Source organism: Carcharhinus amblyrhynchos, unplaced genomic scaffold (assembly GCF_965287045.1).
Source record: "Carcharhinus amblyrhynchos unplaced genomic scaffold, sCarAmb.v2.hapA scaffold_38, whole genome shotgun sequence".
In the NCBI taxonomy this organism is placed as follows: domain Eukaryota; kingdom Metazoa; phylum Chordata; class Chondrichthyes; order Carcharhiniformes; family Carcharhinidae; genus Carcharhinus; species Carcharhinus amblyrhynchos.
The window spans coordinates 302,916-375,004 of record NW_027649779.1 but is presented as its reverse complement, the minus strand read 5'-3'; the positions used below and the strand labels follow the sequence as shown (position 1 = coordinate 375,004).

At 43.7% G+C, this 72,089-nt stretch overlaps 4 protein-coding genes and 1 gene segment (V, D, J or C); 3 read left to right on the top strand and 2 right to left on the bottom strand.

Moving 5' to 3' along the window:
• The first annotated feature begins 5,155 nt into the window (after positions 1-5,155).
• On the top strand, positions 5,156-21,497 carry LOC145362349 (Ig heavy chain C region-like). The segment is given in 6 exon segments: positions 5,156-5,201; positions 5,334-5,664; positions 6,426-6,472; positions 17,022-17,321; positions 18,739-19,047; positions 20,298-21,497. Coding segments are annotated over 6 exon segments (1,425 nt in total).
• A 6,312-nt stretch (positions 21,498-27,809) lies between these two features.
• Positions 27,810-32,676, top strand: LOC145362348 (putative G-protein coupled receptor 139). The gene is made up of 2 exons (XM_080218416.1): positions 27,810-28,026; positions 31,775-32,676. Exons 1-2 carry the CDS (start codon positions 27,810-27,812, stop codon positions 32,674-32,676), a joined length of 1,119 nt encoding a protein of 372 aa, XP_080074542.1.
• Positions 32,677-38,401: 5,725 nt separating this feature from the next.
• On the top strand, positions 38,402-41,049 carry LOC145362347 (uncharacterized). The gene is made up of 3 exons (XM_080218415.1): positions 38,402-38,697; positions 39,970-40,052; positions 40,148-41,049. The coding sequence occupies exons 1-3, from the start codon at positions 38,402-38,404 to the stop codon at positions 41,047-41,049; spliced, it is 1,281 nt and encodes a 426-aa protein (XP_080074541.1).
• An 11,626-nt stretch (positions 41,050-52,675) lies between these two features.
• LOC145362346 (putative G-protein coupled receptor 139) lies at positions 52,676-62,957 on the bottom strand. The gene is made up of 2 exons (XM_080218414.1): positions 62,648-62,957; positions 52,676-53,577 (listed from the first exon to the last, which is right to left on the bottom strand). Exons 1-2 carry the CDS (start codon positions 62,955-62,957, stop codon positions 52,676-52,678), a joined length of 1,212 nt encoding a protein of 403 aa, XP_080074540.1.
• A 7,240-nt stretch (positions 62,958-70,197) lies between these two features.
• LOC145362345 (putative G-protein coupled receptor 139) lies at positions 70,198-71,181 on the bottom strand. Its single transcript, XM_080218413.1, has one exon. The coding sequence runs from the start codon at positions 71,179-71,181 to the stop codon at positions 70,198-70,200; it is 984 nt and encodes a 327-aa protein (XP_080074539.1).
• Between the last annotated feature and the right edge of the window lie 908 nt (positions 71,182-72,089).

The window sequence follows — 72,089 nt, the reverse complement described above, 5'->3', positions numbered from 1 at the left end:
AAGAAGAAAAAAACAAAGAAAATTACAGCACAATAAAATACTGGTGATCCAATACTGCCCGTTTCGGGATCTTGCCTGATAGCAATCTTTTTTATCCCAACATATTATCTCTTCTTCTCACAAAACCGTGGAGTAAAACAAACATAGTACAAAGAGAGGCATAGTTAAGTGCAGGAACAAAATTGTCACAGCGAAATATATGTATACAGGGCGAGTATCAAATATTACATCACCAGAGAGAATGCCGTGTGCAATGTAAACTGAGCTCTGGTCTAGCAGAGTATTAACAGAGCCAGGCCATATTTTAATATGAACAGGGGCCTGGTTCAAGAAAATAGCAATGAGTTAGTGCCGAGTGCCACGTGGGGATGGTCAAATGCCAAATTCCAATGAGACCCATGTCCCGTGAAAGAAACATTTTTAAAAATGACATTGTCAAGGAAAATAAAACTGAGGCAGTGTCTCGCACCGTTTTACTGATATAGGAACTTCTTAGACATGAACTGAGACAGTGCTGAGTAATTAATGATACTGGACCGAATAAGGAGAATATAAAAAAAGTTCAGAAAGATAGTAATTATTTTCACCAATTACCATCCATTTGCAATTTAATAATTTCATTCACCAGATCTCATTCATATATAATGAGGGGTATGTTTAAAATTACTCTATGATAGGAAAGCGACGTTGTCTAGGCCCCCATTTATTCCCCATTGCTAATTGCATTCGGTAAACTGGTGGTGAGCCGCCGAATTCAATTGCTGCAGAACCTGCAGTGTAGGTACACCGGCAGTGCTCTTAGGGAGGGTGCTCCTGGACTCCGACGCAGCGTAAGTAAAGGAGTGGTCCAAGTGAGGTTTGTGAGTGTCTTGGAGAGGAATTTCCAGGCGGAGTTGTTCCAATTTTCCAGTTATCATCAACTCATACAGATAAACAATTAGTTCACCAATTATGTTCATCAGTTCGATAAAAGCAAAATACTGCAGATTCTGGAAACTGAAACAAAAATAATGAATGCTGGAAAACCTCAACGGGTCTGATAGCATGTGTGGAGAGAGAATAGAGCCAACGTTTCGAATCAGTGTGATTTTTTTTTGGAAGAAATTGAAGAGGGTGATGACATTGAGAAATGATGTGGGTGGATAGGGATTAGGATTTTTTTGACAATATAGTTTGTGATTGAGATGTTGATTAGTTTAGGATGAAGAAGTTTGTTAAGATATTTGGGATCACTCTGTGAATTGATGCAACTTGTGTGTGGCTCGAAATAGTATCTATTATTTCTGTTATTCCCATGCTGCAGGAGATTTATGCAGCTTTCCTGACACGTTGTAGGAAAAAATAATGATCTCTTCAAAGCAGCAGGAATACTCTGCCGAAGGGTCATCCAGATGTGAAACAAAGGCTGTATTCTGTCTCCACAGATGTTACTGAGATTCTCCAGTATCTTCTGTTTATTTTCGGTATTTCATTCTATTTAATATATAACTGTACTTTGCTTCGTATAATTTATTGATTTTAAAATTTATTGACAATATATTGGCTTTTTTGACACCAAGGAATGAAATCTGTCCCAGAATTCAGTGGGGAATGGAATTAATTCAGACCGAGGAGAATGAACAGCTACCCAGCAGCCTCTGCGCTTCATTGACAAGTCATCACCTCCTCATCACACAGAAAGTCCTGGTACATAGCTGGAGTGTGTGATGGTTTTCAAAGTGATGATATAAATGGAACTACCCGTACTTCATGTGAAGTTACTGAATCTTTAAATTCCGATTCACTATTACACTGTTTTGGGAAATAATGTGACACTTGTAGTTTTCCAGTGAGTTTCACAAATATTTCTGTTGCTACCTTATTTACTTTTCACCCTGTTGCCTTCACTAATTTGGGTGAGGGTATGTTGATTGATTTGTTGTATATGAAAGAGCCAGTGTTTTATATGGTACAATCATTCCTCCTCAATCAAATCATGCTCTCTCTTTCTGGCCTGGATGTGAAGATTCAGCATCAGCAGAGAAATGAACCATCCGAACTGCAGGAAAATCTCCCCCTAACCTTCAAGAGGATCAGCTTGCTAACTCCCGAGAAACTCGGAATGTATTTCACCCAGACACTCTGGAAGGAGTGAAGGTATTAGATGGACACACATTGAATAAAGGAGTTGTTTCAATTTATGAAGTTGTCAAACACAAATATGGAAATGTAGAACAGCATCATTCAGGACCATTTATCAATGAATCCACCAATCCATTCACTCATTCCTCAATCAAAATATTCAGGCATCCAACAGTCATTCATCCATCAGTCATTCAAATGTCATTCATTCCTGCGGCAACACAGTCATACATTTATTGTTTGTGTAGATGGTGACATCAATTATTTTACTTGATCCTGTGATCCAGAGGCCCAGGGCAATGATGTGAGGACAGGGATTTAAGTCGGGCCGTTCCCGCAGGTAGATTTTGAATTCTATTGATAAATCTGGAATGGATACTAATTGCGATCGTTGGAACCGCTCTGATTCCCCGATGGAGGAAATCTGCCATCGGCTACATTGCCTCACAAGGATATAACTGCAGACTGAAAGCAAAATAGCTGACTCTTTAATATCTACAGAAGTGTCCTAGAAAACCAGTCAATTTAAGGGAATTTGGTACAGGCAAAGAGTGTCGGTCTTTCCAAACAAACATCCCATGGAAAGATAAAAGGAAATAAAATATAAATGTGCCTGCTCAAATATAACAGCATGTATCGTCTCTTTGAGCCATTTCTCAGTCTGCCTGTGATTCTTTCTGTCCGTCCATCACAATATCCTAATGTGTTGGAAAAATCATCATTGTTGTTAATTGGGTGCCAGAGAAGGTGGAAAATAATCCTTTCTTTAGAGATGGGAAAACATCATCTGGATTTATAACTTCTAAAAATTCAAGTGCCTCCAGTACTGTTGCTGTGTAGATTTGTTTATAAATAGACCTTACTGACAACATGCAGGGTTTTAAGTTGGCTTGTTGCCAAGCGGTCAGTACTGATGAAACCGATCTTTGATCTACTGCACAAACACCCCCAGATGTTTCCTGTCAATAACTTTGAGCATTTGACACCAGCCTGGATTGCTGCCAAATACTGTGTGGGACAGATTAGCGTGAAGCTGAATGGACAACAAGGGATTCAGACATTTAAACAGTAAATGTTGCATTCCCACAATTGAAATCGTAATCATTCTAATCAAATATTTTCATTCAGTGTCCTGTTCATTACCTGAGTAAATACTATGTCAAAACAATAATGTGACCGGATGATTTTTTTTTCATTTGTATAGTTTTCGAGTAAATTTCATTCCAATAATTAAAGTCTGTTTATTAATCACTTCATGAAATGAGACAGAGAGAGAGAGATGTTGGTGGGCCCAGTTCCCCAGTGAAGTGAAATCGGTGCAATGACATGAAATAATATTAAAACAACATCATAAAACTGACATGAACACCGGGGATTCCTGGAATATTCTGAAAGTTCTGCATCCTATTGAAACAGCAGCGTCTCTTGTACCTGATTAGCCCCGTGTTCTATTGTACAGTATAATCTGATTTCTGTTATTGAAGAGTTCCTCTCATAGCTGCCAATGAGTGGCGAAATGATCAGTTCATAACCTGATTCAATGGAAGATAAAACATTTATTCTTGTGATACTGTGCAATGTGCCACAAAGCTCTGATATCCTGTATTCCCAAGAACAGTGTATATTCGACAGCCGGTGGCCAATAGAGTGAGCTGCAATGATTTGGATGCTGAAGAAGAACTTTAATGATCTCCATGTCCGTTCCGATTCATTAACTTCTCCATGAAAAATCAATCTAATTTTATGTTTCTCTGTCAACTCACTATTTAATTATCAGGAGGTTGGGGTTCTCATTATTTTCAAAGGCCTGTCTTCGAGATTGGGGCAGTTTGACAAATATAAGGAGAAATATTGTATTGTGTGAGAGTTTCTTCTCATCTCCAAACCCAATTTGTACAGTGAAAGCCATCCGCACTGTAAATAGAATCATTTTGTATATTCTACACATTTAATTACAGAAATCGATGGTATTTCTTCTGATAAATTGTGCTTTATTATTGTAATGTGGCAGAGACACGGAGTTGTTGCAAACTTCTCTAATGTTCCAAAATGTTATTTCATCATTTTCAGATTTCTTTTCTTGTTGGGGGTGTGGTAATAAAATCACCATATTTACAATGGAATTACTTATTTAAATAAATAAATGGTGAATTGTAATATCACCATCAGAAATAATGGGGACAATACAATGAACAGCTGGAGTACTGTGTGCAGTTTTGGGCGCCGCACCTGCGCAAGGATATTTTGGCCTTGGAGGGAGTGCAGAGGAGGTTTACTAGGCTGATACCGGAGTTGAGGGGGTTGAGCTATGAGGAGAGGCTGAATAAACTAGGCTTGTACTCGTTAGAGTTTAGAAGAATGAGGGGAGATCTCATTGAGACGTATAAGATGATGAATGGGATGGATAGGATAGAGGTGGAAAGACTCTTCCCGCTCAAAAAAGACAGTAGGACTAGGGGGCACAGCCTCAAGATAAAGGGGGGGCAGTTCAGAACGGAGTTGAGGAGGAACTTCTTCACTCAAAGGGTGGTGAATCTCTGGAATTCTCTGCCCATTGAAGTGGTGGAGGCTGCCTCGCTAAATATTTTTAAGAAGCGGGTTGATGGGTTTTTGATAAGAGAGGGGATTAAGGGTTATGGGGAGAGGGCGGGAAAGTGGAACTGAGCCACGACAGATCAGCCATGATCTTGTTGAGTGGCGGGGCAGGCTCGAAGGGCCGGATGGCCTACTCCTGCTCCTATTTCTTATGTTCTTACGTTCTTATTTCAGCCAAACAAATATCCTGATACAGATAAAATGTCCATTTTAATATGAATCTATTGTAAATCTCCGAGTCCATTCTGTTGGGGGTGTGGAAGGTGGGACGTGGATCCAGGCGCCGCCTCCAGCAGGGAATCAACAGGCGGCGCCTGGAAAGCCGCCCCCTTCTGCCGGGTATTTAAATACCGCTCACTGGGACCGGAATCCAACAGTCCGGGAGCTGGTTTGTTCACTGAGTTCCTGACACAACCATTTCCCCCAAATCACCAGAAAGATGAGGTCGGCCATTTCTCTCAGTTTGTTGCTGACTTTCTTATCTGGTGAGTATTTTTTTATTATTGTTCAAGTCTCTCACTGTTACTGTCTCAGTGTTAGTCTCTCTCTGGAATGTTCCAGACTCAGCAATCATTTCACTAAGATTAATCCCTGGTGTTTTTGATCTATTTTTACAGGTGTCCAGTCGGATGTTGTGTTGACCCAGCCAGAGGCAGAGACCGGGCGTCCCGGAGGTTCCCTGAAACTGACCTGTAAAGCCAGCGGTTTCAGTTTTAGCAGCTACTGCATGGGTTGGATCCGGCAGGTTCCCGGACAGGGCCTGGAGTGGCTGGCTATCCGTGCTTATAACGGCAACAGCTACTACGCGCCGTCAATTCAGGGTCGATTTACTGTGTCCGCAGACACTTCAAACAACATCTTGTCTTTGGACATGACGAGCCTAAAGATTGAAGACACGGCCATTTATTACTGTGCCAGAGACCACAGCGAGAGGATCCAGGGCTGCACCCGAACAAGAACAGCCCGAGAGGGATATCAACATCTTCCATCATAACCTGAAGGTCAGTATCTGTTGAACCAAACTGTAATCGTGTTTAAAAAAAGTAACGCAGAAAGCATTTAACAGTAAAACTTCCCAAACTCACCGATATAACTGGTGAGCTTTTCACTGACTTTATATTCATTGTAGTTTCAGCAAGTACGACACACGATATATTACTCTTTCTAATATTTCTGATAGATTGTGTTATATAAACAGTTGCCTACATTTTACATTAGAGCAAAACTAATGGTCCATTTAAAGTGAATATTGAACAGCAGTACTGAACAGAGTGAGTGCAGTTTTTGTATGGGTGTGTGTCACTGTGATACACAGCAATGGGTCACAGTGCTGAGAAAAGCGCCATCCTCATACAAAAACCTCAGAAAAGGACGTTGCTTAAATTTGTGACCAATGCCATTGCCGAATGCCAAAGTAAATGAAGCTTCAACAAAATAACACTAAGAAACAGCATTGTTTTTTTTTAAGATGTAAAATGCTTCAATTTTATTGTTATTGATTTACACGCTGAATGTGCACAGAGAGTGTAAAAGTTTCTAACCCCCTTTATCTATATCATGACCAGTAAAAATTGAAATATCTCACTGAGTCACCCTTAACGAGCTGGAAACAGACTTTTTGAAATAGCAGTGAAATTAACTGTCTGTATTTTACAGCTAACAGTCCGCCTCAGTATTTGTCATGCTGTGTCTCACTGTGATAGCTGGGGCTATGGTTTCGGCTACTGGGGACAAGGGACCATGACGGTGACTACAGGTAAGAACCATCCACTTATTGAGTAACTTGTTTACATGTGTCTTTGTTTTATATTTTTATCTATACGAATAATCCATGTGGTAACATAAATGTGAGTTTGGTGGATTCTCGGTTGAGAATTGTTACGATGTTTCCTGTGATTCTGCTGCAAAGGGGTTTTAGAATTCCGCTCTTTCTTGACAATAGGTACTTCTGAGGCATTCAATCCCAAATTGTTGGGATTTTGTGTTTATCTGTTGAGATTACTGTGTGGTTGGGTTACTTTAAAAGCCGAATGTCTGTTAAACAATTCAGCGTTTCTACAGCGTTTAGTCTCGGCGACATCTAGTGGCTGCGGGTTGAACCATCTACTGCACAAGTGTTTGAAATTTAAACCAAAAAATTAAAAAAAATCTAAAATTTCTATATCCAGTGAAAATGTTCCACTCATTCACAATGCTGGTGCTGCTGTGCAATATTTTCTGCTTATTCTAAACATTAATTAGTTTGGTGATGGGCGAATTGGCTGGAATTTATATTAAACATTTCTGTCAATGTTATATTTGATTTTGTTGAAAGTGTTTGCAGAATTGTGCTGCTTCTGCATGAAGCGGGGTTCAGTCTCTCAGTGATGCTTTTTTTTCTGGTGAGGACATTATGAAACTGGGTGAGTTTAAATACGTAAAATTTGTGAATTAATTTGGTGTTTCTGCGTTGTTTGAACTCAGTGACACTGAACTGTTTCACGTCTTGTGATTGAATATGAACATTCTGCGGGTTTGCAATTGCTTGATGCATGACTGCAGACAGAAATAAAGCAGGCTTTATTGTGTTTGTATGTTTAAAATCTTTAGTGATATCGGCTTACGCCACTCGTTCAGAACATAGTTTGTCACTGCATTCAGAATTTGGGGTACCTGCAATGTTTAATCTCGGTGGCATTTGATGGCTGGAACTTTTATCATCCAAATGTTTAAAAATGTTTGAAATATGACACAATATGAATAAGATGTGATAAAGTTTCAATACTAATTTGTTGGATATATTCCACCTCCTCGCAATGCTATTGCTATTATTCTAGATTTCTGTTTAGTATAATTATTGGCTAAGAGCTGGTTTGCTAGATTCGATATTGAGATCTCTTTTTTCAATGTTACATTTGATTCTGTTGAATAGATAATTGAGCTGTTTTTCTGTGAAGCGGATTCATTCCCTCACTGATGTGTTTTGCTGTGTTTCTGCTGAGGAGATTCTGTGGTGCAGTCACTGTGAATGTTTAAAATTTGTGCAATGGTTCGGCTTTGTGGCATTATTTCTGTGTTGTTTAAATAGTGTTTTAACGGTGCCGTTGAGAGTTTAGATGTTTTCTGGTTGAACACAAACAATCTTTGAGTTTGAAAATCCTTGTAGGGAGAAAACAAGCAGGTTGCGGAAAAAAACCCTAAAAGTTATCAAAGCATTTTTATAAATTTTAAATAACGCTTACAAATTCAAGTAAGTCATGACTTCCAACGTTCATTCGGACACTTAGTCTTTGCTGCAATCACAAACTTCTCATGAACAAGTTTAATAGTAAAATTGATGTAAATCAAATAATTATTAATCAGTAATTTAACTCCATATTCACCACAGATTATTTTATATTAATAATTTAGCAATAATCCCCTTTAATAGTCTTGTTGTGTTTTTCACACAATTAACATGACCAGAACATTTTCCAGACTGGAAATATTTTGTGACAATTCCAGAAGCTATTTCAATGATAACCTGCTGTTTTCACAGCAGCGCTCGGTTGAACAAGATACTTTGCATTAATCGGTATATCCCAGATTAAGTTCGCATTTACTGGAATACGAGTTTTGCAGAATAATTTCCTTTTTGGAAATTTTTGCATCCGATTATTAATTTTGTTCTGTGCAATTGCAACCAGATTATTCGTTCTCAGTATTTTTTTAAATTACATACCGAGATAATTAATTATTTATCTCATCTCAAAATTTGTGAAATTGTTTGGTGTTCCTCAATTGTTTTTACATTGTTTCAGCTCAGTTAAACTGAGCAGTTCTGGCGAAATGAAAATAAAATTGCTTTTGAATATTCTTGTAGCAATAAAGCAGAAAAGTTTTGGAAAATAAAATACATATATGTTAGGGCATTTTATTCATGTTAACTAATGGTTACATATTAAAATAAAACATGAAGTACAATTCGCTGTATCTCTGTTAGGGACATTACACTGCCCTGAATCTGTTATATTCGAAGTTCTCATTTTCAGAAAAAATAATTGCCCAGTTTTTGGGATTTGAGACAGTCAGGAGAGATAGTAAAAATGCAAAGGGAGTTTTAAAATGAACATCAGGTTAATTTAAAATGTTTATTGATCTGTTTTCACTGTTGTAATTTGACCTTTGATCAATTAGAATCAAACAGTTTATAAAAATTTGACAGACTGAACACAGTTTTCTGACAGATGGAATTCGCTGACACTCAAACAAAATTGTTCAAATGATTGTGTTTGAATTGCAGTAAAGTGTCAACAGAAACTGGCTACAGATTGACAATTAAATGTTTGAAATTCAAAAAGATTACTTTATATGAAAATAGTATGATATTATAAATATTATAAAAATAATATTAGCTCTGCACTTATTAACATCATGTCTCCCATTAATGTTAAACACAGAATAGAATTATAGGAAGAATAAGTGACAGAATTGAAGAATTCATACTAACTGAAGCTTATGTTTAATTCTTATTAAATATTATAATGAAGAAAAGGTTGAGACTTATATTCTGCATCGTGTTTTTAGCGTTACAGAGGATTTGAATCAATTGTCGTCTCTGTGTTTGCACTGTTGAATTCAGATCTTCTTTAATTAAACAATGTGTTCAGTAATGAAGTTGTTATATGGGTGGTCTAAATTATTAAATCTCGGAAGCAGTATTATTGATTTCAAACGGCCAGGCCGTTACAGTCTGGACAAACTCAGAAGTATGCATTTTTAACACGTTTGTTGGTTATAATAAGACATTTGTAGTAAAAGTGAAAAAGTAAAATACTGCAATGTGATTAGATTTAAGTAAATGAATGTCAGATGTTGGAATGTTTCCATTTAGTAATTTGAAATTATAGTTTAACATTGAGATTTAATTGTAACCTAATTATTTAACAGTGTTGGGGGCAGAAGGACGTTTTGAATGATTGAAAACTCATTTTATTACAGAGTTCAAATCAGCTGGCAGGAGAACTAACTGACAATTAACAATAACTTAAAATGTAATATTGACGCTGATCAATTCAAAACAAAAGACCTTGAATATTGCACTAGCGTGCAAAATATCATCAGTTTGGGAGAATATTTAATTGTATCAAAATGAATTCAAAAACAAAACATTTCTTTACTCAGCTGTTCTCGGCTCGATAAAGTGTTTTGCCTTGATTATTTTGTTGATTACATTTAATTAAGAAATTATATCGAATCAGGTAACGATTTTCAATGTAAATATTTCCCGGTTTGTTTAATTCTTACAGTGTCACTGCATCTCTGTTAGGGATATTGAACTGTTACTGTGTCACTGTATCTCTGTTATGGACATTGAACTGCTACTGTGTCACTGTATCTCTGTTAGGGACATTGAACTGTTATTGTGTCACTGTATCTCTGTTAGGGACATTGAACTGTTACTGTGTCATTGTATCTCTGTTAGGGACATTGAACTGTTACCGTGTCACTGTATCTCTGTTAGGGACATTGAACTGTTACCGTGTCACTGTATCTCTGTTAGGGACATTGAACTGTTACCGTGTCACTGTATCTCTGTTAGGGACATTGAACTGTTACTCTGTCACTTTATCTCTGTTAGGGACATTGAACTGTCCTGAATCTGTTATTTTTGCTCATTTTCAGCGAAATTACATTTTTACACAGTTTTCGAGAAGTGAGACAGGCAGAGAGAAATAATTAAAAGTCGAGAGGAGTTCTGAAATGAATATCAGTTTAATTTAAAATCGGTTATTGATGTTTCTGTTGTATGTTGACTATTGATCAATGAGAATCGAACAGTTTGAAATTGACAGATTTAACAGATCTTTCTGCTGGGAACTCGGCTGTTGAACTGTTTGTGTCTGTTCTGTCTCTGGGCGTGTGGTCACTATGTTGGGACCAGGAATCTCCCTGACTGGTTATAAATCTTCTGGTTCCTTCTCCTGGACTGCAGGAAGTGAAATTTGATTTATTTCTTCAATGCACTTGTATCTGTGAGAAATGTGACTGTTTGACTCGGCGTCTCAGAAATTAAATCCCTAAAGCATATTGTGTCCATCAGAGAAGCAGAAACATCAGGCTGTAGAGGGAGAATTGGGTGATTTTTAAGCAGTGATGTACCGGCCTTGGGAATGTTCGATGAACAAATACAAAGTGAGATTTACTATATTGTGTTCCGTACTACAGCAGCCCCTGAATTGTTTAGTTTAACAGTTAAAGGGTCAAATTCACTTGCATATTATTTTTAATCTTCTAAAGGCATTTTAGAGACATTTGCTCGGCCAGAATTTTTAATCTAATTGTTCCTTCACAAAGTATTGACATGAAGCATCCTTGAACAACTGCAGTCCATATGCTGCAGGCATCCGCCTGCTGTTAGGCAGGGAGTTCCAGGATTTTGACCCAGCGATTATGAATGAACTGAGATATGGTTTCAGGTCAGGATGGTGTGTGTTTTGGAGGGAAGCTTACAGGTTATAGTGTTTCAGATGTAGCTGCAGCCCTTGTCCTGTTAGGATGTAAAGGCAGCGGGTTTGGACAGTGTGTTCTATGGAGCCTTGGTGAGTTGCTGCAGTGCATGTTGTATATAATACACACAGTGCTGGCACTGCTTGTTAGTGATGGAGAGAGTGAATAGGGTGAATGAGGGGCCGGGTAATTTTGTGGGTGGATTTGCCCTGGATTGTGTCAGATTCCGTGAGGATTTACAAGTTTCTCTCATTGAGGAAAGAGGAAATTATTGAATTGTGACTGACTTGTGAAAGATTTAAATGTTTTTCCAACCCGTGCCCCACAGTCCGTATTGTGCTCGCTTGTCACCCCCACTTACTGTGTGAGTGGGTGAGTATGTGTGGAGTGAGGGTGCTTTTCCAGACTGAATCAGCCAGATAGAGACTTACACACATCACACACTCTCACACACATAAATACACACATACAGACGCTCATATTCTCTCACACATACACACGCACACTTACTTCCTCTCTCAAACGATATCTCACACACATTCTCTTTCTCTCACGGTCTACATACTCTGTCTCAAATACAAATACAGACATACTCCCGCTCTCTCAATGAGTCTCTCATCTCTCATACACAAAAACACTCACACGCACACACCTCCACACACATTCTCTCTTACACGCAGACACACACACACATGAGCATAGTCTCACGCTCTCGCACACGCACTCTCTCTCCCACGCTCTGTCACACACGCTCAAGTTGTCTCACATTTCTTCACACACACTCTCTCACAATTCCTCTTGCGCACACATCTCTCTCTCTCTCACACATACACACATATTTCTATCTCTCTTGCACACACTAACTCACACCTGTACATTCTTGCTCTCTCTCACACTAGCTCGCTCACACTCTCTCACAAACATAGACCTATGCACACACTCTAACTTACACAGAGACACAGTCTCTCACATAAGCACAGTCTCGCGCAAACAATCTCTCTCTCTCACAGACACACACACTTTGCTTCTGTCACCCACACACATTGCACACATCTTTCTCACTCACACACAATCCCATGCACACTTCCACACACTCATGAACAGATTATTTTGCCTTCCAATAGGCACACTGCCCCCTCTTGCAAACGCAGCCCACTGTCTCACACATGTGCAAACACAGTCTATCACTCACAGGCACCTTCACACACACATTCACCCTCTCTCTCTCTCGCACACCCACCCAAACACTCTCTCACACACTTTCCACCTCACATACGTCAGAGAGACTGTCATTTACATCATAGAATAGAATCACGAGATCCTACAGTACAGAAGGAGGCCATTCAGCCCATCGAGTCTGCATCAACAGGAATCCCACCAAAGCCCTATCCCCATAACCACATGTGTTTACTCTAACTAGTCCTCCTGAAACTAAGGGGCAATTTAGCACGACCAATCCCCGGAACCCAAACTTCCTTGGACTGTGGGAGAAAACAGGAGCAACCGAAGGAAACCGAAGCAGACACGGGGTGAACTTACTAACTCCATACACAATGACCCATATCGGGAATTGAACTGTGAGGCAGCAGCGCTAATCACTGTGCCACCTCGGCCACCCCCTCCCCCTCCCCCACTAACATTTGAATGAGGGTGGGATCGAGGAGCCCGAGTAAAACTCATGTGAATAAGTTTCAGCGGGAAATTCTTCTCTGTTTGGAGTCATATTTAGCACAAAGCAAGACGGTGATGGTTGTTGGAGGTCAAACATCTAAGTTGAGAAATCACTGCAGGAGTTCGGCAGGGGACTGTTCTGGGACCAACAATCTTCTATTGCTTCATCAATGACACATTCCATCCAACAGGAGGTCAGAAGTAGGGATTTCCATGTGTTACACCGGACACAAAGACACAATCAATAAGAAGGGATCTGGCTGAGACTAAGTCCGCCTGGCTCCCCAATACTGGTGGAAACTTGGTGTTTGATTCCTGTGTGACCCTAGTTTTGCTGGAAGCTTCCCTTCCAGCTCCCTCAGTCTGTCTATTTGTTCACTGATCCGTGTTTCTGAAAGAAAGGCCCCGACATTAAAGCAGCTGCCCGGTGATCTACACTGATTCCTGACTTTACACAGCCCTGTTACTGAAAGCTGATCAATGGAGAGAATCGGGAAAAGATCGATGGAGAGGGAGAGGAGGAGGTGGCTCACTGACTCTCTCACCCTCACCCACACTGACTCACTCACCCTCAATCTCTCATCCTCACTCAAATAACTTCACCCACTCACCCTCACTCACCCACCTTCCCTCACTGACACACTCTCACTCACTAACCCTCAATCACTCACCCTCAATCTCTCATCCTCACTCAAAGAACTTCACTCACTCACCTTATCTTACCTACCTTCCCTCACTGACACACTCTCTCACTCACTCTCCCTCATTCACTCACCCTCACTCACTCATCCACAATCACTCACCCTTACTCACTCATTCTCATTCACGCGTACTCACTCGCCCTCACTCACTCACCCTTGCTCACTCATCCACCCTCCCACACACTCCCTCACACTCTCTCATCCTCACTCACTCATCCGCACTCACTCACCCTTACTCATTCACCCTTACTCACACATTCTCAACCGCCCTCACGCACTCGCCTTCACGCACTCGCCCTCACAGACTCAATGATCCTGTTTCACCCAGAGTCACTCACCCTCACACACTCACTCACTCACTCACTCATATTCGCTCACTGACTCTCACCCATCCTCACTCACTCACCCATAAGCAATCATTCAACCTCACTCGTTCACTCAAACACACGCCCTGACTCACTCATCCTCACGCCCTCACACACTCATTCTCTCACTCAATCCCATCCATCCTCACTCACTCACTCACCCACACTCACCCACAAAACACTCATTCAACCTCACTCGTTCATCCTCAACCTCATACCCTGACTTACTCATTCTCACACCCTCACTGACTCACTCACATTCACTCATTCTCACATCCTCAGTCACGCACCCACATTCACTCACTCACACGCACTCACCCTCACGCACCTTCATTAACTCACTGTCACTCAGCCACCCACACTCATACACCATCACTCACTCAACGTCGCTCACTAAACCTCACTCACTGACTTAGACCCCCAGTCAGTCACCAACATTCATACTCACCTTCATTCACTCATCCTACTAATCCACCCTCACTCACCTAGCCTCACTCACTCTCGCTCACTCACCATTCTCTCACACTCACTCACTCACCCACACTTACCCACCCTCACTCATCCAGTCTCACTCACTCTCACTCACCCTCACTCACTCACCCCATTCTCTCTCAATCACTAACTCATCCCACTTACCCACCCTCACTCATCCAGTCTCGCTCACTCTCACTCACCCTCACCCACCTACCCACCCTCAATCACCCAGACTCACCCGCACAAACTCAAGCTCAATGACCCTCTCTCTGTGTCTCTCTCTCACTTCCGCCAGGTCACCCATTCAAACTCACGCAAACACATTCACTCACACACCCTCACACACTCGTCATCACTCAACCTCACGCACGCTAACTCACAAATCCTCAATCACTCATCCTCATCAAACACCATCACTCACTCACCCTCATTCTCCCACTCATCTACATTCATTCTCCCTCACACACTCTCACACACCACCCTGACTCACTCACTCTCACCCCTCACTTACTCAGTTGCATTCACTCCCTCACCCTCATTCGCTCAATCTCACTCACTTTCACTCACCCACCTCCACTAACCTTCACACATCCTCACTCACTCTCCCTCATTCTTTCAATCTTGCTTGCCTACACCCATCCAACCACCTTCACTCACCTACCCTCTCTCACTCACCGTCATTTACTCACGCTCCCTTACCGTCACCCACAGTTACTCACCCTCAGTCACTCATGGTCACTCAAAGAAGTTCGCTCACTCACACTCACTTACCCACCTTCCATCACGCATACACCGTCACTCATCCACTCTCACTCATTTAATCACTCACCCTCACACACTCACATTCTCCCACTCACACTCACAAAATCTGTGTGGGGAAGGTCTGCAACGAGAGAGAAGAAAGACCTCAAGCAGCAGTTTGGTGTTTAAAGGTGGGAGCTGCCCTGGGAGTGCGGAGAGCTGGAGGGAGTCGCTGGGGGCTCGGGGCCAGGGACAATGATAAAGACTCAGGGGAGAACAGGAAGCGAGGGAAAGGGCAGAGAGCCGTGGCGGGGGAGGGGGGGGGGGGGCGGGGGGCGGGGAGAAGGGCAGAGAGCCGGGGGAAACAGCAGAGAGCTGGGGGAAGGGCATAGAGGCGGGGGAAAGTGCACGCAGCCGAGGAACAGGGCGGAAAGCCAGGGGAAAGGGCAGAGAGAGTGGAGAAAGGGCAGGGAGCAGGGGGAAAGGGCAGAGAGACCAGTGAACGGGGAGAGAGCCGAAAGAAAGGGCAGAGAGATGGGGGAAAGGGCAGAAAGACCAGGGAAAGGAGCGAGAACCAGGAGAAAGGCAGGGAGGCACGAAAAAGGGCAGGGAGGTAGACGAAAGGCCAGAGAGCCGGGGAAAAGGGCAGAAAGAGCAGGGGAAATGGCAGAGAGCTGAGGGAAAGGAGAAAGAGGGTAGGGACCAGGGACAGAGGGCAGAGAGCTGACGGAACGCGTAAGGGGCTGGGGGAAAGTGCAGAGAGCCGGGAGAGAGGGCACAGAGCTGGAGGGAAGTGTAGAGAACCAGGTGGAAATACAGAGAGCTGGATAAAAGAGAAAAAAGAGCCACCGCGAAAGGCAGAGACCCAGGGGAAAGGGCAAAGAGCTGGGGAAAATGGGCAGAGAGCGGGTGATGGATGGGCGGAGTGAGGGGGTTCAGAATAGAGCGAGCACCACAATCAGCTCATCTGTAATCTCAGTGAATGATGGAGGAGACTTCAGGACCCGAATGGCGAACTCTTGGTATTAATGTATGATCCTTCAATTCGTCAATGTTGGATTTATTTGAATTTATAATCACATTTAGAGTTTCCTGATCATTCAGTAAGTATTCATTCCGGAGGTATTTTTGAAGCAAAGTCACTAATCTCCGTTTTGTGGAGTGAGAGGCAGTGAGTTGGAGAGCGGAAGGGGCATCAATCAGTTTGAACACAGGCAATTTCCAAAACTAGTGTGGAGATGCCGGAGTGAGGTTGGTGTGGGCACAGTAAGGATTCTCAAAAAAACAGGTTAAAGTCTAACAAGTTTATTTGGAATCACAAGCCGTTGGAGTTCCCTCATCAGGTGAAAGGATGGTATGAACGAAGAGACAACTTCTTCATCACAAAGTGTTGTTGTTTGAGAAATAAATGGTTGCCGCAATAATGGAGACAATCTCTGCTGTTCTCTGTTAATCCAATGAATGACATGTCATTTTGAGACTAACAGAATGTATTCTTTTTCCTTGCTAATTTGATAGAATTGGAGACAGGGATATGAGTTTCAACAGAGATGACAATTCCCAAATGATAGAAGTAACATAATCTCAAAGGTGGATGTATATTTTAATCAGGAAGTGTTAGGAAAGTCCATAATTTTAACCAATGTTTGAGATAGAAACATAGAAAATAGAAGCTGGACTAGACCATTCGGCCCATTGAGCCTACTCCGCCATTCACTTTGGTCAGAGCTCATCAATATCCTGATCACACCTACTACCCATATCCCTTCATCCCTTCAACACCAAAAGCTATATCTGATATAGAAACATATTTGTAATAATATGTTTGATGACTTAATAAACGCAATTAAGAGTCTAACTTGTTCAATTGGCTATTCTTTCCCAGCGACACCGTCTCCGCCCACTCTCTACGGCCTGGTCTCCTCTTGTCAGCAACAGAACTCCGACGGCTCCATCACCTATGGCTGTTTGGCGATGGATTACTCTCCAGATGTCTCCAAAGTGAGATGGAAGAAAAATGGGCAGCCGTTCACCACTGGGTTTAAGACGTACCCGTCAGTGCGAAACACGAAGGGAACCTACACCCTGAGCAGCCAGTTAACCATCAGCGACTCAGCGGGAGAATGTCCCAGAATTGACTGTGAGGTTCAACACAGCAGCTCAGTCAAGAGCGTTGAAATGCCATGTAAGTGTTGTGGAACTTGTGTGAAACAGAAACACTGTGGTTAACATGTAGGGCCTTGGTTATAACTCAGTTAAATAGATGTGCATAATCCAGACCCCTGGATTGTTCCGGCTAGTGTCTGTAGACTGCAAATGAGTTGCTAATGTCAACAAAAGTTTCATTGATCCACATCTTCTGCAGGAAATGACGAATATGTTTTTTTTCTGAAGGTCCTCAAGTTTTCCATCCAACTGTTATCCTCACCGTGAGTTCGAGTGAAGAAATCTCAAGCAGCAAATTTGCAACCATCGTCTGTTCAATCATCGATTTCCAGCCAGGGTCAATGGAAGTGAAGTGGCTGAAGAATGGGGAACCCACGCATTCAGGAATTGTCACCTCTCCCGCCTGTCGAGTGAACGGGAACTTCTCGGCCAGCAGCCGGCTGACAGTCTCCGCTGGGGAATGGTTCAGCAAAGCGGTCTATACCTGCCAGGTCACTCATCAAGAATTCACTCAGAGTCAGAACATCAGCGTATCTCGGGGTAAGAGACTCAAATCGTGCATAAAATATACCATTCTGATGTTAATTGGAATTAGGGATCTATTAAAGTTAGTACAAAGCATCGAACAATTTCTAAGTTATTGTCATGTAGTTTGCTGCATTCAGACAGTGCTACTCAGAATTGCATCACAACAGCAATTTTTGTTATTGCTTCCTGAGATGTGCATTTATATTCCATCCCTGAGGGCACTTAAGTGTGGACCACGTTGCTGTGAATCTGTTGTCACATGCATGCCAGGCCAGATAAAGACAGCAGGTTTACTTTTCTAAAGGACCTTCGTGAACCAGGTGGGCTTTTACAACAAAGGCTTCATGGTGATCATTTGACTTTTAATCACAGATTTTTATTAAATTCCCATTTCACCATCTGCAGTGGTGAGATTCGAATCTATTTCCCCAGAGTGTCGCCCTAGGTTACAACTCCATCGACAACACACCATGCTACTGTCTCCTTTTCAAATAATGTTCCCTTCTGTCTTGAAGTGAGTGAGGTGGCCTTGACGTGACCTTTTTTTTTCTTGAGACAGCCAGTAAGACTTGGAGAGACAGTGGGTATCGGACTGTTTCACAGGTCACAGCACAGGGGTAAAATATTGCAAAATGCATCTTAACCTTATAAAGCAACGGCCAGTACTTTGTTCCTGAGTTCAGGGTGGTATCAGTTGTAATGCTGATTCATGAGAATGATACAGCAGCTACAATACTTTAATAAAGGGAATAATTTCATAGAACAAGCTGGTTTGCCATCGCCTATAGAAATTGAAAGGCGATAGTTGGAGATTGATACCTCGAAGGCAACTTGGTCTCCTTCAGTCTGAAGACTGCTGTCCTGCTTCTGAAGGGGAACTCGGGTTGATTTTCATTTTTCATTCACAGATCCTCTCGAATGCCATGAATCTACAGTGAAGATACAGCCACCACCAATAGAACAGGTCTTACTGGAGGCGACCGTGACCTTAACCTGCATCATTTCTCATGCTCCTTATGGAGTTAACGTGTCCTGGATCCGAGACAGGAAGTATTTGAAATCAGAGATTGCCGAAAAGCCCGGAGCGGATCCTGACAGCGTGATCAGCAAACTAAACATCTCCACACAAGCCTGGCTGAGTGCGGCTGTGTTTGAGTGCGTGGTGAGCCATCAGGATCTGCCGACTCCTTTAAGAACATCTATCCACAAGGAAACAGGTGAGCTGAGAGACTGAAGCAATAAATGTGGGGTCAAAATGTAGGTAGGGTTCTGAGGAATGTGGAGGAACCGGAAGATCTTGGGGTTCATATCCACAGATCTCTAAAGGTTACCACTCAAATGGATAGAACCGTGAAGAAGACCTATAGTGTTTTACCGGTTATTTATAGGGAGTTTGAGTTGAAGGCTGTGGGGTTATGCTGCAACTATATCGGATCACATTTGGAATATTGAGTGCAGTTCTGGTAACCTCACTATAAGAAGGATGTGGAAGCATTGGAGAGAGTGCAGAGGACATTTGCCAGGATGCTGCCTGGTTTGGAGGGTGGGTCTCATGAGGAAAGGTTGAGGGAGCTGGGGCTTTTCTCTTTAGAACAGAGGAGGATCAAAGGCGACTTAAAAGAGATGTATAAGATGATGGGGGGGGGTGGGGGGGCGGATAGATAGAGTGGACGTGCAGAGAATATTTCCTCAGGTGGATGCAGCTGTCACTAGGGGGCATAAATTTAAAGTTCATGGTGGGAGATATAGGAGGGATGTCCAAGATACATTATTCACTCAGGGAGTGGTGGGGTGTAGAATACACTGCCTGCTGCGATAGTGGAGTCGGACACTTTAGGAAGTTTCAAGTGATTATTGGATAGGCACATGGAGCACACCAGAATGATAGGGAGTGGGATAGCTTGATCTTAGGATTGGACATCGTTCGGCACAGCATTGAGGGCCAAAGGGCATGTACTGTGCTGTACTATTCTATGTTTCTATGTAAATGCATCACTGTGGCTATCTCCAGTGGAAGTGTACAAGTCAATATTTAATATTCAGTGCATTAATGGTCTCCCCTGAATGGAAAAAAAACTACAACGAAACGACTATGGGCGATCGATATTTTTATGGGGAGTTTGATGTGTTGATGAATGAAAAGTGAACTGAAGGCGATGTTACTAGGTTTATATCGAAGAAGAAGGGGGGAGTCTGATGTGGTGCATCAAAACTAGGAAAACAATAAGAAAAGTGGATCAGTTGGGCCGAATGGCCTGATTCTGTGCTGTAAAATTTCTGAAACTTTCCAATCCGCCCCCCTGAATTATTTGAGAAAACAATTGTGTTCACCTCTCCTCCAAGCTGGAAGTCAAAAATGGAAACATTTAAAATCAAAAGCGAAGCACATTTTCCTAATATCTAACCAGCGGTTTCATTGTCTCCAGAATTCTCCAGTTTATTGACATTTATTGTACATTTTCTGCAGATCCAAATCCGCGGGAACCGGTCGTCTCTGTCCTCCTGCCCTCGGCAGAAGACGTCTCCGCTCAGAGTTTCGTCTCTCTCAGCTGCTTAGTGAGACGTTTCTCCCCCCGAGAGATCTTCGTCAAGTGGACCGTCAACGACAAGCCGGTGAATCCCGGGAACTACAGGAACACCGAGGTGGTGGCGGAGAACGGCAATAACTCCTTCTTCATGTACAGCCTGTTATCCATTGCAGCAGAGGAATGGTCCAGCGGCGCTTCTTACTCCTGTGTGGTGGGACATGAAGCCATCCCCTTGAAGATCATCAACAGAACAGTTGACAAATCCAGCGGTAAACCCAGTTTTGTGAACATTTCCCTTGCACTGATGGATACGGTTAATTCATGTCAATGAGAATCACTTGGTTACATTTAAAACTACAATAAAAAGAATAAATTCATTTTCCTCTAACGATAAATGAAATACCCAATCGCTTCATTGATTGCTTTTCAGTTTTCCTTCCAATTGATTTTTTTTTGGTTTGAGTCAGATATTTTCAGGCCAAATTCCAAGTCTTGTTGAACTTCTGCGCCCAGTTCAGATCCACCCTGTCTTAGAGACAGAATAGAGCTCATTTATTACAGGATTCTCCAAAATAAATTCACTGACTTTCCTCCCTGAGGAAAAATCCAACAATTTCAACATTTCTGACAAACAAACACAACATTTAGATCTCGGTGTTTCTGCTTCTCTCATTGTCCATGCTTTTACCCTTCGTCAGTTTTAAGCTGCTGCACCAAACCCACTGGGAACTGAAGTGAGGGTCACACAAAAACATCGAGCAACAATCCCCCCATCAGAGAGAGGGATTGTTAACATACCGGATTCCTACTTACCCAACAAAGAGAGGAGAGGATCAATAGCTAACCCATGTACCACAACTTCTTCAATGAAAAGAGGAGGAATGTCATTATTTAATCCACTCACCTCCACTTCCTCAGTGGTCAGAACCATCAGGAACATTGCTTCACAGGATAGAGAGTTTACCACTATGAGCTCACTCTCCTCCCTCTCATAAGTAGCATGTTTGGAAGGGAACGGCTGCCTATAATCAGGAGTCAGTTGTCAACAGTACAAATTAGATTCCTTCTTTGCTACAGATTTTGAAGTATCATTATCATTATCAAAGTATCACTGAAGTGTATAATACACATAAACTAATATATGCAAAATAATTCAAAAATGTTTCAACACTCTTGTTTCTGTTAATCATGTGCTGACATTGATTTCCCATAACACAAATTTAAATACATAATTAAATCCTCCCCGGTTTTCATTGTTTGTTACTGGGGTTTCTGAGATGCATCAATGAATTATTTCATTCACTCTCCTCATATCACCGTAGCACTCATATAAAAGAAACTTAAAGAGCAGACTCTGAAAATGTGCTCCATTGTTCGGATTATTTGGATCATGTTCAGTTAATAATTGCCGGTGAATCTTAAAGCAACAGTTAAAAAATACACGCACTGACAATACTGCACAAAACTATCACAATTAGAAATACACGTGTAGCCATACACACACACACACACACACACACACGAATATGTAGACTCACACTTGTACAAACAGGCACAAAAACTACAGCATATGCACACAATCAATTGTATACAAAAGCACGCATACATACACTCATAAAACACACAAGTGCACACACTTATGTGAGTCGGTACACAGACCCAAACACAAACACATACATGCATGGAAACAACACAGACAGACACACATTCATGCTGATCCACATAAGTGCACTCATATACATATTTATACATATACTCAAATAAGTATATATATATTAGCACACATTCACTCTGACAGGATTATAGATATAGGGATACACAATGTTATACACATTAACAGATATATACGGAAATGCATATAAACAAATAAGCAGGCTGCATATAGATGAACTGACAGCAAAACATTTGCATGCAAACATGTAGACACAAAAACTAACAAGATCATACAGAACAGAATACCATAGCACACATTACTACATATTGAAACACAAACATATATCAAGATATCGTTATGAAGAATTATCAACACGTATATACATACATACATGTTAACAGGTACACACACAGACACATGGGGAAACAGACACACACATAAAGGGAAACAAACATTACTAGAATGAAAGAAATTAACTCATAGGAAAAAACAGAAACATATGTGCACCCATTAAGAGTGGCATTAATGAATTTACATAGACTTAACACAATAATAGAGTCATTACATACACAATGTCAGAATAAAATATACACACCGATGCAGGCATACAACTACACAAATCAACAAACACAGGGAAATGAACGCGTACATTAACGCTCGTGTACATATATTAACTCAGAGCCAAAGATTAATGCAGAGCACAAGATGCGAATGTACACACACACAAATGAAATAATTTAAATACAAATGGTAGGTAAATGATGAAAGTAAAATTTAAACATGAAATTTAATGGACATAACTACCGACAACGAGCCCAATGTACATTGCACCAAAAACACGTTGAGAAACTAAATTAAGCTAGTTATCAACGATCCATTTCCATCATGAATAAGAAAAGATCGGAAATTACATCCCAGCTCATAAACAGCAGTATTCACAGTTTGCAGGTCAGTCACCATCTGTGAAAACATTCATTGATCAGTGAACGTTTCTCCAGATCAGTCATAATATTCTTCAATAAGGGATACTGACAAACAGTTCGAAAATGAACTGATTCTCAAGAAACCACCTTCAGTGCTTTCTGATGTGGCCTGTCCAAGGAATGTACATAAAGATCAAGTGTGAAGATAGTTACAGAGGTCAGTTACTGAGTGTCCTGAACTTAACAGTAGATATACATTGAAAATTACACAAGAAAATGTTTTAACAGTTTATGAAGGGAAAAGAAAAATAACAATTAAATTCCCTGGATAAATAAAGTCATCTAATTTCATTTCCTGGTCTCCGCCCCCAGACCCCACCGACCGCATCTGGATTGAAGGCAATGAGGATGATAACAGCAACATCTGGACAACCGCTTCCACATTTATCGTCCTGTTCTTCCTGAGCATTTTCTACAGCACTGCCGTCACTCTGATGAAGGTGAGATGATTCAATTCACTCACATTTCAAACTGACAGAATGGATTTGAAAACCTCTCAATGTTTCACTGATTAAAAACTCTAACATTAATGTCCCGCATCAGAAACATCTGCTTCAATATTGCCTCTATTTTACAGATCAAATGACGGGTTGAACTTTGGACGCTGAAGATTTCCCTCAGCTGATTATCAAGATCTCTGTACGGCTCAACTACAGTCTCAGCTCTCGGTGACTGTATCAGTAAAATTCTCCCAGCTTATCATTCTGAATCTGTAACTGAGGCTACCTTAGATTTTATTTCAGTTTTCAGTGTAAATTGTATGAGGCATTTTTGTTAAAATGTAATTATGGTTAATAGTTTCCCCGTAGTTCAAGTTTCATGTGTAAATAAGAAACTTGTTTTATTTCTTATTCACATTTGTTAATTCCTCTTCCTGTTAATATCCTGTTTTCTATTTCTGGTGTATGTAACAGATGTACAAATATTGATGGATTCCCTGTGCATGTGTTCTATTTTCAATGTAAAGTTCGATCGTTATCTTCACTTTTCTAGCTTCAAAAAAAATCGTTGTAAAATCTCTGAACTTTTAAAATAAACATTGAATAAAAATTTAACCATCTCTGGCTTGGCTTAATTCCGTTTTCTAAAAGCCATCAACTCCGCTCCATTTCCCTATTATAGGGTCCGCCCCCCCCCCCCCCCCACCCCACAAACCCTACTTTCCCAGACAGGCATGTCCCCCCAGTCATGTATGGGATGTGGCTGAACTCAAGGCCCATCCGTGAAAGAGTCATTGCGCCACCCAGCGATCCACCCGTGTAAAAACATCTTCATCTCTGCCTTTTTATGATAAAATCCAGAGACAGAATGAGTGAACAATGAGGAGACATCGGTGATTTCATTCATAAATTAGTCCCTCACTGACGAGTTTCAGATAATTCTAAACAGCAAAGGCTCTGCTTCATCAGATGCCGATGCAGGACAGTGCTGGGCAGGAAATAGTTCCCTTTACACTGCCCCTTAAAAACACTATCAGAGTCGATACAGCGTGGATTGAGAGAACGAATCTCTGTACATTGTCCGATGAAACAATTTCAAGGCAGGCATACCACAAGCTAGATAGAGAACACTTACAGAGCAGAGGTGCAAACCATGAGGTGAAACAAAGAGACTGAGGTGTATTTCACATAAGCGCATTATCGATTACAAATTTCCAAACTGTGACTAGTGTTATGGGATAATTTGAAGTGACCAATACTGTCTTTAACAAAGAACAAAGAACAAAGAACAACACAGCACGGGAAACAGGCCCTTCGGCCCAACGAGCCCGCGCCGCCCTCCCACTCTCTGTGACCTATTCATGATTTTAGTCTACGCCTAATGTGCGAGGATCAGGGAGGTCCAATATAGGGACAATTTAGTACCCAATTAATCAGCCTAAAAGCACATCTTTGGGATGTGGGAGGAAACCGGAGTACCCGGAGGAAACCCACGCAACCACGGGGAGAACGTGCAAACTCCCACAGACACAGGCCCAAATCCATGTGTCCGCACAGCAACAGAGATAGTCTCTGAGCTGTCATGTTGCCCTCGAGATGGTCCAGTTTAAGCACACTAACGACATGAAGCAATAGGCAACCCCCGAAGCAACGTCCAAGAGCAGCCCACTACAACCTGCCGCATGCATGCCCCTTGCTGGACTTAAATGCCTGTGGAGACAAAAAAATCATTATTAAACAGGCAAAGACTGTAACATCCCTGAGGCAAAAACGTAATCCCAAGCCTACAATGTTTAGTAAGGCCTGCTATATCCCCCTATATGTAGCCCGCTCATGTGGCTGTCTAAGTGACTCTTAAACAACCCTAGCGTGCCTGCTTCCACCACCTTACTCGGCAGTGCATTCCACACCCCCACTACCCTTTGCGTGAAAAACTGCCCTCTAATATTTGTCTTATACCTAGCCCCCCTCACCCTAAGCCCGTGACGCCTCGTTCTATCCATTTCTAATAGCGGAAAAAGCTTACCACCATTTACTTTATCTATCCCCTTCATAATCTTATAAACCTCTATTAGATCCCCCCTCAGCCGACGTCTCTCAAGGGAAAACAGCCCAAGTTTGTTCAATCTTTCCTCGTAAGACAGCCCTTCCATACCAGGCAGCATCCTGGTTTAACTACAGACAATATCAAACTCACGAGGCAGATAAACCTCCTCAACTCTCCGTGCAGGAGCAAGGCGTGAAATACAGGTGTCAGTACAAGTGGACAGTGTCATGGACACTGCCAAGACTCAGGCCTGAAGGGGGGCTGAGTAACGAGGGAGTAGGGGGAGGGGGCTGACAGGAGTGTCAGAGGTGGGAGCGTAACTGAGTGGGCTGTCTAAGTGGTCAGGGGGTTGAGTGGGGTTCTGATGGTGTGGGTGGCTGTGTGAGGAGCCTGAGGAGGAGGTGGCTGAGTGGGGATCAGAGGGGGACAGGGTCAACTGGGGTTTTGAGGATGAGTCGGGTGAGTGAGGAGTCTGGGGGGGGGGCGGCTGTGGGTGGGGTGCTGAGGGTGGGCAGGACTGATTGAGCTGTTTGAGATTGAAAGAGGCTGAGTGGGTGTCTGAGGGGGAAGGAGGCTTCCAGAGGATTATGGGATAGGGTCTGGCTGGGACTGTTGTGGCCCATTTGGACTGGTGCAGGCCCGATGGGCCAAATAACTTCCTCCTGCACGGTTGGAATTCTATGATTCTATGAGATAAACACGTCTTGCTACTGATTAACACGAGGTGGGATTGTCCTATCCCGCCCATTACGATTCCCATGGCAGGCGAGACATGGATCATATCAAAGTCCGGTGACCTCAGGAGGGATTTTTTTGGCATTGGAACAAACACGGCAGGAAAATCATAGTCATTGAGGTTTACAGCATGGAAACAGACCCTTCGGCCCAACTTGTCCATGCTGCCTTTTTTATAGAACGCTAAGCTCTCCAATTGACGGCATTTGACCCATTTGTGTCTATCTTATCCATTTAGCTGTCTTAGTGCTTTCTGAAAAGTCAAAACTGTACCCACCGCTTCTCCCTCTGGCAGCTTGTTCCAGAAACTTACTACCCTCTATGTGAAACAATTGCTCACCCAGACCCTTACGTATCTTCTCACCTCGCCTTCAACTTATTCCCCCTAGTTTTTGTATCTCCTGCCTTTGGGAAAATATATTGAATATCTAGCTGATCAGTTCCCCATTATTTTCTTGACCTCCATAAGATTAACCCTAGGCTTCCTACACCCCAGGGAAAAAGTTCTAGTCTCTCAAGTTTCTCCTTAAAAGGCAAACAATCAAGTCCCAATACCCTCTTCGTAAATCTTTTCTGCACTCTTCGTACTTCAATAATATCCTTCCTATAACAGAGTGACCAGAACTGTACTGAGTATTCCAAGTGTGGCCTTACCAAAGTCTTGTATAACTTCAACAAGGTGTCGCAACTCCTTTATTCGCTGTTCTGACCAAGGAAACCAAGTATGCCGAATTCATTCTTCACAACTCTGCCCAACGGTGACTCCACTTTCCAGGAGCTATGAACCTGTACCCTCCCAGATTTCTTGGTTCTCTAACTGTCCCCAGTACCTCAGCATTAACTAGTTGCTGTCCGGGTTCGATCTATCAAATGCATCACCTCGCATTCATCTAAATTAAACCCCATCTGTCATTCATCAATCCAGTGGCCCAATTGATCAAGGTCCCGTTACAATTAGAGATAACCTCTTTTTTTCACTACCCACTATGCCACCAATCTTGGTGTCAACTGAAAACGGACTAATCATGCCTCCTAAATTCTCATCCAAATCATTAATATAAACGACAAATCACAATGGACCCACCCATGGTGTCAGAAGTCACAAGTTATTTTCTCCAAGATTTTGTGTTCAGACTTTCCCCATTTTTTCCACTGATGCGATGCTGACAGCTCTACATTTCCAGGACTAAAATGTTTTCCCTTTACGGACAGGTTGGGGGGACTTTTGCATAATGTGTTCCTTTTTTTATCACAACCCCATCTCCCAGCAGCATTGAAAGATACTGGTCAACCCTTCCGGCATTTCCAAAATTCCTTCCATCAGGAACGATCACACAGACCCAGAATTATTTTGTGATGCATTTACAAAAAAAAAATATTTTGAATGGAAAATATTAACCTGTTTGTTCAGTGACTGTAATTAACGTCGGAATTAATTAAACCAGTACTAATCGTGTCTCTGGAGCATTCCCATCCATGCTTCATAAAGGGGTTATGCACAGTGTCATTGGGAGTGTCACAGTGATAAGCAGCTCCACAGAGAGGGAGTCGAGGAATCAACATTGGGAGAAAGAAATTGCAAGCTTTCTGCAATGGACCTGAATCCAGGAAAGGTGGATTTGGACGTTCCCACAATGGTTCAGCATCTGAGGGGCACAGATCTGAATGTTACAACAGTTGAGAGGAGTTTATACTCGATACTTTACACACTTTCTCAAGATTGGCTGTATACAACTGAGCGTGTTGAATATGTACTGAAACTGATTCGATACTTTTACTATCCAATCCTGGCTATTGTTGGTGTCCCTGGTAAGTTTCTTCACTGATTATGAATGATGTAACCCGTGTTTAACTCTGCCACTCTTGCCGTCTGCTCTACCCTGTTTGCAACTGATGCTTGTGGTCTGCGTCCTTATTGAGTTATCACATCTACAAAGCGCGGATCACTATGATAATGCTGCCTGTGTTGTGGAGTTTAGTTTGTAAAGATGTAAAAGATGTTTAGGAAAATGAAAAAGAATTGTGAAAACCGGTAGGAGGGGGGAAAAGTGTGCAAACTCCTTAAAAATATGTTTTTGTTTGACGCTGAGATGTTTAAATTGCTGAATACACAGAAACTTTAAGTTGTAACAATTATTCCAGAGGCGAAAAACATAGGGGTTGCCTTGGTAATTGGCACGACAGGTTTTGCATTGTGGTCAACACAGTCCGAAGTCTCACAACACCAGGTTAAAATCCAACAGGTTTATTTGGCACCATTGGCTTTTGGAATGTTGTTCTTTCTTCAGGCGAGTGAGGAGCTGTGTTCAAAAATAGGACATGTAAAGACACAAACTCAATTAACAAAATAATGGTTGGAATGTGAGTCTTTACGGGTAAACAAGTCTGAAAGATACAGACAATGTGAATGGAGAGAGGGTTACGCAGACGTTAAAGAGGTGTGTACTGTCTCCAGCCAGGACAGTTAGTGAGATTTTGCAAGCCCAGGCAAGTCGTGGGGGTTACAGATAATGTGACATCAACACAAGAGCCCAGTTGAGGCTGTCCTCTGGTGTGCGGGACTTGGCTATCAGTCTCTGTTCAGCGAACCTGCACTGCCGTGTGTCATGAAGGTCGCCTTGGAGAATGCTTACCTGAAGATCAGAGGCCGGATGTCCATGACTGCAGAAGAATGCCCCAACGGGAAGAAAACACTCCTGGTGATCGACAACCTGGGTTTGAGAAATCTCACTAACTGCCCTGACTGGAGACAATACACATCTCTTTAACCTGTGTTTGGCCATCTCTCCACTCGCATTGTCTGTACCTTTAAGACTTGATTATCTCTAAAGACTCATATTCCAACCATCATTTTGTCAATTGAGTTTGTGTCTTTATATGCCTTGTTTGTGAACAGAACTTCCACTCACCTGATGAAGGGGTAGCGCCCCAAAAGCTAGTGCTGCCATATAAACCTGTTGGATTTTAACCTGGTGTTGTGAGACTTCTTACTGTGCTTACCCCAGTCCAACGCTGGCACCTCCACATCATGGTTTTGCATTGTGCCAGCCGATGAATTTAAATAAAAAAAACACAGCTAAAAGGGACCTATTTGAAGTTATTGTCGTTGTCAACCTCAAGCCAATCTGAGTCCAGTGTTGTTGATAGGTCATTAGGATTATATAAAAAACACACAACTGCCTTCAGGGCAGATCCACCAGTGCTGAGCCAGGAGTACATCCGGAAGCAGAGCCCGAACACCTGAAATAGTCAGGATTAAGACAGACATGGAGAGAGATTAATTATCTCAATGGGTGGTGAATCTGTTGAATTCATTACCTCAGTGTGGTGGATGCTGGGATTTCTTAGATTTGAGGAGACAGAGTTTTACATAGTAATGGATTAGAGCGTGGGCTGGGGGGTGGTTCGTGAGGGGGAGGGGGTAATATCGGACATGTTGTGCCCCTGATAGTTAGGTGTTTACCTGGCAATAGTCCAGAAGGCCTATTCCACTGGAGAATTGTACTGTGCCTGCTATCATCTGGCAAACTGATTTCAATCGCTTACATCAGATCAGAGTTACACTGAAATAAAAAGGGGGGGAACCACTTGACACTTTGGATTTTATTTTAAAAGTGCAGACAGTGCTTCATATGGGACAGCTCCACACGCCCCACCCCCACACCCCGCCCCTACCCCACATATTCCATGTGCATCCAGCAGAAGGGATTCTTCAGTTCTTGGCAATAAAATGAAACAAAACTTACTCCAATTTGTAAAGAAAACAAAAAAGCTTTAATAAGGAAACTTCATAACACTAACACTCGAGGCCTCACCCTAGGCCACTCCAAGCTCCCTCAAACCCCAGCAGCATGTTATTTGTACTGAGTCGGTTGGTCAGCTGACCACCACATCATGATCTCATTGGTTAGATAGCTTTCAGCTTGTTCCCATTGGTCACTGTAACAGATCCAAGGTGATGCTGTTGGTTGTTACATTGGTTCCATTCTAACGTTCTACTCAAACCTGCCTCTCCCACGACCTGATCCCTGTCAACCCAACCAATTCAAACCCAATACTTCCGAGACATTTCCCAGATATTGTGGTCCCACTGGTTCACCAGATTCTCCATCTCTTCACTGTTCTTGGCGTCATCTTTGTTCGCGATCTGACCCACTTGAGTGGCGTCATCAGCAAATTTGGATGTCAAGTTGGAGGGGAGTTTGTCCACACAGCCATTGCTGTATAAGGAGTATAGTAAGGGGCTGAGGACACAGGTTTGTGGGGCACCACTGATGGGAATGATTGTGGAGGAGGTTGTTTGACTGTCCTTATTTATTGCTGTCTGTCAGGATCAAATTGCAGAGGTAGGGGCCTCGCCCCAGGCCAGAGACTTTGTCGATGAGTTTCATTGGAATAAAGATGTTAAAGGCTGAGCAGTAGTCGATAAACAGGAGTCATTTTACAATGTTGAATGTAGGGCCAGGGCGATGTCATCTGTGGATCTATTGCAGAGACAAGTGAACATTAGTGGATCCAGGCAATCTGGGAGACTGGAACTGATTCATACCTCAACTAATCTTTTGCTGCATCATATAATATTGGATATATATGTCACTGGACAATCGTCATTAAGGCAGGCTGCTTGGTTTCTGTTTGATAGCGGCCTTGGTTTGCGTTTTTCTTACCTGGTGCATCGATCAGCAACTATCCCACTGAGAGAGGAATCGCTGAGCTTCACTTGTCCAGTAGACCATAGTGGGTCAGCAGCAAATATACTGGGCACTATGGACAGTAGCTATACACTGAACCAGGAAGCTTTGAAATCAAACCCTGGTAGTTGTATTCTGTGCCATTCGAGTGTGAGATTACGATTTCTTCCCGTGTTGTGCAAACAGCGGACACAATGCTGTGGTTTCCTCTCCAGGATACAGTCCTGTGTAAACATAATAGAAATTCTGAGCTGTTGAGGCATTAGGATCTCTCTCTGCCAACTGCTGGTAGTGTCTAGAGCAAAGGGTGAAACCAGCACTGTTTGGTATCTGCTCTGCTGCAGGGGTTGTCAGTAAGCTGTTTGAAAGATGACAGATTACTACCTTCAGGACTCCACTCTGAATTACCTGTCAGGTTTACCCCCACAGCCTTCTCACTCTCCAAACCCCCACAAGGTAGAGAGACTATTTACCTGCAGCTGAGTGAGGTTTAATGTTGAGGACCCCCGGAAAACACTTTCCAAAATGTATATCATTTTGTCCCTAACATGGAGCAGTGTGGTGGTACAGTGATTAACACTGCTGACTCAGAGCATCAGGGACCTGGCTTCAATCCCATGTTTGGGTCACTGCCTGTGTCGAGTTTGGACCTTCTCCCCGATTCTGTGTGGCTTTCCTCAAGATGTTCCACTTTCCTCTCACACTCCAATATACGTGCCAGATCATACAAAGAGATATAAAAAGAGATTTAAGTGTTTCAGTGTGTGTGCGCTTTTTTAGTTTAAATTGTGTTCCATCTGCAGTCTAAATGGTAACTTCTTCCCCTGACTCATATCTAATTTTATTATTTATTTCCTTCCTGACAGTGAACATCATCACAATTGTGACACTGACGAGCAGAAACTGTGGTCTGTCCAAATGTGTCACTCGTTACCTGGTGGCCATGTCAGTGGGGGATCTGCTGGTCATTATCCTCGACCTGATATTGAGACACATTCCCATTGTTTATTGGGAAAAGTTTTATTTCCTGTACTCAGTCCCCGTGTGTAACATCCACGCCGTCCTGCTTTATGCAGCCACTGACTGTTCTGTCTGGTTCACCGTCACTTTCACCTTTGATCGATTTGTGGCCATTTGCTGCCCCAAGCTGAAAAGTAAATATTGCACTGAGAAATCGGCGGCTGTGGTTCTGGGAACAGTGACAGTGCTGAGCTTTTTAAAGAACATTTTCTGGTATTTTATGTTATTAAATGGATATCAGCTGGCGAACAATCCCTGGTTTTGTCGCTTCTCATGGGATGTTATGGAATCTCTGGTCTGGACAACAATTGAGTTTCTCCACAACATTCTAACCCCGTGTGTCCCATTCGCCCTGATTCTGCTGCTCAATGCTCTCACTGTCAGACACATTTTAGTGAGCAGCAGAGCCCGCAGGAGACTCCGGGCTCACAGCAGTGGGGAGAATCCTAGTGACCCAAAGATGGAGAGTCGAAGGAAATCCATCATTTTACTGTTTGTTATCTCAGCAAATTTCATCATTTTATGGTCGACATTAATGCTTTATTCAATATGGAGTCGGATGTATGGCTTAGGCTATCAGTCGATGAGTTTACATCTTTTTGTTATGGAATTGGGTCTTATGCTGCAACTCACAAGTTGCTGCACAAACACCGCCATTTATGCTGTGACACAGACTCACTTTAGACAACAGCTAAAAGATCTTCTGAAATACCCCTTTACTGCAATTCTTCATCTCAATACACCCTGACAGGAAACTACAACCACAAGGTCCATGATTCTTCGTGTTAAGCATTCACATTGTAAACAACAAAACAGCATCACGGAGACAGAAATAATTACACACACACATACACACAGAGAGAGAAAGTGAGAGGGAGACAGAGAGAGAGAGTGAGGGGCGGGGGGTGGGGGACAGTGTTAGCAACAGTGAGAGTGAGAGAGATTGGCAGAGAGAGGGAAAGGCACAAAGGCGTGGAGAACAACAAAATTTGAAAGATTTTCTAACAGGTGTAATCAGAGAGAAAGAACAGAGACAGAGAGAGACTCTCACAGAGCGAGAGAGACAGGGATAGGGAGTAGAGAGAACGGAGAGGGTGGAGACAGAGGAAGACAGTTTGGAAGTTGTAATGAGAAAGTGAAAGGAAGATGAACAGGAAATGGGAGGCAGAAATTGAGGCAGAGGGAAATAGCCAGAGACAAAGAGAAACACAGATGTAGAGACAGGCAGCGGGAGTGAATGGGAAAAAGTGAGAGTGAATGAGCACAGTGGAAACAACAAGAAAAAGAGACAGATCGAGGTAGACAGATGGAGAGGAAGACGCAAAAGGGGGACAGAGAGTGGGACTGATAGGGGGCAGGAGAGAGAGAGAGAAGGGTTGAGAGAGGGACAGTGGTGGAGAGGCGGAGAGACAGAAAAAGACAAAGAGAAACGTCGAGAGAGAGAGACAGAGGCACAGAGAGACACAGAGAAAGAGTGACAGAGAGAGAGAGAAAGGCACAAACACAAAAAGAGGCAGAGAGACACATTTAATGAGTTTAACGATGCCCATCAGGTGGAGTTATTGGAATATGCCCTTCCTGATTGAGGCAGTTAATGCTGTCCAATTCGGGAGCTCTACAGATCTACATAATATGGTACCTCGAGGTTACAGGAACTCAGGATGTTTACACTCAGCTTGTGTACGTGTTGGACTGGTGGTTTTATCACTAGACTATTAATGCAGAAACTCAGCTAATGTTCTGGACATCAGGGTTCCAATCTTGTCACAGCATATGGTGAAGTTTGAATAAATATATCTGGAGTTTAGAATCTGCTGGTGACCATAAAAAAAATGTTGGTTTTCTGAAAAAAACCCGTCTAGTTCACCAATGTCCCAGGGAGGGTAATCTGACGTCCTACTGTTGTCAGGCATAATCGTGACCCCAGGACCACAGCAATGTAGTTGACACTTAATTACCCTCTGAACATGGGCAACCAGGGGGTCGAGTCGCGAAGGCTGATGCCTTGAGTTGGTTATAATTAACAGACACTGGTCGTATTCCCAATGGAAGACAGGGCTATCATGAACTTCTTACAAAATTCTCCCAGTGGCAGCCAATAATATTGGGTTGTGGACGCAAATTTACCCATTCCTGAATAAACTGAAAAAGCTAGTGTTGATGGGGGAAACCAAAAAGCTGTTACAGACTGAATTGCACCCATATTGGAGTGGCAGAGAGAAGCTGACTGTGGAAGATGGCACAGGCCTATATGGTTCAAGTGTGTTGTCTTGAATCAGTATCACCATCACATCCTGGCTGAAATTTATCTTAGCCACCCAGGAGTGACAGACTGAATGTCCTCCAAATTGCCATGTCTGTTAGCCAGGTATGGATCCAGATATTTGCTCGAGGGTCACTGTTGGCAATATCAACAAGGGCAGAACTATGACCAGTCACTACTCTCCACTCTTGGGAATGCCTGGGATGGTTGTAGGCGTAGCTGCACTTGGACAGTGCCGGACCATTCATGGGGTCAGTGTTCCTGATAATGGTAGGTGCTGCTTCAAAGACATAGTCAGTTAATCAAGCACAAGGACAAGAGTGGAGAAAACTCATACCTCTTTTGACTCCCGCAGGTGTTGGTTTCTGAAAATGGACCACCCTTCATCAGCCAGGAATTTGTGCATTGCATGAAGTAGAACAGAATTTGACACGTTAGGACAGTGTCCATATTACCCATCATCCAACAGGCTGGCAGAAAGAGCGGCCCAAACAGTAAAAGCAGGTTCAAAAAACCGTCCCACAGCCTCCTTGGACACCAAACCATCCAGATTCTTCGTCAATTACAGGGCAACATCCTGCTTCAATCGTCTACAAGCCATGAAGCCCCAAGCCTTGCAGGAAAAATCAATTCCCAGCACACTGGGAACTTCGGAAAGAATTCAGGGCACTCCAGTTCCTGCTCTTCATCTCCACAAGTGGGCACCACTGAGTCTGAAATGGACACAGCGGGTTTAGCCTCTCGACAACTTTGTCTCACAATAAAGGGAACTCGGGCCACTGCGCTCATGGTGGGAGAGAGCAGCTCCGGTCTGCTGAACACCCCCCTCACTGCCCAGGCTGAGCTGGAGGAACCACACCCAGCTTTGAAACACCAAAAAGGCTTACAAAGCAGAGAGCTCTCGGTGGTTACTCAGACCCAGAGGGAGAGGGGTGCAATGAATTCAAACAGGTTCACAGTCGGGCGTACATAAATATAAACTACCGAACTGAGGCCTGTGAAATCTGTCCACTCAGTGAGCTCCACAGGGAGCTCCAAGCTGCAAAGAGCGAAACACTGAGATTTGGGGTAAGTTTCGGGAAGTGGATGGAATGGTGTTTCAGTGTGCTGTGTCCCCTGCTGCCCGGTCCAGTGCGAGCAGTGTCTCCCAGACATTACAGTTCAGGAAGTGAGGTGAGCAGATGGGATTATTGAAGCTTTCAGAAGGATTTTGACAAGGTCTCACATATCAGACTGCCATATAAAGTGAAAGCGTTTGGGATTGCAGGCAATGTTTTGAGATGTATAGAAAGCTGGTTAACAGATAGAAAACAGAGAGTTGGCAGTCAGTGTCTAGTGGGGTGCAGCAGGAATCTGTGCATGGACCCAACTGTTCACGTTATATATTTATTCATCTAAAAATGGAATTATTTGTATTATTCCCAAATTTTCAGAAGATTGAAGGTGGGTGAGGGTGAGCTCTGAGAAACATACAGACAAGCTTCAGCGTGATTTGAACTGTCTCAATGTGTGGGCATGTGCAAAGCAGTTGCAGTAAAATGTGGGTAAATATGAGGTATCTCTTTGCAGCAATAATAGGAAGACAGATTATTATCTGAATGGCTGTAAATTCAGAGAGGTGGATACTCAGCGAGATCTTGGTGTCCGCATGCGTCAGTAACTGAAAGTAAGTGCGCATGTACAACAGGCAGTAAAGAAGGCCAATGGTATGCTGGCATTCAAAGGGAGAAAATCTAAGTACAGGAATAGAGATGTGTTACTGCAGTTGTACAGGACATTGCTGAGGCCACACTTCGAGTATTGTGTACAATTTTGATGTCCTTATCTGAGGAAGGATGTCCTTGCATTGGAGGGAGTACAGTGACTGCTTCCCAGGCCAATTCCTGGGATGACAATCTGTGATATAAAGAGAAAGTCTGTTAGGGTTTTATTCATTGTTGTTTATTGGGGTAAAACGTACAATATTGGAACAGGTTTAGATAGGGGAGATTCAGAAAGGATGTTCCCGATTCTCAGGAAGTTGAGGACTAAGGTTCATAGTTTGAGGATAAGCAACAACCTTTTAGAACAGAGATGAGGAGAAATTTCTCCAACCAGATAATTTTTTGACTTCACTACCACATGAAGTAGCTGAGGCCAAAACCATTAGTGTTTTCAGGAGGGAATGATGTATATTTCTTGGGGCTAAAGTGATCACGGGATACGGGAGGAAGGGATGATCAGGATCTTGAAGTTGATGGTCAGCTATGATCAAACTGTTTTGACGCTCTTATTAAGTCTGTTCGTGGATTCTGTACTGCGCACGTCCAGAGCTGCCCGCTGCTGACTCTCACCATGACATGTTACTCAGAGCAACTTCAATCTGAAACGTTCTCACATCCCGACCCGTAACTTTTCTGGTGGGTCTGGGTGGGACATATGTGTCATTGGCCTTATTCTGGTATTTGCACATGTGCCGGGAACATATGTCGTAGACCAGACCATGCTGAAAACCGGGAGGGAGGCAGGTAAGTAATTTGAATCAGTTGTTAATATGTTCTAAAGGTCTGTTTAACGTAATTATCGGGAACTTACCAGCCTGAATGAGCCTCCCACCCCGCGAGGAGTACTTGACACCTGCGGGGATTAGAGTAGCTGTCCGTGATAGCAGAACTGGAGGAACTCACCGCCGGAATGAAGGTTGGACAATCAGGTCCTCCCAGAGTGTTTGACAGCGGGGGTGGTGGTGACCTTTGGGCATGGGCATCCTGGCAGTACCAGCTGTTTTCCTGGCACTGTCTAATAAATAAAGTGCCCATGCCCAGGACGTACATTGGCACTGCCCACTGTGCATTGCTCAGTGCCAAAGGGCCAGGTTCTAATTTGGGAAGGGGCCTAGCGGTGACCGGTGGGGATAGGGGCTCCTGCTGTCACTGTGCATGGAGATCAGTCTGGGATGGAGATAGGGCAGCGATGGGGATTGTGTGGGTAGGTATGGTCTGTGGGTGGTTTGGGGGGAAATTGCCTCCCAGTGCTGGTCTGAGCTCAGTGGGTGTGATCAGCAGGAGGGTGGGGAGATCGCCACTAATGGGGAGGGGTTGGTGGGATGGACATGGGGGTGCTACACAGTGTGGGGCGAGGCCAGTGTTCGTCTGAGCATTGTTTTGTGGTCTGCAATCAAGTGAGTGGGGCGGGGAGAACGGGAGTGGGTGATGTAGGGAAATCACTGCGGGGGTCCCGGGCTGGCAAACGATCGAGCTAGACAGAAAACTGGGAGTCTGATATATCAGGGCCACTGCACATGCAGTTCTAGAACTTTCAGACTCTGGTGCGCACATACATAACACTCACCCATTCCTAGGGTCTCGATGAAATTCACAATTGGGACTTCTGGTGTCCACAGATTCGGGTGAGAAGTTGAATTGACAAAACAGTCGGGAACCTGAACAGTTTCCCCTCCAATTCAGCGATTTTGGGAGAAAAGCTGCCATTGTTACTTTACTGAACTTTCATGGCCTATTCATCACGTTTTTTTATTTGCAGCAATTTTAGGACTGATAACAAGCTACGACAAATTCATACAGAATAGGGCCTCCATTTTGGATCCCCTCCAACAATTGCTAAAACGGGGACAAGCTTGGGTCTGGTCGGACCACAAAGACAGGGTGTCTCATCCGAAAATATATCGGTACGTTTTGATTCCAAGAGGGAATTGGTACTCACGTGTGACACGTTCCCATATGGAGTTGGCATACTCCTGGTACACATCTGGTAGAACAACAGGAATGGCCAACAGCGGATGCCTACAGGACCCTGGCAATGGTAGAGCGAAGATATGCCCAGATTAAAAAGGAAGGACTGGTGGAAATCTATGCAGTTAACAAAAATTTTATCCATTACTTATATATGCAAAATCTACAATCATAACAGATAATAAACTCTTGCTGGCCTTGCTGGACGACAAAGCAATGTCACTGATAGGGACAGCCTGGCCAGCCTGATATTGCTGGTGGCATATCAGCATCAATTGGAGCACTGGCTAGAGACTAGAATGGCAAACACCCATACCTTTAGGCGGCTACTGTTACCCAGCAACCCACCATTGGTACTCAGAATAGAAGAGACCATGATGCTATTAAACTTTCTGGATACCTCACAAAGATAAGCGCAATATACGCCACTGGATGCAGATAGACCTTACATTGGTGAGGGTAAAGCACCAGGTCCTAACATGGCAGTTGGAAAGATTGATCCATTCACAGTTCCACCAATACTGGAGCAGAAGGGAGCAGATCACGGTGGAAGGTGGGATGCTGCTATGGGGAGCACGGGTCATTGTGCCAAGGCGGGGCTGTCAGCCCATACTGACCGAAATTCACAGCGGGTACCCTGGAGTGTCAAAAATAAAGGTGCTGGCCAGGAGCTACATCTGGCGCGAGCTCTGGACGCAGACATGGCGGAATTGGTAGGACCGTCAGGGACAAAATGCGTGACAGACAGTGCTGCTGCCCTCATGGGAAAGGCCAGGTAGACCATGGTCACGACTCCATGTCGAGTTTGCAGACCTGTTAATAGGGCCATGTTTTTGTTGATAATAGATGCCCACTCCAAATGACTAAGCGTCTATAAACTAAACTTGGAAAACAGAAAGGCAACCACTGAGAAAACGCACTCCTTTTTCGCAACACACGTGATCCCAGAGGTATTAGTGTCCGTTAATCTTTCAGCCTTCACCAGCTTAAAGTTACCAACATTTATAAAAGCTTGACAGTGAAGAATTGTATCTAGGTTTGCAAGGGGATCTTGATTAATTTGGCCAGTGGAATGATGAATAGGTGATGCAGTTCAATGTAGATAAACACAGGGTGGTGCATTTTGATAGATCCAAACAGAGTAGGATGTATTCAGTTCATGGAGGATCATTGTGGAGAATTATCGAACAAAATGTCCTGATGGTGGAGGATCATTCCTCCTTAAATGTGGTATCACAGGTGACAGGATGGGGGATAATGCATTCAGCCAGCTTGGTTTCATTGGACAAATCTTTGAATACAGGAGCTAGGACGTGTTCTTGAAATTGTATGAGAAATTGGTAAGGCCACACTTGGAATACTGTGTACAGTGCTGGTCATCCATTATAGATGTTATTAAGCTAGAACAAATGCAGACAGGATTTACCAGGACGCTACCAGGGACTTGATGGATTGAGTAATAAGGACAGGCTGGATGAACAAGGACGTTTTCCCTCTGGAGCGTAGGAGGCTGAGGGCTGATCTTATAGGGGTCTATAACATACCGAGGGGCATATAGGAGGTAGATAGTCAACATATTTTCCCAAAGGTAAGGAAGTTTGAAACGAGAGGGCATAGGTTTAAGGTGAGCGGGGACAGTTACAATCCGGCATCCCCGACCCACGTACCTGTCCCAGGCTCTCCTCCCTTCTCTCCCGGCTCCAAGCTGCAAGCTACTTCAACCCCATCCCCATCCCCATCCGTCAACATATCCCCCCATCCCCCGACGACAGTCGCTTCCACATTTTCTGCTGAAGTGACAAAATAGTTTAACATCAGTTAAAAAGTAATCCAACGTCACGATTCACAGGCAATTCCAAATCAATCTATCCAAGATGCAGAAATGAACTTTTTATTTGGGAAAGACACAGCTGTTCCCAGCACCAGAAACTATTGTGTGCAACATTTGATCCAGACCATTGGTCTATGTCTCCCAAATGGAAATTCGGCACAAGGAACACAATTACGTATAATATCTGCTGGTTAATTTTACTTCTTCCGACATTAGAGCGATATTTTACCTCCTCAACTTTTGTCTCGAGCTGAAAGCGAGGTTACAGTTTAAGACATTCTATTCTGTGGTTGAATTCAGTAATGATGCAGCGACTATTCCGCAGAAACCTGACAGACGGCTGTTCCTGTTCTCAGTCTGAAATATGAGTTAATTGTCTCTCTCTTCCTTACAGTGAACTTATTGACGATTCTTATCCTGTCTCGAGGAAAGTGTGGGCTTTCCAAATGTGTCACACATTACCTAATGTGCATGTCAGCAGCAGATCTCCTTGTCGTTATCATCTATCTCGTATTGCGGCAAATTCCTATTTGCTTTCTCTATCAATTTCTGTTCATGGCTCACATTAGAGTGTGTAATATCCACGCTGTCCTGCTTTACGCAGTCACTGACTGTTCTGTCTGGTTCACTGTCGCTTTCACCTTCGATCGATTTGTGGCCATTGCTTGTCAGAAACTGAAAATAAAATACTGCACCGAGAAAACTGCAGCTGTGGTTCTCGGTACAGTGAGTGTGCTGTTCAGTATAAAGAACAGTTTTTGGTATTTCATGTATGGGAATACATATTATTTCAGAAATAATCCTTGGTTTTGTTTTGTACATTCAGCTATTGCCGAATCACGAGCATGGGCAACAGTTGAAACTCTGCATTATATTTTAACCCCGTTTATTCCTTTCGTGTTGATTCTGTTGCTCAATGTTATAACCGTTAAACACATTCTAGTGTCGAGCAAAGTCCGCAGGAGACTTCAGACCCACAAAAGTGGGGAGAATCAAAGTGACCCAGAGATAGGAAAGAGAAGGAAATCCATTATCTTACTGTTTGCAATATCGGGAAATTTTGTTTTGTTATGGTCAGTGTTCCTCGTTTATTCTTTTTATAGCCGATTGGGATACATCAGGTTAATCAGTACACCATTGCCCGGATTTGTGCAAGAACTGGGATTCATGATGCAACTCCTTAGTTGCTGTACGAACACATGCATTTATGCCGTGACCCAGACACAATTCAGAGAGGATCTGAAGAATGTGGTAAAATTTCCATTCACTGAAATTTTGCAATTCATTAAAAAGTGAACTGGTAATCATTCATCAATCTAGCTTATCTTATGTTCTAAGCAAAAATCTCTCAAAGTGAGACACACCCTGCGTCACTCTTCCGTTCATAAACCAGATAAAGCAATGGATACAAATTGTAAAATTGAAAAGCAAGGACCAAAAATATTACTGTAGATTTCAGTCACTTAGATCATTTGAAGCATCATGGACTGGATACAGAGAGTTCCAGACTAAAGTTTTCCCGGGTTAATTTATGAGGGAAGATCCTGTTTGCAGCATTTTATTTGAGTTCCAACCCATCCCCAGAAAGAGAACACCTAGACTCAGCCAAACCCATCTTTCACAATCCACCCCAACTCCTCCCCACACACCCCTACTATCCAACCCAACACACACCTCTCACCATCCACTCCAACTCCCCACCTTCACTATCCATCCCAACTCCTTACCATTCACCAGCCACCAGAACTCACCACCCAACTTCGACCATTCAACCCAACCCCAGGCCTCCCACCATGTACACTAACTCTCCAACCTTCACCATTCACACCAACGCCTCCCCTAACCACACCAACCTAACTCACACCATCCACCATCCAAACTCCCCACCGTCCACCATCCATCCAAACTCCCTACCATTCACCATCCACGAGAACTCACCGCCAAATTGCTATCATCCAAGTCAACACCACACCCCCCAACATACACTCCAACTCCCCATATTTCACCATCGACCACAACTCCCCACCCTTCGCCATCAAAATAACTCCCCATTCTTCGCCATCCATCCCAAATCCCTACCCTTCACCATCCAATTCAACCCCACACCAAATCTCATACCATCCAACCCAACCCACACTTCTTTCCATCTACCCCAACTCCTGGCCCTTCACCGTCCACTCCAACTCCCCACACTTCTCTATCAACCACAACTCATCCTCAAATTCCCACCATCAAACCCATAAACTCATCTCCCACGATCCACTCCAACTCACCACATTCCGTCATCTTCGCCAATTCTTCCCCAAACTCCATTCCTCCATTCCAACCAACCCATACTTCTCACCATCCACTGCAACTCTCTACAAATCAGCATCCACACCAACTCCACCCCTAAACACCCACGGGGCAAACCAACATCACACCACCCACCACCCACTCCAATTCTACACTTTTAGCCTCCATTTCACACTCCACCCTACATCGTCCACCTCAACTCCTCCACTGAGCGCCTCTAATCCAAATCAGCCCACACTTTTGACCATCCACTCCAACTCCCCAACCACTTGTCATCCACTCTCACTCCCCAACTTTCATCAGCTAGCATAAATCATCCGCAAACTCTCAGCATCCAATACAACCTTCACCTCTCACTATTGCAACACATTCACAATTCCCCCCAGTCAAACCTTCCACCATCGCCCCCCTTCCCAATACACTCCTGCCGACTTTGACCTCAGAAACGTTAAGCTGATTATTTCTGTTTCTAACCTTCTCATGACTTCTTTTATCGAAAGAACGATTTCATTTCAGCGATTTTTTTTTCACTTTGATGTCCGTGGTTTCTGAACGGAAAATTGTACTTTTCTCTTGTCAATTCGAGCAGATGGCAATGCACTTGGTACAATTTCCTAATAACCCAGATACGTTGCCAGTAATTCTTTCTAAATCTTCCATGAAACTTGCCTCCTGTGTTATAAATCAGAGTGATTTAGGGCACAAAATGATCTTGAGTGGAAAATTCAAATCAACAAACACACTTTTTGTATACCCTGAACCCAATCTAGGGAGAGTTTTCCTGGATTTATGAAGGGACCTAGAACAATAATGGGTGATGAATGGAAAACTGAGGTAAAGAGATATAGCTGCCCAGCTGTAACTAAATAATATCTCCAATGTCTTGCTGATAACAATACAAAACACGTTTACACAATAAAATACAATGTAATGAAACAACTAATGTAAATGTTCAATTTAATTAGCATGAATGCATCTATCAATGCAAGTCATAAATTCACAAGCCTCGAACAATATTTCCCTTTGAATTTCACTTTCAAAGATATGGATATCGTCGTTTTAATTTATCCAAACAAATCTCCTTAGACCTGTTTCGCTATCGTTAAATTGACACAATGTCACTATCTGCCAGTGATTCATAACTACTGAGGGCAACATGTTTGCGAGTCTGGGTAACTCAATGCCCACGCTTGGGCACCGGTTGTTGAAGTTTGAATATTGAACAAGATTGTCAGCAATTTAAGCTTGCAACAGGAGTTTGGCTGTTGCATTAGCCGTTGTTATTAGCAGATACTTTACGTGAAATTTGACATTTAATTTGGCAATCTCGCATTTAACAAGTGAGATTGCACCTGCAGATTAAAATTGTCATAATATCACATTGCAATGTGTATGTTTGTGTCCGTATTAGTAGCTGGTAACTGCTACTAACCCAAATATCAGCTACTAATCCCATTTAGAATAGGAGTTGGTATAATTTTCTACACTCCGTAATTACAATCTTACACACTGGAACATGCTGAAGATTTTTTTTTTTAAGTTTTCCAAGATGATTGCCCGAATTTCACTCTGATTCTATGAATATTGAAAATATAAACTATAAGCATCTGGTATGGAAAGCATTAGCTCTGAGGAGTAGTTGGAGAGACTTGGTTTTTTTCTCATTGGAACGACAAAGGCTGTGGAGTGACCTGATAGAAGTCTACAAGATGATGAGAGGCATGGACAGAGTGGATAGTCAGAAGCTTTTTCCCAGGGTGGAAGAGTCAACAAGTAGGGGACGTAGGTTTCAGCTGTGAGGGGCATGGTTGAGAGGAGATGTTCAAAGGCACTTTTGTTTTACACAGAGCGTGGTGGTTGACTGGAACTCGCTGACGGGGGAGGTAGTGAAGGCAGATACAATAACGGTGCAAATACATATTCACAAATGCATAAATGGGACACGAATAGAAGGATATGGCCCTCGAATTGTAGGACGTTTCAATTAATTCAGGCAGAATGGTCGTTGTAGGCATGGTGGGCCAAAGGGCCTGTTCCTGTGCCGTAATTTACTTTTTTACTTTGTGCTTATTGCGGCATAGGCTTTATGTTTTGAAACCTTCATCATCTTTATTCACGTTGTGTCCATGCTGGACCAGAACAGAAGAGCTGCACAAATCATTCCCATTTTGCAGCACATGGTCTACAATTCTACTTGTTAAGGTGATACAGTTCGAAGGGCTTGAAGGGCCCTACAGCTTTGCATCCACACTAATAATCATATCCTGTTAAAGTGTTAAAAGATGCACTTTGGCAGAAAAATCAGGTACAGTTCTAGCTGTGAGAGAACAATCAAGGGCACAAACCTCTGGGCTCATAGTTCTCAGGCAGGAACGTCGCCATAATTAATCCTTATGGATTGTAAAGCAATTTGGAGAAAAAAAAATCAAAAGATGACATGGAGAGGTGACATTGTTCACGACTTGAACACATAATCTGTTTAAATATCGAAGCCTCAGTAAACTGAGAGTATTCCATAACAGCAGGAATTAATGACAAGGGGAACATAACTCATCGGCCATGCTTCCTCTTAAAAACCCATGGTAAATTTTGCCCTGAGTGGTCTCAGCACCGTATTGGAACGTGTCAGACGTATATCAGAAAAATCACATTTAGAACAATGAACAAAGAACAATGAAAATTACAGCAAAGATCAGGCCCTTCGGACCCCCAAGCCTGCACCGACCACGCTGCCCAACTTTCGGGTAACATATCCGGCTAATCCCATGCTACAAATGTGTTGTCAAGGTGTCCCTTAAAATTCACTATCGTATCTGCTTCCCCTACCTCCCCAGGCAACAAGTTCAAGGCATCCACCACTTTCAGTGTAAAAAAAAACTTGTTTCGTACATCTCCTTTAAACGTTAAACTTATACCTCTTAGGGATTGAATCTTCCACTTCGAAAAGAAATCTGACTATTCACTCTGCCCATGCCCCACGTAATCTTGTAGACATCTATCAGGTTGCCCCTCAACCTCCGTTGTTTCAGTGAAAACAAATCAAGTTTCTCCTCATAACTGGTGCCCTCCAAACAGGGAACATACTGGTAAATATTTTCTGGACTCTTTCCAAAACCTCCACACTCTTCTGGTAGTGTGGCAACCAGAATTGAACACTGTACTCTAAGTGTGACCAAACAAAAATTTTACAAAGCTGCAACATGACTTCCCAAATTTAAAATCAATGCCCCGGCTGATGAAGACAGGAATGTGCCTTCTTGACTACCTTCTCTACCTGCATTGCCACTTCAGTGATTTGTATACCCGTACACCTATCAATATTCCTTCTCAGTATTCGTCAGGGTTTTGCCATTTTCTGAATGTTTCCCATCTGTATTAGACCTTCCAAAATGAATTACCTCACATTTGCCCAGATTAAACTCAACTTTCCATCTCACTGCCCAAGTCTCCAACCAATCTATATCCTGTTGTAACCTTTGATGGTCCTCATCACAAATCACAATGCCACCAGCATTTGTGTCATCTGCAAACTTACTAATCTAACCAACTACGTTTTCTCACAAATCATTCACTCACATCACAAGCAGCAAAGGTCCCAGCACTAATCCCTGAGGAACACTATTTGTCACAGCTCTCCATTTAGAAACACACCCATGTTCTGCTCCTCTCTGTATTCAATGGCCGATCCAGTTCTGTATCCACCTCATCAGCTCTTTGAGATTCGGTATGACTTCATCCTTTGTACCAGTCTGGCATGACAGACCTTATCAAAATATTCACTGAACCCCATGTAGAAAACACCCACTGCCCATACCTCATTAAACATCTTTGTCACTTACTTAAAAAAAAACTCGATCAAATTAGTTAAAATTAATAAAAAAAAGACTAAGTTTCACATGTTTAATGATGCCTTTTCTTTTACTTCACAGGACATTCAGTCTACCTTGTTGACCAATAAGGGGCATACACACGGTGGGTAGTGTGAGGGCTGCTCTTGGATGTTGCTTCGAGAGTTGCCTAGTGCTTCACGTCGTTCGTGTCTGCTTAAACTGGATCATCTGACGGGCAACACGAGAACTCGGTGACTATCACTGTTGGCTGTGCAGATACATGGATTTGGGCCAGTGTCTGTGGGAGTTTACACATTCTTCCCGGAATTGAGTGGGTTTTCTCCGGGTGCTGCGCTTTCCTCCCACATCTCAAAAACGTGCCCTTAGGCTGTTTGGTGCAACAAATTGTCCCTAAATTAGCCTTCCCTCAATCTTCCCCAATAGGTGTAGACAAAGGTCATGGGTGGAGGAGGGAACTCAATGTTGAAATGGCAGCGCGGGCTTGTTGTGCCGGAGGGTCTGTTTCCCGTGCTGTGTTGTTCTTTGTTCTGATGAGACACGACCTCCCCTTCACAAAACCATGTTTCCTCTCGCTAATACGGCCACTTATTTACAAGTGGGAGTAAACCCTGTCTCGAAGAATCCTCTCCAATGAATTCCCGACCGCTGAAGTAAGGCTAACCGGCCTGTAATTACCTGGATTATCCTTGGTACCCTGCTTAAACAAAGGAAAAATACTGCCTATTCTCAAATCCTCTGTGACCTCCCCTGTAAGAAGTCTCACAACACCAGTTTAAAGTCCAATAGGTTTATTTGGTAACAAAAGCCACTAGCTTTCGGAGCGCTGCTCCTTCGTCAGGTAAGTGGGAGTTCTGTTCACAAACAGGACATATAAAGATTGGACGACAATGGGTACTCTGTCAGCCGTGTCCAGTGTTTATCTTCTGAGGTTGTTGATGCGTCTTTTCTCACTGGAGCACCAGAACTGTTGATCAATGAATCGAGCGACCTATGCTGCTCTTACGAAAGCTTATTTCAGCAGCTGGAAGTGTCCGTTGTGATCCTCCTCACCTGAACAGATGCTCGGAATTTCTCTTACTTTCTCAACAGTCGTTTTTAAACTTCGGGGGTGTGGTCGGGGCTGGTGAAACAAGGCAAAATGGCAGCTGGCCACGCCCATCCCTCTCTGCAGGCCGCGGATGTTCCGCCAACCACCAGCAGCCAGGGGACGAAGCGGGCAAGAGGTGACACTGGGAGGAGCAGTAGCAGCAACGCCCGGGAGTGTTACAGTAGCACCTGGTGGCCGGGAAGGGAAATAGCAGCAGCCTAAAGGTTTCCCCAGTCCAGCTGCTCAGAGAGACTGGGAAGGAAGGCTGTGTGCTTTGTCTTGAAATTTCAATTGATATGGCAAAAATCATAATTAATAGATTCTTGTTCAATAAATATATCTAAAATGTTGTGGCTCAAAGCTGGGAGGGTTGGAGCTGAGCTGCAAATCAACCTTGGCCTAATAGAATGGTGAAGAAGACTTGAGAGACCTCGTTATGTTTCCCATGTTGTGTCCACAGTCGCTCCAGTAATGATAACCCCTGAAATTATACATTTTGTGGTGCCCCTGTGGCGTGCTGCGGGGTGGGGGGGCGACACATTAGTTGGCACTGCTGCCTCACAGGGCCACGGACACATCCCCAGTTTGAAGGGCTGTCTGTGGCAAAGTCTGCACGTTGTTCCCTTGTATGCATGGGTTTTCACCGGTTTCCTCAAACAGTCTCAAAGACGTGCTGGTTAGGTTACATTGGCCATGCTAAATTCTCCCTCAGTGTAACCCAAACAGGCACTGGAGTGTGGTAACTAGGGGATTTTCACAGTAACTTCATTGCAGTGTTAATGCACGTCTACTTATGACATTAAGAGAATTTCATAGTAATTTCATTGCAGTGTAATGTAAGCCTTACTTGAGACTATTAAATAAACATCTTAACTAATAAATAAACTTTAAAGAAAACTTTAAAATGGGTGTTCATTTACTGAATCTGAGCTGCTTTCACTCATCCTACTCTAGGAGACAGTCACAGTCTTCTCAGAAGGAGTTTAAAGGAGGGATTCACCGGTGGTGTCTCTACCACCAATTTCCCACAGTAATCCCACCAAAATATACAGCTAGAAGCATGACGTTTATTTTCAAATTGTATCACAGAGCAAAAATCCAGGAGAACTGGATTAATTGTTGGGATTAAACAGTGATATGTTACAGAGCAGGAATCCAGGGGAACTGGATTAATTGTTGGATTACACAGTGATATGTTACAGAGCAGGAATCCAGGAGAACTGGATTAATTGTTGGATTACACAGTGATATATTACAGAGCAGGAATCCAGGAGAACTGGATTAATTGTTGGAGTATACAGTCATATGTTACAGAGCAGAAATCCAGTAGAACTGGATTAATTGTTGGGATTAAACAGTGATATGTTACAGAGCAGGAATCCAGGGGAACTGGATTAATTGTTGGATTACACAGTGATATGTTACAGAGCAGGAATCCAGGAGAACTGGATTAATTGTTGGATTACACAGTGATATATTACAGAGCAGGAATCCAGGAGAACTGGATTAATTGTTGGATTATACAGTGATATGTTACAGAGCAGGAATCCAGGAGAACTGCATTAATTGTTTGATTACACAGTGACATGTTACAGAGCAGGAATACAGGAGAACTGGATTAATTGTTGGATTACACAGTGACATGTTACAGAACAGTAATCCAGGAGAACTGGATTAATTGTTGGATTACACAGTGACATGTTACAGAACAGTAATCCAGGAGAACTGGATTAATTGTTGGATTACACAGGGATATCTTATAGAGCAAAAACCCAGGGTTTCCTCTGTTTGCTCCAGTTTCCTCCCACAGCCCAAAGTTAGTTGATTGGCCATGCTAAATTGAGTTCCGATTAGGAACGTTGACGAGAGAAGCAATGCACAGACAGGTAAAGGATGGGGTTAGATACAAAGTACATTTTCCTCTCCAATGTCCCCATCAAACACTCCCCAGACGTGTATAGCACGTGGATAGACACAGAGTACATGTCCCTTTACAATCCTTCCATCAACCACTCCCAGAACAGCTGCAATAAGGCGGGAGTAGATACATAATAAATCTCCTTCTACATTGTCCTCATCGAACACTCCCAGGATGGGGACAGTGTATGGTTAGATGAAGAAAACTATCCCCATTAACAACTACATTTCACTTTTCTCATCCCTTTTGAACGGCTCCTTGAACCACCATGCTGTGGTTCAGTTTCTCGTCCTCCTTGCAGTCCCGCCCACGTCCGCACAGGGAGCAATTGTCTATACTGCCCCCATCAAACATACCGAGGAATGGTACAGAACGGGGATAGATACAGAGTAAAGTTCCTTCTACACTGTCCCTATCAAACACTCCCAGGGCAGGTACAGCACGGGGTTAGATACAGAGTAAAGATCCTTCTACACTGTCCCCCCATCAAACACTCCCAGGACAGGTACAGCACGGGGTTAGATGTAGAGTTGAGCTCCCTCTGTCCACATCAAGAACTCCCAAGAAAGCTACAGTACATGGACAGATGGAAAATAAAGTTACTTTAAAAGCATCCATATAGAAATAATTTGTTTTACAGCACCAATACAGAATAATCAATGATCTATGGCCCTGATTATTTTATACATCCCTATAAGATCACCCCTCAGCCTTCTACGCCCCAAAAGAAGAAAGTCCCAGACTATCAAGCCTCTTCTTATAGCTCAAACCATCAATTCTCGGCAGCATCGTAGTAAATCTCTTCTGCACTCTTTCTAATTTAATAATATCCTTTTCATAATAGTGTGATCAAAACTGTACACAATATTCCAAATGTGGCCTTAGCAATGTCTTGTACAACTTCAACAAGATGTTCCAACTCCCGTATTCAATGAAATCAAGCATGCTGAATGCATTTTGCACCACTATTCCATCTGTGACTCCACTTTCAAGGAATTATGAACATGTACCCCTAGATCTCTTTGTTCTGTAACTCTCCCCAAAGCCCTACCATTAACTGACTGAGGCCTGCCCTGGTTCAATCTACCAAAATGCATCAGCTCACATTTACCTAAATTAAACTCCATCTGCCATTCGTCAGCCCACTCATCCAATTGATCAAGGTCCTATTGCAATCAGAGATAAACTTCTTCACTGTCCACTTTGCCACCAATCATGCTGTCATCTGCAAACTTACTAACCATGCCCCCTACATTCTCATACAAAACATTAATATAAGTGACAAATAACAGTGGACCCAACACCCATCCCTGAGGCACACCACTGGACACAGGTCTCAGTTTGAAAAACAACACTGGACAACCACCCTCTAGCTTCTGTCATCAAGTCAGTTTTGTATCAATTCAGCAACCTCACCCTGGATCCCGTTATCTTATGCAGCTAGCTACCATGTGGCACGCTGTCAAATGCTTTGTTGAAGACCATATAAACAGCATCAACTGCACTGCCCTCATTTACCTTCTTGGCTCCCCCTTCAAAACAAAACAATCAAATTTGAGAGACATGATTTTCCAATCGCAAAGCCAAGCTGAATGTCCCTAATCAGTCTTTGCATCTCTAAATGTCTGTAGATCCCGTCACTCAAAATACCTTCCAAAAACACATCCACCAAGATGTGAGGCTCACCGGCCTATCGTTCTCAGGCTTTTCCCTGCAGTCCTTTTTAAACAAACGCACAACATTTGCCATTCTCCAATCTTCGGGCACCTCACCCGTGACTATTGATGAGTCAAATATTGCGGCTAGTGGACCCGCAATTTCCTCCCTAGCCTCCCACAATTACCTGAAATACACTTTATCAGGTCCCGGGGATTTTTCTACGTTAATGCGCTTTTAGACTTCCAGCACCTCTTTCTCTGTAATATATACACTCCTCAACACATCACTATTTATGTCCCCAAGTCCCCTACCATCCATAATAAAGCCCACAGCTGGATATGGGCCAATGTTATGGGCTGACATGCCATGCAGGTACCTCTGGTTAGCACTGCTGCCTCATAATGCCAGAGGCCTGTGTTAAATTCCTGGCTTGGTTCCCTGTGCAAAGTCTGCACATTTTCCAAGTGTTTCCTCTGGGTGCTCTTGGTTCCACCCACAGTCTGAAAGACGTGATGGTTAGGGTGCATTGGCCGTGCTATGTTCTCCTCAGCGTACCCGAACAGCGTGGTGACTAGGGGACTTTCTCAGTAACTTAATTGCAGTGTTAATGTCAGCCTACATTTGACACTTTATAAATATAAAAGTTCCTCTGAGTATGAATTGTTGAATATCACTGGGAATCCTCACCTAGCTGTTAGTGTAAGTGCACGTGAATATGTTCATATTCGGAAACAAGAATACTCCTGCCTAATTTGATTTGAAGCCCTCGATCTGAGGGATTGGGTATTTATCCAGCTGCAACAAATAGTTTACTGGATATTTAAAGGTTTTATTCATTCTTGGGGCTTGGGTGTCCCTGGCTGGCAAGCATTTATTGCCCATCCCTAGTTGCCCTTGTTCAGAGGGCAATTATTGCTGTGACCCTGGAGTCACATTTAGGCCTGTCCACGAAAGGACAACAGATTTCGTTCCCTAGGATATGAATGAATGAGATGTGTTTTTCCAACAATCAACAATGGTTTTATGGTCACCAGTAGATTGTGAATTTCAGCTATATTTATTCTAATTCCACCAAATGCCGTGAGAGGATTTGAACCTGGGTGCCCAGAACACTAGCTGACTTTCATCACATGACCCTGAGTGTACACACACTGAGTTCCATTAACATAGGCACTCCCCATCATGTGCATGTGCAGGGCTCCCGGATTGGACAAAACTAACTGCCTCAGTCAGGGATAACATATTCCAATATGTAATCCCTGATGGTTTTCGTTCAAGTCATTATGCATGTCTCTCTTTCTCTTTCTGTCTTCTGTGCACCTCTCTCTCTCTCTGTCTCTCTGTCTCTGTCTCTGTCTCTGTCTCTCTCTCTCTCTCTCCCTCTCTCTCTCTCTTTGTCTGTCTCTCCACCTCACCATGTTGTTTGCTCTTGTTGTGTCCATTGTACTCGTTCTTTCTCATTCATTCCCATTTGCTTATGCTCTCTGTCTCTTATCTCTGTTTCACTCTGCCTCTGCCTATTTCCCTCTGCCTCCCTTTATGCCTCTCTTTTTCTCTTCATCTCCCTATCTCTCTCTTTTTACATTCCTCCTTCTGTCTTCCCCTCTCTCCCTTTCTCAATCCATGTCCGTCTCAAAGAATAAAGAACAAAGAACAACACAGCATGGGAAACAGGCCCTTCGGCCCAATGACCCCGCACCACCATTTTTACATTGTGATTTCCCTCTTCCACACCCTTGTCTACGCTTATGGCACTCCACATTGGAAACCAGATAGAGGGGAGAATAATGCCATTCCCCCCACTCTCTTTCCCTGTCTCCCTTATTCTGTGTGACTCTCTCCCTGTCCTTTCTCTTTGTGTCTATCTCTCTGCCTCTCTGTTTTTTTACACATTGTATCTGTTAAAGACTCTTTCAAATTCTGATACTATCCGTGCCTTTCTGAGCCTCCCTCGCTCCATCAATTTCTGTCTCTCTATCACTCTCACTGTTGCTCTCACTGGCTTTCTGTCTCTCTCTCTGTCATTCTTTCAGTCTCTGTGATTCTGTCTGATAATTTAAAGTTTGAATGCCGAACAGGAAGATTCAGGGGCCTTGTGGTTGTAGTTTCCGCTCAGGGTGTAACGAATTGAGGAATTGCAGAAAGGGGAGATTTCAGAACGTTTTTCAGCTGTTGTCTGAAGTGAGTCTGTGTCACAGCATAAATAGCAGTGTTCGTGCAGCAACTCAGGAGTTGCAACATGAAGCCCAATTCTTTCACAAAATAATCTAGCCATACTGACTGATAGCCCATATAATAGAGCCGAATCCATATTGAATAAACCATTAAAATTGACCATAACAGGATGAAATTGGCTGAGATAACAAACAGTAAAATGATGGATTTCCTTCGACTCTCCATCTCTGGGTCTCTGGGATTCTCTCCACTGCAGTGAGTCCGGAGTCTCCTGCGGGCTCTGCTGCTCACTAAAATGTGTCTGACGGTGAAAGCATTGAGCAGCAGAATCAGGACGAATGGGACAACTGGGTTTAGGATGTGGTGGAGGAACTCGATTGTTACCCAGACAGGGGATTCCAAAAGTTTGGTTGTGAAATAACAAAACCAGGGGTTGTTGGCGAGCTGATATCCATTTGACATCATAAAATACCAGAAAACGTTCTTTAAACAGCTCAGCACTGTCACTGTTCCAAGAACCACAGAAGCTGTTTTCTCACTGCAATATTTACTTTTCAGCTTGGGGCAGCAAATGGCCACAAATCGATCAAAGGTGAAAGTGATGGTGAACCAGACAGAACAGTCAGTGGCTGCATAAAGCAGGACGGCGTGAATGTTACACATGTGGACAGATAGCAGGAAATAAAACTGTTCCCGATAAACAATGGGAATGTGTCTCAATATCAGGTCGAGGATAATGACCAGCAGATCCCCCACTGACATGGCAACCAGGTAATGAGTGACACATTTGGACAGACCACAGTTTCTGCTCGTCAACGTCACAATTGTGATTATGTTCACTGTCAGGAAGGAAAATAAAGAATAAAGTTAGACATCAGTCGGGTGAAGAAGTTACCTTTCAGACTGGGGATGGGTAACATGAAAACAATTGTACACAAACACAATCACTTAAATCTAATTTTGAAAACCAGCATGACTTTTGGACTGTGAGAGGAAACTGGCCCATTCAGGAAAAAAAAACACGCAGATAAAGGAAGAAGGTTCACTCACCAAAGAACAGCTAGCTAAGCTGAGAACTGAACCCAGGTCTCTGACAGTGTGAATCAGCATTGCGAACCACTGTGTCAACATACTCCTCCATGGTTTCAACACAATGACATACATTTGTAAAAGAGTTTTCTGGGGAGTCCACAACATTGTCCCTCACTCAGCTACAGTTAAATAGCGCCTCTACCTGGTGGGGGTTTTGGAGGGTAAGAAGGTTGAAAGACTAAACCCTGACAGAAAATCTGGAGTGGAGTCCTGTAGGTGGTAGCCTGTCTCTCAGACAGTTCACTGACTATCCCTGCAGCAGAACTGGTAGCAAACAATGCTGGTTTCACCCTTTGCTCTGGACAATACTAACAGGTGGCAGAGTGAGATCCTGATGCCTCAACAGTCCAGAATCTCGGTTATATCTTCCCAGAACTATATCTTGGAGAGGAGACCATAGCATTGTGACCACCATTTGCATAACACAGGAAGAAACAGTAATCTAATACTCGATTGGCACAGAACACAAGTGCCAGAGTTTGCTTTGGACAGTGGGAGAAAACTTCTGCTTTCATGAAACGTTACCATCCATAGTACCAGTGCATTAGCTGCTGGCCCACTGTGACCTACTGGACCACTGAAGCTCATTGAGTCCCCTCTCGGCAGGAAAGTTGTTAATCTATGCACCAGGTAAGAAAAGCTCAAATCAAGGCTGGTTCTAAAGAAAAGCCAAGAAGGCTGCTTTAATGTCTATCACCCATGACTCTTACATCCAGCATTGTGAAACACATCAAAAGGTTAGTCATGGCATGAATCAAATCCATCCCCCCAGATTGCCTGAATCCACTACAGTTCACCTATCTCCACAACAGGTCCACAGACACCTGCCCCTGGCCCTCCACACAATCCTATAACACAGAAACATGTTTATTGACTACAGCTCAATGTTCAACAACATTATTCCTACGAAATGCATGTCCAAAATCTGTGTCCTGGGGCTCGGTTCCTGCCTCTGCAATTGATCTTGAACTTTGTAACCCACAGATAGCAATAAATAAGGGCAGACAACAACACCACCTTCACAAGTATCCTCAACTTTGGTGCCCCTCAAGGTTGTGTACTCAGCTCCTTACTATACTCCTTATACACCGATGACTGTGTGGCCAAGTTCCCCTACAACTGGACTTCCAAGTTTGCTGATGACATCACTATAGTGGGCCAGGTCTCGAACAAAATGATGATAGAGAGGCTGGTGAACTGGGACAAAGCCAATAACACATTCCTCAATGTCAACAAAGCAAAGGAGGTAGTCATCGACTTCAGGAAGCAGGGTAGAGTACATGCTCCTGTCTGCAACATGGGATGAAGATCAATTGGTCGAGATATTGAAGTTTTCAGGATTTCAGATCACCAACCACCTGTTCAGGTCCCTCCATGATAACCTTACAGTTAACAAAGCGCACCAACTTCTCCACGTTCTCGGGTGTCTAAGGACATTTGGCATGTCAGCTATGCCTCTCACCAATTTTTACAAGTGCACCATAGAAAAAAAACTTTCTGGTTGTACCACAGCTTGGTATGGCTCCAGACCTGTCCAAGACCGCAAGAAACTTCAAAGCCTTGTGAATGAAGCTCAGCCCATCACTCAAACCTACCTCCCACCCATTGACACTGAGTACAATTCCCGCTGCCTCAGAAAAGCAGCCAGCCTAATTTAGGATCCCACGGACCAAGGACAAACTCTTCCACCTTGTTCCATCGGGAAAAAATAAATAAATGTTTTGAGGACATGCACCAAACGACTCATAGAATTCTTAAAGTGCACAATGAGTCCATTGAGATTCTGGACAATACTAACAGTTGACAGAGGTAGATCCTGATCCCTCGACAGTTCAGAATCTCTATTGTATTTACCCAGGACAGAACCTGGAGAAGAGACCACAGCATTGTGACCACCATTAACACAACACAGGAAGCAACAATAATCTCACGCTCGATTGGCAGAAAATACAAGTGTCATTGTTTGCTTTCAACTGTGGGAGAAAGCTTTTGCTTTTAGTGAGATGCTACCGTCCATAGTGTCCAATATATTAGCAACTGACCCACTCTGGATAACTGGAGCACTGAAGCTTAGTGAGTCCTGCACTGACCACAATCCCACACAGCCTCGATCCCCGAAGTCCCACATATATTTTTTTTCTCTCTAACATATATATCCCAGGGCTCCAATGGGGAATTTAGCATGGCCAAGCAACCTTACCTGCACATCTTGGGAGTATGGGTGGAAGCCGGAGTATCCGGAGGGAATCCACACTGACGCTGGGAGAATGCACAAATTCCACACAGACAGCGATCCAAGTCAGGAATTGAACTCAGATCCCTGGAGACATGAGGTAGCAGTGCTAATCATTGTGCCATCATGCTGCTGACTTAAGAAAAGCTTGTTCTCTGCTGCCATCAGACATTTGAATGGATCTGCATCTCATTAAGTTGATTTTTTCTACATCTTAGCTACAACTGCAACATTGCATTCTGTCCTCTCTCCTCTATGTACAGTGTGCTTTGTACAGCGCTCAGGAAACAATATTTTCACTCCGAGCAAAGCATTTCAGTTTTTCACATCTCAAGTTGGAACATCAGCATGATGTCTCTGGCCTTACCAGTGACGTTGTGCAGGTTAATGATGTACATGGGACGGGGTGGTTGAGAATGAATTTACAAAGCTCACTGGACATTGGGGAGCTACGAGATACTGGACTTACTCAAAGTGAATCCTTTCAAGAGAAACACCACATGTTCTTGTAATAAGAGAAATCCCAATCGGCAATATGAGAATGGAGCTGATTTCAAAGTAAAAAGAAACTTCACTGGTGATGATGGAATCCCAGAGATTGAACCAGGGTCCCTGACACTGTGGGGCAGCAGTATTAACAACTGTGCCATAGTTCCATCTAACAAGGTGTCCTGGAGACATCCGAGATCAAGGACAAGACACAAACATCATCAAATCCATGGCAGGGAAATAACTGAAAAACAATCTGAGGGAAAGAATTAACCTCCGCTTCGAGAGTTGAGGATTTATGAAAAATAGTCAGCATGGCTTTGTCAGGGCGAAATCATGTCTAACAATTTGCTGGAATATATTGAGGAGGTGACTGGATGAGTAGATGAGGGAAGCCTAGCCGATGTAGTATACATGGACTTCAGAAATGTTTTTGATAAATTCCGTGTGAGAGACTGAACAAGAAAATGATAGCTGAAGGGATCCAGTACAATTTGCAAATTATATTCAAAATTAGCTGAGAGGCAGGAGGCAGAGGGGAATGGTGAAGTTTGCTTTTGTGACTGAAGGCTGTGTCCAGTTGCGTTCCACAGGAATCAATGCTGGGTACCTTGTTGTTTGTAGTGCACATTGACATTCTAGACAGGAATGTGTGAGGTATGATCAGTAAGTTCGCCAATGATACAAAAAATGGTGATGTGGTAAATATTGAGGAGGAAAGCCTTAGATTACAGGAATCATAGAATCCTACAGCGCAGAAGGAGGTCATTCGGCCCGTCGAGTCGGCACCGACCACAATCCCATCCAGCTCCTATCCCTGTTGCCCCATGCATTTACAATAACGAGTCACCCTGACACTAAGGGCGATTTAACCTCGCAAATCTACCGAAACCACATGCCTTTGGAATGTGGGAGGAAACTGAAGCATCCGGAGGAAGCCCAAGCAGACACAGGGAAAATGTGCAAACTCTACACAGACAGTGACCCAAACAAGAAAACAAACATGCGTCTTTGGTGATGTGAGCAGATGTACCGAGGAAACGCATAGACAAATAGAATTTAAACCTGGAAAGTGTGAGATGATGCATTTTGGGAGAACTAAGAGGAAAAAGAAATGCACAATGAACAGTAGAGTGTGAGGAAATGCAAAGGCCCAGACTGAATGTGGGGTGCATATATGAGGATCATTGAAGACAGCAAGATCGGTACATTAGGAGGTTAAGGCAACATTTAGGACATTTGCATTTTGCAGACACAACATAGAATATAAGAGTTCAGAGGTTGTGATGGAAGTGTGTAACATGCTGTTTAGACCAGAGCAGGAATACTGTGTGCAACTCTGGTCATCACACTACAGGAAGGATGCAATTGCACTGGAGACAGTGGAAAGGAGATTCACCAGGATGGTGCCTGGCCTGGAGAGTTTCAGATGTGAGGAGAGGTTGGTTTGTCTGAGTTGGCTACCTTAGAGCAGAGACGGCTGTAAGGGGAGTGAGTGTGGGGGTGGTGGTGGGGAGCGCTTTCAGGTGGGGGGAGGGGACCTGAGCGATATGTACAAAATTATGCGGCACATAGATAGGAAAAAACTTTTTTTTTCCCCTTTAGTAGATGTGTCAATAACTAGAGGAGCGCGGATTTAAGGAAAAGGGTAGATTTTTCTGTGGATTTGAGGAAAAATATTTCCATCCACGGGGTGCTGGGATCTGCCGCTCAGGGCCTGAAAGGATGGTAGAAGCGGGGACAACTACAAGAGGCATTTAGATCAGCAATTCAAACACCAGAGCATACAAGGCTGTGGATTGAGTGCTGGAAAATGGGATTCGATTGGGTAGCTGTTTGATGACCAGTTCAGACATAATGGGCTGAAGGGCCACATTTTGTGCCATTAAAACTCGATGGCTGTCACACCACCCTCAGCAATGACCCCATCACTTAAAGCTTTCACTGCGTTGGTTGGGATACCAACCATGTTCCGAACCGATGTGGTTGCAAATGTGCAATTGCAGCCAGCAGTGAGCGGCCTGGTCTGAGAGAGACATCTGTCAGCTCTCTGCTGCTGCAGCTCGTTTCAACGCAACAGCTACCCCCAGATAGTCTGGAGCTGCAGCTCTTTGTGAGGAGCTCCCGAACGAACATAGCACCTACTCAGCCTCCCAACACTTGGACCAATCACCCCCTCCTTCCACCACAACAATTGCATGTGGAGTCACAGCAAGGCCCCCTCCCTACCCTACTCTGCATGCAGAGAGGCAGCGAGGCCTCCCTCCCCATCACACTGTGCATGCAGAGAAGCAGAGATCCCCCCTCCTTACGCCACTGTGTATGCAGAGGAGCATCGAGACTCCCTCCCTAAGCCACTGTGCATGCAGAGGGGCAGCTTAGCCTCCTCTCTACCCCACAGTGCATGCAGAGAGGTGGCGAGGCCTCTCTCCCAACCCCAGTGTGCATGCAGAGAGGCAGAGAATCCCTCCTCTCTACCCCACTGATTGCGTGCAGAGTGGCTATAAGGCCCTCTCCCCCCACCAATAGCGTGCAGCGTGGCAGCAGGGACCCTTTCCCAACCAGCAACTACATGACAGCGGCACGGGGAGCAACTTCCTAAAACTGGTGAGAGCAGAGTCTTTCATTTTCTTTAAGAAGGTGGTGTGAATATTGTCATGGATTGGCAAATATGTGGGATTGACATTACAATCTGATCTTGAATGTTTTGAATAGCAGCAGGCTTGCCTGTAATATATTCGTGCACACAATACAAGACAACCTCAGTTTTGCAGAAGTCCAAATCATCAATAACCTGCCCTGGACTCTGGATGAATAAAAAAAAAACAACTCAACTTATGAATTAACCTATTCAGGCCTTCGGCCATTTTCTGTTCTCTATTACTACTTCTAAAGCATCATTTTCCAGCGGCCTAATGTATGCTCTTGTCTCCCATTCACCCTTTATATATCGAAAGAAACTCTTGAAAACTTAGTTTATATGATTGGCTAGCACACCATCATAATTTGTCTTCTCTCTCATTTTTTTTTAAAGGCTTCCCACTAGTCTTTACTACATGGTATGCTGTTTTTTTTTGCATTTTATGATATCTCTGACTTTCCTCGCCAGCCACGGTTGCCTCATTCTTCCCATTTAATGCTTCTTCTTGGCATAAAATTTTGCAGTACCTCCTGAATTAAATCCAAACCACTCCTGCCATTGCTGTTCCACCATCTGATCTGCTAGCCTCCTCTCCCAATCAATTCCAGACAGCTCAAAGAACAAAACAGAGAACAAAGAACAGCACAGCACAGGAACGGGCCCTTCAGCTTGCTCGGAACATAATGCCTACATAAACTAAAACCATATTAACTGAGAGAACGCCTAGACTTCCAATCACATCCTATTCATGTATTCGTCTATATGTCCCTGAGATGCCGCCATCATACCTGCTCCTGCCCGGGCAGTGTGTTCCAGATGATCATTACCCACTTTTAAAATAAACTTGCCTCACACATCCCTTCTAATCTTTTCCCCACACACCTTAAATCTGCATCACTCGAACATGGCATTTCTACTAAACACCCTGTCGATGTCACTCATGATCTTGTAAACCACGATCAGATAACCCCTCAACAAATCGAGTCCATCCAACATCTCCTCACAGCTAATATGCCCCAGACCAGGCAACATTCTGGTAAAACTTCTGATTGTGTGGAACCCGAATTGCACACAAATAAGGCCTAACTAAGTGTCTGTACATCTGCATTGTATGACCTGCCAATTTTTATACCCAATGCCCCAACCAATTAAGACAAGCATGCTGTCTGCCTTCTTGATTAGGTTATTCACTTGCGTTGCCACTTTCAATGATCAGTGGACATGTACACCAGATCTCCTTGCCTGTCAATGTCCTACGTGTTCTACCATTGGTTGTATCATTCCTATATGCATTGAACCTTCCGAAATGCATTATCTCACATTTGTCCGGATTAAACTCCACCTGCCGTTTCTCCACCCACACTTCCAACCATTTATACCTTACTGTATCCTGTGAATCTTCTTCACGATCCGCAACTCCAGAATTTTTTATGGACTTTTTGCAAAGAGACAAATCAGATCAGCTACATTTTCCTCCAACTCATGTACATATAGTACGAGGATCAAAAGTTCCAGGACGGGCCCCTGTGAAAGACCACTAGTCATAGCCTTCCATTCAGAAAAAAAATCCCTCTGCTGCTACCGTCTGCCTTCTGTGTCCAAGTAGAAATGGAGGGTTTAGATCAGGTGAGGTATTTACCAGATCAGCTGATGACAGTGGGCAGAGACCTCAAGAATGATGCTAAATGGGTGAAAGTTAATATATGGGCAGCAGAGTTTGGGACGAGCCTTTACTCTGCAGCTTTGTAACTCGGAGGTTAGCCAGCAGAGATCTGGAATAGATGAGTCAGGATATGGGACAGCTGGAGTGAGGCTAAAGATAATTCTGGTGGTGAAAATAGTCAGGATTCATGATATAGTGAATAGCACAGGAAGAGGCCCTTGGCCCTCAAAGTCAATACCAATCATGATTTATCAAGTTTACCAGGTTGATTCTGGGGATGGCGGGACTGATGTATGAGGAGAGATTGACTAGATAAGGATTATTTTCGCTTGAGTCCAGACGCGTGGGAAGGGGATCTCATGGAAACTTTTAAAATTCTAACAGAACTAGACCGAGTAGATGTAGAGAGGTAATTCCCGATGATGGGGGGAGTCCAGGACTAGGGTCAGAGTCTGAGGATTCAGCATAAAACATTACGTGAAAAAGAAAAGCTACTGCCCTGTCTCTGAGTGTATCTCTCTATTCTACAACATCCTCTGGCAACACGTTCCAGGCACCCAACAGACTCTGCATGAAAAACTTCCCCCACACTTCTCGCTTAAACTTTCTCCCTCACACCTTGAACCTATGCCACCTCGTAATTGACACACCCATCCTGGGAAAAAAAAGCCTCTGATGATCCATCCTGTCCTTTCCTCTCATAAACTTGTAGACATTTATCTGGTCTCCCCTCAGCCATTGTCTTTCCGTGAAAACAATTCTAGTTTATTCAGCCTCTCCTCATAAACAATATCCTCGAGACCACACAACATATTTTAAATTCATTCGTTTGGACATGGGCGGTGCTGGGTAACCAGCATTTTAGATTGCTTATTCACATTTGCCATTGAGGAGGTGTTTGTGAGCAAGCTCTTTTCAATCACTGCAGTCCATATGCTGTGGGTTGATCCAAGATGTCCTTTAGGAGGAATTTTCAATATTTTAGCACAGCGACTGCGAAGGAACCAACGACGTATTTCCAAGTTTTGAGTGTCTTGGAAGGGAGATTGCAAGTGCTGGTGTCCCCATGTATCTGCTGCCCTTGTCCTTCTAGGTGGAAGTAGTCTTGGGTTTGGAAAGTGTTTTCTAAGGACCTTGGGTGAATTGCCACAGTGCATCTAGTAGATAGCGCACACTGCTGCGACTGAGCATCGGCCATTGAGGGAGTGAATGTTTGCAATGTTGTGCCAGTCAAGCAGGCTGCTTTTTCCTGGATGGTGTCAAGCTCCTTGGGAGCTGCACCCATCCTGGCAAGTGCAGAATATTCCATCACACTCCTGAGTTGCGCCTTCTAGATGGGACTAGGCTTTGTGCAGTGAGGAGGTGATATATTCGCCACAGTATCCCTCGCCCCTGACCTGCTTTCGTCGCCACTGTGTTTGTCTGGTGAGACCAGATGAGTTTCTGGTAAATGGTAGCATCCTGGTGAACTCTCTTTGCACTGCCTCCAAAGATTCCTCGCCCTACAGCTAGTGTGATGAACAATATTGAGCACAATACCCGAAATAATGACTAACCAATGTTTTATATGGCTGCATGGGAAAAGGGGTGAGTGATCAGCTTAAGATCAAAGGGTTAATGGAGAGTGTAATCAGTGCGGACTAGCTTCAGGTACAGGAATGGAGTCAATGGACAGGGAGCACAGATTAAGAGTGGAACTGAAGCCAAAGGACTCCATAGTTCCCGAATCAAATAAGGAGAGTAAAGCAATGAGAAATAGATGGCAAGTAGAATAAGTGGAAACAGACTTACCAGGGACACCAACAATAGCCAAGATTGGATAGTAAACCCCTTGAATAACCCAGAGCACATGAGCGATGATATATGTTAATGGTACCGGACCAAACCAATTTTCAGAAAGAAAGAGAAGACCCTCAGCAAAATTCCTGTGCTGTGTTGGAACATTCCAATCCGTCGTTACCAGATTCTGATCCATTATTGGAACATTCCAATCCATCGTTCCCAAACTCTGATCTCTCCTCTCCCTCCGTCTCTCTGCACAGCCGCTGATCTTTGTTAGTGTCGGAGTTGTTGCTCCCGTTAATTCAATGGGACAACACATTGAACGGAATCCCTTATTAATAGAAGAGGGAAAAACCATCCAGGCACACTGATCAGATCCATGGAGACTCACATCAATTACAGTCACTAAACAAACAGCTTCACTTCACCTTGTTCAATCCAACACTTTTCATATCACAATGGAATATAGTATTTACCTAGCCTGGATAATGGGGGTGGATCACTGAGAACAGGACAAGTGGAAATATGGAAAAACTGGCCATGAATATTCAACCTTCCTATTTCATTCGAAATTGATTTTATGGGATGTGGGGATTGCTGGCTAATCCCAGCATTTATTGTCCATCCCTAGCTGTCCTTAAGAAGAGGGTGGAGAGTTCCCTTTTTGAACTACTGCAGCCTGTCCAGTGGGTACAACCACATCGCTGTTAGGGAAGGCACTTCTGGGTTTGGACCCAGTGACAGTGAAGGAAAAGCCGAATCAGGATGGTGCGAGATTTCCCAACTGCACTACTGTGTTTCCTTTAATGGAGAATATTGTATGGACCATGTGGTTAGGCCTGAACCGATGGAGGGTTGAGTTGGGCCAATGAGCCACTTGAGTGCAAGGGTGCATATTCCGAGCCAGGGAAGGATTTGTAGTTGGACCCAAGAAGGTGCAGTGTGTAATTGCAGAGTTATGTTGTCTGACCATGTGATAAACATAGTTAATTTGCTTATTGGCAATAAAGCATTTAGAAAGTATTGGTAGGATCAGGCACAGTCAGCATGGATTTATGAAGGGGAAATCATGTTTGCTAAAACTGTTCAAATTCTTTGAAGATGTAATGGGTAAAGTTGGCAAGGGGGAGCCGGTCGATGTGGTACATTTGAAATTTCTGAAAGTGTTTAAGAATTTCCCATCAGAGATTATCGTACGAGATCAAAGCATATGGGATTGGGGGAAGAGTACTTAGATGGATATTACGAAACAAAGAGTAGGAATTACTATTTTTTTAAATTGACAGCCCATAACTAGTAAGGTGCCAGAGGGATCGGTTCTCGGACTCCAGCTATTCACAATACTCCTTACTGCTTTGAAAGAAGGAACAAAATGTAAGATCTCAAATTTTGCAGACGATACCAAGTTGGTTGGGAGCGTGAGCTGTGGTGAGTATGTAGAGATCGTTCAGAATGAACTGGATAGGCTGGGTGAGTGGGCAAATCAAAAGCAGATGCAGTATAATTTGGATAAATGCTGGGCTATTCACTTTGGAAGCCAAAACAAGAAGTAAATGGCTGTGAATTGGGAGAGGGGAATGTGCAGTCTTGGTGCACCAATCACTGAAGGTAAGATTGCAGGTGCAGCAGATGGTAAAGAAGACAATTGTTATGTTGGCCTTCATTGAGTCAGGTTTCGAATATAGGAACAGGGATGTGTTGTTGCAAATATGCATGGCCTTGGTGAGGTCACACCGAGAATATTTTGTGCAGTTTTGGTCTCCTTTTCTGGGGAAGGATGTTCTTGCTCTCGAGTGAGCGCAGCAAAGGTTTACCAGACTGATCCCTGGAATGGCGGGACTGATGTATGAGGAGAGTTTGACTGAGTTAGGATTGTTTTCACTGGAGTTCAGATAAATGAGGGGGGATCTCATGCAGTCTCATAACATTCTAATAGGACTAGACAAGGTCGATGCAGGGAGGATGTTCCTGATGGTTGGGGGAGTCCAGGACCAGGGGTCACAGACTGAGGATTCAGGCTAGACCATTTAGAATAGAGGTGAGGGGACATTTTGTCACCCAAAGAGTGGTGAGCCTGTGGAATTCACCACCACAGGAAGTAGTTGATGCCAAAACATTGAATATATTCAAGAGGCAGCTAGATGGAGCACTTGGGGTGAATGAAATAAAAGGTCATGGGGAGAAAGCAGGATTAGGCAATTGAGTTGGACGATTAGCCACGATTGTAATTAATGGTGGAGCAGGGTCAAAGGGCCAAATAGACTCTTCCTGCTCCTATGTTCTCTGTTTCTATGTACCGATTAAAGCATTTCTTTTTCTGAAGCCTTATCGAGCTGCCCACAATGTATTACACCGGCAAAGAGGTGAACAAATAACTTTAAAATACTTCGGAGTCACAGTGCACAATTAAAGGGGAAAGAGACTGGAGCATCGAAAATAAGAAGCAAAGTTAACATGTATATTTCCTCTAGAAATTCGACCCTGAAGTGGAAACTGGGGCCAATGTATTGAAAGTTGACATTACTTTCAGAATCCTGACAGTGCAGAAGAAGGCTATTTGGCTCATCAGGTCTGTACCACACCAATCCCTAACAGTCGCTATTCCCATTATCCCAATTATTAATCATGCCGTTCCTACTGTTATTCAAATGAAATTTAGAATGACCAATTCACCTAACCTGTACACAGTTGGACACTAAACGGCAACTTAGCATGGTTATTCCACTTAACTTACACATCTTTGGATAATGGGAGTAACCCAGAGCACCCAGAGGAAACCCATGCAGACAAGTGAGAATTTGCAGAATCTACACTGAAAATTGTTGAATCCCTACAGACAGAGGCCACTTGGCCCATCATGCCTGCATTGATTCTCTGATAGAGAATCTCACCCAGATCCTATCCCTATATTTACCTCACTAATACCCTAACCGAAACATATTGGGAGATTAAGGGGCAATTTTGAATGCCCAATCCAACTAACCTACATATCTTGAGACATCAAGAGGCAATTTAGCATAGCCAACCAACCTAAAGTGCACATCTTGAGACACTAAGGGACACCTAAGGATGGCCAATCCACCTAACCTACATTTTGTGAGGCACTAAGGAACAATTTATCACGGCCAATCCATATAACTTATACATCTTTGTAGTGTGGGAGAAAATCGGAGCACCCAGAGGGAACACACGCAGACATGGTGAGAACATGCAGATGCCATTGGCAGTCACCCAATGCCAGAATCGAACTTAGGTCCCAGGCGTTGCGAGGCAGCAGTGCTAACCGTTGTGTTACCATGTCACCCCTTTGTAATGAATGAGACAACAACTGAGAGAGAGTGGAAGGTTATTCTTTGCACAGTTCAGGGACCACAGGCACACAGATTAATCAGAAGTTTAACATCGCCTGATTTTCCTGACACCCAGGTAGGATTTTCCAGCCACGCTCACCCCAAATGTGGAAAATCCCATTTGAGGTCAACGGACCTTTGCATTGTCTGTATCATGCCAATTCCTGTGGTGGGTGGGACGGGAAAATTATGCCCCCTATCTTTCGAACAGATATAAGAGCAAGTTGAAAGTCATATGCCACCCCCCCCCCCCCCCAACGCACACACAGAATTGCCCCCACCCCCAGGCTATCTGGCCAGATTAAGAAGATTCACAGATAACTGCGAATTCGGCCCAGCAATAACAAAAAGGTAGAGGGACCGTGTAATTTGTGGCAGAATCTCATTCTACAAAGGTGATGTGCTAGAATTTTGACCTCCCGTCCGCCACGGGAATCAGAGCGGGAGAGGGGTGAACCATGTAAAGGTCCATTGACCTCAGGCAGGATTTTACGGTTTCACGGTGAGTCAGGCTGTAAATTCCTGCCCAATGGCTTGAAACTAAAATCCCTGAATGTGCAGCACCGGATGTAAGCGAGTTGCAAATCTTTTTGAACGAGGCAGGAAACAACTGCAATGAAGGCCAAAATGAATAGGGCTCCTGAAAAATCCAAAGCAATATAATGGAGCTTCAAGGGCAGGACCTTGTTTTTGCTGTTGGGGAGAACATTTGCAAGAAACGTGCTGATGAAGGAGTTATGTTGTATCAGGTGTAATAGAAAGGGTCTTTTACAAACATGTAACAGAGTGAAGCGACCTGGCCAATAAAACCAAAGCCTGCAATGGTTAATTTAATCCCATTGAAGAAACAAAAGAGCATAAGAAATAGGAGCAGGAGTAGGCCATCTAGCCCTTCGAGCCTGCCCTGCCATTCAATAAGATCATGCCTGATCTGAAGTGGATCAGTTCCACTTTCCCGCTTTCTCCCCGTAACCCTTAATTCCCTTGTCTGTCAGAAACCTATCTACCCGTGACTTAAATATATTCAGCGAGGTAGCCTCCACCACTTCAACGGCCGGAGAATTCCAGAGATTCACCAACCTCTGAGAGAAGAAGTTCCTCCTCAACTCTGTTCTAAAGTGTCCCCCCCCCCCCCTCCCCGCCTTATTTTGAGGCTGTACCCTCTAGTTCTGCTATTCTTGCCAAGCGGAAGAATCTCGCTACCTCTACCCTGTCTAGCCTCTTCATTATCTTATAAGTCTCTTTACGATACTCCCTCAGCCTTCTAAACGCTAATGAGTACTGACACAGTCTATTTAATCTCTCCCCATAAGCTAACCGCCTCATCTCCGGTATCAGCCTGGTGAACCTTCGCTATACTCCCTCCAAGGCCAATATATCCTTCCGGTAGGATCTGCCGCTGGAATTTGGGGGGAGTCTTCCTCAGGGGAGTGGGGCAGGTCGTCACAAATGGGGGACTGGGTGAGGGGGGAGACTGGAGATCAAGCTGGGATGAGGGCACAGAGGGATGGCGGTGGGGGTTCTGGATTTGCCCGCACATGGACGGGGTGGAGGGGGAGCGGGGAGGGCACTATCGGCCTTTGGCAGTTTGGAGTGCAGCACTGCGGGGGTCACGGACTGATCAGCACTCATTGACAGTGCAGTTTGCTGTTTCAACCTCTCCGTTGTGAATAGGCTCCGCCCCCCTGAAATTGAATGATATTCAGCCTGTTGGCCTCTGCACTGCACAGAAGGTGGGAGACTCTCGTCTGAAAACCCAACGTTATCCCAGCATGAATTATTCCACATTTCCTGTGAAAGCGAGTGTGCGATTTTGGGAGTGTCGTCCCCATGATTCTAATGAGGCTGAAGCAATGTTTTGCAGAGCTTCATGAGTGCTACGGACCTAAAGTGAGACGAGTGCAGAGGATGTTGAAGGCAAGCCCTGGAGATGCTTGGTGGGCCTCCTACTCGCTGTCTTCAGGTCCTGGCTGGAGGACAAGTGATACTTGGTTTTCCAAAGAATGGGGGTGGGGGTGGGAGGGAGGCTTCTATTTCCTTAGTGCGCACTGGGGGACGATCCCTGAAGTCCTGCTCAGCCTTCTCCCTGAGGGCACTGCGATAGGATTGTGAGGAAGGGCCCCTGAATGAGTGCTGCTCAACCTTCCCCTTGAGTGGCATTGTCTGCCTGGAGTGTGATTAGGGACTGCACTGAGTGCTGGGGTTCCGGGGGAGTGTGGAGGGGGTTGCTTGCGGTGTACGATGTGCTGACTGAGGCCTAACCACATCAAGCAGCTATTACTCCAGCCCGGGGTGCCAAGGTTCACTCACAGAGTGAATCTGTTGTCACTGAGCCTGCATCTGGTGATGGCTTAAGCCTACCTCTGCCCAGTAACACTGACCATACCTGCAACGGGTGCTGCAGTTCCACACATGGCAGTTGTTCAAGGATGCGCAGTGCCCACACCTTCAGAATCGCATGCATAATCTGTGCCAGCATTTGTCATGATGGGAATTTCACAGAACCCAATCAGGTCACGGGTGACACCATGGATTTATGGCGTTAACAACACCCACAAGTGGGCCTACTGGCCCAAGTGAGGAATTGAAGTGGTGCTGGGTCTCTGCAGCCAATGACATTAATCTGTCATTTTTGCTCTTACCAAACCCCATCTTAGACAGATAGACATGGAGCGGGCCATATTGGTGACGGATGAAGAGGCAGAGGAGGTGGATCAGGAGGTGAAGGATGTGGTGAGACCACCGCAGGAGCAGTCAACACCAGTCCCTCCGGAAGGAGGGCAGGGGACTGCCGCTGAGGTCCTGGAGGTGGGTGAGCAGTCTCCGAAAAGGGTGCACAGAAGACTGAGGGTGCAGAGGGGAAGGAGGTACAGGACCCAGCATTTATTTGAGACTGTCTCAGAGGCGACATGTCGCCGCTGGCTGCGGCTGTCCAAGAGCACAGTGCGGAACCTATGTGAGGTGCTCATACATCTGGAACCTCAGGGGAGGGGCGGACACTGCCATTCCACTTAGTTTTATTTGCTAAATTTGCTTGCTCAAGTTTTTTTTGTAATCCTCAGGAAGTTGAAATCTAAACACTCAGGAAACTTTAGGAAATTCCCCATTGATTGTCATTTATCGAAATTCGGGGGGGGGGAGGGGGGGGGGAGCGTGGGGAGTGGGAGGGAGGAGCGGGGTACACACAGCCGGTTTTCCAATTACAGGAAAATGTGGCCGGTGGATAACAGGGTGCTTGAGTGTCTTGGGTTACAGGAAGGTATAGACGAGATGGTCAAATGCTCAGCTAAGTGGAAGATGGAATTTAGCACTGAAAATATGATACACTTCGGGAGGATGGCTTTGACAAGGAAGTATGCTATGAAAGATATGACACTAGGAAGTTCAGAAGAACAAAGGGATCTTGGCGTGAATGTACATATTCCTCTGAAGACAGAAAGGCAGGTTCATAGGTGGTGAAAAAGTAGGAGACACCCTCGACTTTATTAGTCGGAGTCCAGAGTACAAAATCAGAGAGGTGGTGATGGAGTTAAATTGGAATTGACAACAGAATCATCAATGTTGCATGGTCACAGGATGCTGAGAAATGATGTAGAGTAGAAGTGGAGTTGAGGCTATCATTGTATTAGCGGGAGAACTCAGAGTTAATACTCCTGTGCAGTGACCATGGAATTGATACTGACCTGCCAGCAAATAATATTATTTAATCCATGGCCTCTTTAAGGGCAGATGTCATTATTTTGGCAGGTTTGCGTCACGGGTACAGGGAAGAGACCCGTCAGAAATTTTGGATAGTTGGAACTACACTACCGGATGAACGGCATTCAACGTGGAAAACTAACCTCATTTATAGAGGAAGGTCACTTGTTAGAGAATTGGGGTCCTTGTATCCTTGTTATATGAAAAAAAAATACTTTCTGGGCACAGTAAGACGTCTCACAACACCAGGCTAAAGTCAATAGGTTTATTTGGCAGCATGAGATTTTGGAGCACTGCTGCTTCCTCACCACTCACCTGATGAACAAGACATGACAAAGACACATTTACTTTCTTATTTCTACACTTCGATGGGTGGTGATTACATTAGAGGTAATAATTCTCATATATTGACATTAATTAAATATTAGTAATTATTATTTCCAAGCCTGAACTGGTAAGATGTGAAACCATTGACTAGATGTAATAAAGAATTATAACTATTGGAATGCATTATTTTCTCGGAATAATTATTTCAGTAATATGTTTCATTGGACAGTGGAGAGCATTTTTCAACTCTTCTCTGAATTTCTTCTGAATGGCTGCGTAAATAAAGGTGTTGGTGCAGGAACTAAGAAGCTGCAGCATGTTCCCAGATTCCTGGAGAATAAATTTGGGATCACTGAAGCTTTTAATGTTATAATCGTCTGTGATTCGTACATGCAAGAACTGTATAACATACGTCATCCACAACAGGATGAAACTGCCAGAGATTGTGAAGAGTGAAATGATGGACTTTCTCCGGCTCTCCATCTCGGGATCAGTCTGATTCTCTCTGCCTTTGTCTGTACGGAGTCTCCTCCTGGCTCGGCTGGCTGCTAGAATGTGTCTGACGGTCAGAGCATTGAACAGGAGAATCAGAAGGAACGGAGCACACGGGGTCAATAAGCGGTCAAACCAGTCGTATGCTGTCCAGAACAGTGAAGTATACCGGATATCCTTCAGTCTGCAATACCAGGGCACATTGTCAACTACATAAATAGGCTCGTGGATAAAGTACCATGGAATATTTGTTAAACAGCCCAGAACACAGACAGTTCCTATCACAACAGCTGCAGTTTTCTCGGTACAGTATTTTATTTTCAGCTTCTGGCAGCATATTGCCACAAAGCGATCAAAGGTAAACATGACTGTTAACCAGACAGAACTCACTCTGGCTGCGTAAGTTAAAGCAATGCTCAGACTACAGAGTGGAGTGATGGACAAGAAACTGCCTGGAAAATAAATGCCACTGATACGATTTAATATCACAGCGGTGATAATGACCAGCAGATCTGTCACATTCATGGAGATAAGGTATCGAGTGATACACCCCGAAAGACCACAGTTTCCTCTCGACAGAATCACAATCGCCACGAAATTAGCTGCATTCAAGAGAAGGAGAATTGACTTGCACAGGAAAACCACACTAATATAATCGCATTGACCAAAACGCATGGACTCTTACTTTCTGTGTCTGAAGAAATTTTCTGGGAGTGAAGAAACAAAAGTGGATTTAATAATGTGAAGACGGAAGACATCACGGATGGAAGATTTATATTCTTAATCATCAAAATTGATTATCCAGTTTCTCAAGTTTCCTCTATCATTTTCCCTGTCACCACACACATGTCCTAATCAGATGATAAGTCATAAAATGAGGACAACTGGAGAAACTGAACTGATCTTGCAGGGGAAAAAAAAATCCTGTGCTGCGACAATTCGAATATAAACTTGAACATAAAACACAAATATTATTGTAAGAATTGGAATAAAATCACAGATAAACCCTGTATCGTATATGGGCACAACGTGAACGCTATAATACCTGTTGAGCATGATGAGCATTTTCCTCAGTTTAGCTCACTTAGTTAAACTTTAAATTATGTTTCGATATTTATTCTTTCATCTGCACTGATTAGGATGTAACGTACCTTTGTCAAGACATTTTGATGTGTGACTTTTTACACTGCATCTTCTCAGCCAATTATAGTTCGGGCCAGTCGTTGAAGTGCCAACAGAACCCTAGCAAGGAATGACCACACATACCCTATGATTTCGAATGGTTTCTCTTGTCTTTGCCCTCTGTGTAATATAACTTCGCCAATTTCACAGAATGGCAACATTATTACAATTCGGCACAATGCCATTTCAGCAATTGTGATTGCACTGTTTCTCTGAATGTACTTCTCACCGAGAGTGTTCCACCATCCTATCCTTCTAACATTCCACATTCATCCATCCAGATAACTGTGCAGTTAGTTTCTGAATTGTTCACTCGGATCTCCCTCCACCACAATGTCAGGCAGTTTATCACAAACACCAGCCACTTGCAGTGTAAAAAAGCATTTCCTTAAATCAATTTT

What these genes read in the sequence shown, in the direction of transcription:
- LOC145362348 (XM_080218416.1), top strand. Translation starts at nt 27,810, where the DNA reads ATGGACCTGAATCCAGGAAAGGTGGATTTGGACGTTCCCACAATGGTT. An exon ending in GGCTATTGTTGGTGTCCCTG is followed by an intron (nt 28,027 to 31,774) that starts GTAAGTTTCTTC and finishes CCTTCCTGACAG; the next exon opens with TGAACATCATCACAATTGTG.
- LOC145362345 (XM_080218413.1), bottom strand. Translation starts at nt 71,181, where the DNA reads ATGCGTTTTGGTCAATGCGATTATATTAGTGTGGTTTTCCTGTGCAAG.
- LOC145362346 (XM_080218414.1), bottom strand. Translation starts at nt 62,957, where the DNA reads ATGTGTTGTCCCATTGAATTAACGGGAGCAACAACTCCGACACTAACA. An exon ending in GGCTATTGTTGGTGTCCCTG is followed by an intron (nt 53,578 to 62,647) that starts GTAAGTCTGTTT and finishes CCTTCCTGACAG; the next exon opens with TGAACATAATCACAATTGTG.
- LOC145362347 (XM_080218415.1), top strand. Translation starts at nt 38,402, where the DNA reads ATGGCAGTTGGAAAGATTGATCCATTCACAGTTCCACCAATACTGGAG. An exon ending in GCCCTCATGGGAAAGGCCAG is followed by an intron (nt 38,698 to 39,969) that starts GTAGACCATGGT and finishes TTCCGACATTAG; the next exon opens with AGCGATATTTTACCTCCTCA. An exon ending in CTATTCTGTGGTTGAATTCA is followed by an intron (nt 40,053 to 40,147) that starts GTAATGATGCAG and finishes TCTTCCTTACAG; the next exon opens with TGAACTTATTGACGATTCTT.